The following is a 72089-nucleotide window of genomic DNA, read 5'->3' as shown; positions in this document are numbered from 1 at the left end:
CAGCAACACGGAGGGTGGAGAGTCCACCTCCACCTCTCATCAACAACAATCAAAGAGTGTAGGAAGGTGAGTACTTATCCAAATGCTGTCCGGTAGTCAGCTGTCCTACAAATAATCAACAAGAATACAATTATAGTCACACGTATGTGTAGGCGGAGATTGTTACCTCTTTGGTAAGGCGATATCTCGGCAAATGAGGTGGAGATGCCGTCCTGCTGATATACCTCCTTGTTGATTGGGATCAGCTGTCTCCAGTGATGGGTGACAGCTGTCATCCTGGCTGCTCCTGTAAGGCGGCAGCGCCCTCCGGTGCCTGGAGCCCGCACTCCAGGCAGGGCGCCCTCTGGTGGTGGTGGGCCAGCAGTACCTCCTCTTCAGCGGCCCACACAACAGGACCCCCCCCTCAACGGGCGCCTCCTGGCGCACGACCGGGTTTGTCAGGGTGGCGACGGTAGAAGTCGGCCAGGAGGGCCGGGTCCAGGATGAAGCCCTTCTTCACCCAGGAGCGTTCTTCGGGGCCGTACCCCTCCCAGTCCACCAGATACTGAAAACCCTGGCCCATCCGTCGGACGTCGAGGAGCTGGCGCACGGTCCAAGCCGGCTCTCCGTCGATGATCCGGGCAGGAGGTGGCGCCGGACCCGGAGTGCAGAGGGGTGAGGTGTGATGAGGTTTAATCCTAGAGACGTGAAATACTGGATGAATCCGCAGTGAGGCCGGAAGCTGGAGCCTCACTGCGGCGGGATTGATGACCTTGAGTATCTTGTACGGACCGATGTATCGTTCTTGCAGTTTTGGGGAGTCCACTTGTAGGGGAATGTCCTTGGTGGACAACCACACTTCCTGCCCAGGACGAAACGTGGGAGTCGGGGCTCGCCGCCGGTCTGCATGGTTCTTCGCCCTCGTCCGGGCCCTTAACAAAGCAGAACGGGCGGCACGCCACACCCGACGGCACTTCCGTAGGTGGGCCTGCACCGAGGGCACACCGACCTCTCCCTCAACCACCGGAAACAACGGGGGTTGATACCCCAAGCACACCTCGAAAGGGGAGAGGCCGGTGGCTGATGACACTTGACTGTTGTGGGCGTACTCGATCCAGGCCAGGTGGGTACTCCAGGCCGTCGGGTGTGCGACTGTCACACAGCGTAGGGTCTGCTCCATCTCCTGGTTGGCCCGTTCTGCTTGTCCGTTGGTCTGGGGGTGATACCCGGACGAGAGACTGACCGTGGCCCCCAGTTCCCGGCAAAAGCTCCTCCAAACATGCGAGGAGAACTGGGGACCGCGATCGGAGATGTCTGATGGTATCCCATGCAGACGGACGACGTGGTGGACTAGGAGGTCCGCTGTCTCCTGGGCCGTTGGTAGCTTTGGGAGGGCCACGAAGTGGGCCGCCTTGGAGAATCGGTCCACTATCGTGAGGATGACGGTGTTTCCCTGGGACGGCGGGAGACCCGTGACAAAATCCAGGCCGATGTGGGACCAGGGGCGATGAGGAACGGGCAGCGGCTGTAGCAAACCCGAGGTTTTGCGGTGATCGGTCTTGCCCCTGGCACAGGTGGTACAGGCCTGGATGTAACCCCGGACGTCGGCCTCTAAGGACGCCCACCAGAAGCACTGCCGGACGACTGCCACGGTCCTACGCACCCCAGGATGGCAGGAGAGCTTAGAACCGTGACAGAAGTCCAGGACTGCAGCCCTAGCTTCTGGTGGGACGTAGAGTTTGTTCTTCGGTCCGGTTCCGGGGTCCAGGTCTCGTATCAGGGCCTCCCGGACGGTCTTCTCCACGTCCCAGGTGAGGGCGGCCACGATAGCGGACTCCGGGATGATGGGCTTCGGGGGATCCGACGACTCCGTTTTGACCTCATCTTCGTGTACCCGGGACAAAGCATCCGATCTCTGATTTTTGGTCCCGGGACGGTAGGTGATCCGGAAGTCAAAATGGCCGAAGAACAGTGACCAGCGGGCTTGCCTGGGATTCAGCCGCTTGGCGGTCCTGATATACTCCAGGTTCCGGTGGTCAGTGAAAACCGTGAATGGCACGGACGTTCCCTCCAACAGATGTCTCCACTCCTCAAGAGCCTCTTTCACCGCAAGGAGCTCTCGATTGCCGACGTCATAGTTCCGTTCGGCTGGGGTCAACCTGCGGGAAAAATAGGCACACGGGTGAAGGACCTTATCGGTCTTCCCGCTCTGGGACAGCACGGCTCCTATCCCTGAGTCCGAGGCGTCCACTTCAACCACTAACTGGCAACTAGGATCGGGCTGCACCAAAACAGGTGCAGACGAGAAGCGACGTTTCAACTCCTTGAACGCGGCTTCGCAACGACCCGACCAGGTGAAGGGGACTTTTGGTGAGGTCAGGGCTGTCAGGGGGCTAACTACCTGACTATAGCCCTTAATGAACCTCCTGTAGAAATTAGCAAAGCCTAGGAACTGTTGCAACTTCCTACGGCTTGTGGGTTGGGGCCAGTCTCTCACCGCCGTAACCTTGGCTGGATCAGGAGCGACGGAGTTGGAGGAGATAATGAACCCCAAGAAGGACAAAGACGTGCGGTGGAACTCACACTTCTTGCCCTTCACAAACAGCCGGTTCTCCAACAACCGCTGCAGGACCTGACGTACATGCTGGACATGGGTCTCAGGGTCTGGAGAAAAGATGAGTATATCGTCTAGATATACGAAGACGAACCGGTGCAGGAAATCCCGCAAAACATCATTAACCAACGCTTGGAATGTTGCGGGAGCGTTTGTGAGACCGAACGGCATGACCAGGTACTCAAAGTGACCTAAGGGGGTGTTAAATGCCGTCTTCCACTCGTCTCCCTTCCGGATCCGAACCAGGTGATACGCATTTCTAAGATCAAGCTTGGTGAAAATTTGGGCTCCATGCAGGGGTGTGAACACTGAATCCAACAGGGGTAACGGGTATCGGTTGCGAACCGTGATCTCGTTCAGCCCCCTATAATCAATGCATGGACGAAGTCCGCCGTCTTTCTTGCCCACAAAAAAGAAACCTGCGCCCATCGGGGAGGTGGAATTCCGGATCAACCCGGCAGCTAACGAGTCCCGGATGTAGGTCTCCATTGATTCGCGCTCAGGCCGTGAGAGGTTGTACAGCCTACTGGACGGGAACTCACTGCCCGGAACCAAATCGATGGCACAATCATACGGACGGTGGGGGGGAAGAGAGAGAGCCAGATCCTTGCTGAACACGTCAACAAGGTCGTGGTACTCCACCGGCACCGTCCCCAGACTGGGCGGGACTCTGACCTCCTCCTTAGCTCGGGAGCCGGGAGGAACCGAGGAACCTAGACACACCCGATGGCAGGTCTCGCTCCACTGCACCACTACCCCGGACGGCCAATCTATCCGGGGATTGTGCTTCAACATCCAGGGAAATCCTAAAACCACACGGGAGGTGGCCTGGGTCACAAAAAACTTGATCACCTCCCGGTGATTTCCTGACACCACCAGAGTTACAGGAGGTGTCTTATGCGTGATCGGAGGGAGTAGGGAGCCATCTAGTGCCCGAACCTGAACAGGCGAGGTAAGCGCCACCAGAGGGAGCCCTATCTCCCTGGCCCATCTGCTGTCCAACAGATTCCCCTCAGAGCCCGTGTCCACCAGTGCTGGGGCCTTCAGGGTTGAGTCCTCATAAAGGATCGTGACTGGGAGTCGTGTGGCAATGTGGGTGTGTCCCACGTGAATGTCTCGGCCCACCCCTAGCCCAGTCTCTAGGGGTGGGCGTTGGAGTTTAACCGCTCGGGGCAGTCTCTCATATGGTGCTCTATGGCACCACAAACAAAACAAGCTCCGTGGGCCCGTCTCCTCTGTGCATCCGGTGCCCTAAATGTTGCCCTACTCGTGTCCATAGCTTCGTCAGTAGGGGGAGCTGTGGTCCCACGGAGCGCAGGGGCCGTGGAGCGTGGGGAAGGCGGAGCGCGGTCGGAACCGGAAGGGAGAGGGACGGCGCGTGCCCGGCCACGCCCTTCGTCTCGTTCCCGCCGACGTTCTTCTAACCGGTTGTCTAACCGTATGACAAGATCGATGAGCCCATCTAAATCCCGCGGTTCGTCCTTAGCCACCAGGTGCTCCTTAAGAACCAACGACAGTCCGTTTACAAAGGCGGCGCGGAGCGCAGTGCTATTCCAGCCGGACCTCGCAGCCGCGATGCGGAAGTTGACTGCATAGGCAGCTGCGCTCCGACGCCCCTGTCTCATTGACAGTAGCACAGTTGAAGCGGTTTCGCCTCTATTAGGGTGATCGAACACGGTTCTGAGCTCCCTTACAAACCCATCATATGTCAGAAGGAGCCGTGAATTCTGCTCCCAGAGCGCTGTAGCCCAAGCGCGTGCCTCACCGCGAAGCAGGTTTATTACGTAAGCTACCTTGCTAGCATCGGTCGCGTACATGACTGGACGCTGTGCGAAGACGAGTGAGCACTGCATAAGAAAATCTGCGCACGTCTCCACACAGCCTCCGTACGGCTCTGGGGGGCTTATGTAAGCTTCAGGGGAAGGTGGGGGGGGTCGTTGGACGACCAGTGGAACATCGCTGTTACGCACAGGGTCGACGGGAGGGAGAGCCGCAGCGGCGCCTAGGGGGCGCGCTTCCACTTGTGCGGCGAGAGCCTCCACCCTGCGGTTCAGGAGGACGTTCTGCTCGGTCATTAAATCCATCCGAGTCGTGAAAGCAGCGAGGATCCGCTGCAACTCACCGATCACCCCTCCCGAGGACGCCTGCGCGTCCTGGTCTTCCATTGGCCGTTCAACAGCCGGTTGACGCCCCTCGGGATCCATGACGTTGGCCGAGATATCCTGTTGTGAAAGTGTAGGAACACGGACCCACAACAGGGGGCGCAAATGAACGGACAATGGAGGAGTCAAATAACACTGTTTTTACTGTTGTGAAACAGGCACAACAAATACAACCGATTACAATATTGAGACTGAGTTCAATTACAACGGTGTCGTGTGGGCAGGCTCGACGATAGGAGACGTCTGTCCAAGTCGAACCGGAACCAACCCGATTTCCTCTGCCACCGAACCCCGGGAATACTGGAGCCGCCAAGTCCCGAATTCCCAGGTGGCCACTGCCTCCGCTCGTCGGATCCGGTACTGCTGGCAAGAAACAGAAACAGTCAGGTGTGGGTGCGGCTGCACCCAGCAACACAGAGGGTGGAGAGTCCACCTCCACCTCTCGTCAACAACAATCAAAGAGTGTAGGAAGGTGAGTACTTATCCAAATGCTGTCCGGTAGTCAGCTGTCCTACAAATAATCAACAAGAATACAATTATAGTCACACGTATGTGTAGGCGGAGATTGTTACCTCTTTGGTAAGGCGATATCTCGGCAAATGAGGTGGAGATGCCGTCCTGCTGATATACCTCCTTGTTGATTGGGATCAGCTGTCTCCAGTGATGGGTAACAGCTGTCATCCTGGCTGCTCCTGTAAGGCGGCAGCGCCCTCCGGTGCCTGGAGCCCGCACTCCAGGCAGGGCGCCCTCTGGTCGTGGTGGGCCAGCAGTACCTCCTCTTCAGCGGCCCACACAACAGTAAACAATGGAAAAACAAACTGGCTGAACAAAACAAGAACGGAACTGGACAATGGCTAAAGTATAAAAGTAGCAATGAAACAAAGTGACTAAGCAAAATAGAACATAGAAGAACCACAATAAATAACTAGTAAAACAGAGCTGGGGCAGATGGTGGGTAAAAGAAGAAGGAAAAATTAGATCTGAAGCCCAGAGCCGGCCCAAATCGTGACAAATCTGGTCTCAATTTATATTAACTCCACACACTCACAAAAGTACAGAATACTTAAGAGATTAAATGTTTTTATGACAGCATTTTAGTAACTGTACCTGTATTCCATGCTGGCTGGATGTTGTGATTTTTATTTTATTTATTGTGTGTATGTATTTGTGTATACAAAAATATACATTTTGCATATTTGTTGTGTAGGTTATGTGTCTGTGTTTATGTTGTGCTGCCTTCTTGAGCAGGTCACTCTTGAAAATAGATTTTTAATCTCATTGAGGCTTTTACCTGGTTAAATAAAGTATATATATATATATATATATATATATATATATATATATATATATATATATATATATATATATATATATTCAGGTTTTCATTCAATATATTTAGTTTTATTCAATATATTCAAGTTTCATTCAATATTCTCAAGTTTCATTCAATATATTCAAACTTTCATTCAATATATATGTTATGTGGGCCGCTGAAGAGGAGGTACTGCTGGCCCACCACCACCAGAGGGCGCCCTGCTTGGAGTGCGGGCTCCAAGCACGAGAGGGCGCCAGACCCAGAAGAAGTAACAGCTGTCATTCATCCCCTGCACCAGATGTCACTCGTTCATCATCATCACCATCATAAAAGCCGGACTGCAACTCCACCTCCTCGCCGAGAAATCGACTACCATTAAAAAGGTAATTTCTCTGCTGACAGACACTTTGTGCGGGCCGGTCGACAGCCGAAGACAGAGGCCACCTGGGGACTCGGGACTTGGCGGCTCCAGTGTTCTTCAGACCGTTGGTGGTGGAAGCCGTGTGGGACGCGGCTTCTCTCTCGTCAGGGGTCTTCTATCTTCGAGCCTGCCCACACGTCACCTGGTGTTTATTGGCTGTGCAAATTTCTGTACATTTGGTTGTGTATTATCACAACATTAAATTGTTACCTTTTGGCTTACTCATTGTCCGTTCATTTGCGCCCCCTGTTGTGGGTCCGTGCTACGACACCTTCCCAACAATATATTTAGTTTCACTGAATATATTCAAGCGTTATTCAAAATTCTCAAGTTTCATTCAATATATTCAGGTTTTCATTCAATAGTCTCAATTTTCCATTCCATATATTCATGTATATATTCAAGTTTTCATTCAATATTCTCAAGTTTCATTCAATATATATTTTTCACACTTTCCTGTTTCACTGAGGTTGTGTGGTGAACATGATCGTTGATTAAAATTGCTTCTCTGCTTTTTTACAGCGTGTAGTGTCTGCTGCATACCCGTATATAGAGGGGGTTCAGGGGATTCAACCGAACCACCCCCCCCCCCGAGAATTCTGCTGATTTTTTTCTGATCTGGATATCAATGTTCTGTATTTTCTTTTCACTGATAATAAGCAACAAGCACTAACTGTTACACAGCTATTATCACACACCCTCAAGTTTCAGTTTCCTCTGCCAGAGTAATCCCTTAAGTGATGAAAGGGGAAACTGCTAGATAAACTTTTCCCATGGGGGTTGAGAATTTTTGCTCCCTGGTCCCTATCCTCCTCTGATATCAAACAGATTAGTAGGCTTGTAAATACCCATGTAGACACACAATTACACTTGTCTGGTTTGTAAAAACATGTTTGTATGTATAAGCTGAGAAATAAAGGGAGCTTTTCCTTCCTGTTGCAAATACTGTAAAGGTGCAAATATTCGCGTGGGATTTATTATGCGAATTTCGCGAGTTAAACAAGGTCGCCAAATTAAATACCGCTATTTTAATACATAACGTACATATTCATAATGTAAACGCAAATATTAATACCGCTAAATATGAGGTCTGTTAGAAAACTATCCGACCTTTTTATTTTTTGCAAAAACTATATGGATTTGAATCACGTGCGCTTGCATCAGCCAAGCTTGAACCTTCGTGCGCATGCGTGAGTTTTTTCACGCCTGTCGGTTGCGAATGACGCAACCGACAGGCAGGTATAAAGTTTGCATTAATGTTATCTTGGTTCTTCCTGGGTGGTTCTTATGGCAACTGATCCAATCCCAAGCAAGGACTATTTGTGTATAAAAATGTATTTCCTAAAATGATACATTTTGGGTTTCAAATGAAATTTATGTAGCTTTTTACCCTTCGAAATCCTCAAAAAGCTTCTGCTTCGGGGAGCTTTGCCCCCCTGAGGCCCCCACGAGGGCGTTTCCCCTCAACCCCACCGGAGGCCCTGCGGCCCCCCCTTTCACATTCCTATATACGGCCCTGTGCTGTTCACACTTTTTCCTCCTCCTCCTCCTCTCTCTCTCTCTCTCTGTGAGGGAACGAGAAACTCTTCACTCTCACACCGTTTTTGCGGCTTATTTGAGCAAATTTTGGAAACATGAAGGCTTTCATCTGTAAAATAAAGCCTTAATGTGGAGATTGTGCTCAGATAAAATAGCCTAAATAGCAAAAGAAAGCTGGACTCCCCAATTGCACTTATGCTCTTGGACCATGTGCCATAAATTGTCAAGATAGCGCACAAATTGTGGAAAACTGATTACATCAAGTACAAAATTGTAAATGTGCTTAAAAGCAACACACACACAGAAAGGGCACATAAACACTGAACAACATACCACTGTCATGCCCGGCCCAGTTCCAGGCTTCAGTCCTTATTTTCCCTCTTTATTTGGTTCTGCTCCTTCTGCCCCAGCCTTGTTTTATTAATTGCTATTTTCATCATGTGTTTATTCTATGTTCTATTTTTGCTTTGGCACTTTCTTTCTTTGTTACTTTTATACATCAGTCATGTTCCAGTTCCATTCTAGTTTTGTTCTATCAGTCTGTGTTTTCATGGTTTATCATTTAGTTATTGTTTGCCTATTTTTTGCTGTTCTCATTTCTGTTATGTAGTACTGTTATGCCAGGTTTTGTTATCACTTAGTTTCTGTTTTTCTTATAGTTTTGTCTGTCTGTTCCGGCTTAGTTTTGTCAGTGTTTAATTGCCTATTATTCTGTTTATCATCTTCTGGTTAGCTTTTCAGTCCTGTTCAAGTTTAGATTCCTGTTCATGTTTTCTTTGTTTGATCTTTAGTTGTCTGTAATTCTCTTCACTGCTCACCTGTCTGTCTCATCCTGTCCTCGTCTGCTCTGTGTAAGGGAGTAACTTTGATTTTGATATTGGTGGGGACACAAAAGTGCTCCAAGACAAAGATTTTTTTTTTTTTTTTTTTGGCATTACCAATCATAAGTTCATGTCATGCAGATGTTATAGGTTAGCGAGCCATCTCAATGGTTAGGGAGTTGGTCTTTCAATCACAGGGTTGCAGGCTCAAATCCCAACCTTACCTCTCTTTACACCTCCATCCATGACTGGAGTGACCTTGAGCAAAGCAACTAACCCAACATTGCTCCAGCTATACATTTAAATTGAATTCATCGAGGATGGATATTTAACACGAAGTATTGCAATGACCCTATCTGCTAGTGTTGTGACGGTCGTGAATAAGGATGGGTATTGATAAGATTTTATCTATCAATGCCATTATTGATTCTGCTTATCGATCCAATTCCTTATCGATACCTCGTAAATTTTGTACTAAAAGTAGGCTTTACAGGTTTTCTATGTATTTCATTGAGTCTTAAAGTAAATAAATATGAAATTGGTCACTGTATCCTTGATCTCTGGACATAAATAAAAATAAACAAAACAGTGTTTCACTTTGAAGTTATTAATTCCGACTGGACTCTATCATTCTACCTTGACTCGGCAGAGAGCCGCGCAGCGTTTGGAGCTGTGTGAACAGAACGGAGGATGATTCTCGTTTCTTTCTCGCAACAAGACAGGAGTCCCAGTTAGTAACTTTAATCCGCACAAAAGTGACTCATGATTGACATATTCAGGGATGAAAGTGACGAAAAACAGAAAAAGCTGAAACCCAAAATTACCCCTCAACACCACCCGCACGAAAATGAATTCTAGAAGCTGTGAAATGCAATCTGGGACTATTCCAGACAATAAACTGCAGTGAGTTAAATTAAAATAAGACAGGGATGAAATGGAGGTGTAAGAGTCACTAGGTGTTCACAGGAAACACTTATTTATTTCTGTATGTATGTATGTATTTATGTATGTTCATTGTTAGTTGGTTTTATATTTTCTGTTGTGTTTCTATTCAGGTTCTTTTTGTCTCTTTCTCTAAAACTGTATATAATAAGTATATATTGTATATAATAATCATTAGATTATAATCTATAAACAAACATACATTTAAAAAATATTACAATTTGAAAACAAATGCACCCGAACGTGATGACAGCTGCAACTGCTTAATGCTAATTTTTAACATTGAAAATACCATAGACATGCTAACACGTTAGCATCGCTCCCGTTTTGAAGTTATAAAATACATCTATCAACTGTTTCAGAAGACCATAACAGGTCAGTTTAACATAAAAAAGGTAAATAATACTCACAGATGTATGTTCTTCAGGGTTTTAGCGGGGGAAAATTAAGCGAAAGAAAGAAAGCATAAACGAAGCAATCGAAGCACTGTTTCAATCTGCGAAACCACTGCTTCGATTGGTTCAAGGTTCAAAGCAAAGCCGCGCTGCAGAAAAGTTGATTACGGACCCGCTGCAGGGTCTGTAATCAATGTCGAGAAATTATCATTTTCCTGACAAACACCCCCCAAAATAACGGCGACTCTGAAGGACCAATAACAGAATCATTAAGCAAAAAGCTTATTGATGTCGGTGGATCGAATAATTTCTTAACGATACCTGAAAGGAACCGGTTCTCGATACCCATCCCTATTCGTGAATGAATCGATTCCCGTTTGTCTGTCTGTTATTGTGTCCGGCCGCGCAGTCTTTTAATAAGTTCCCTGCAACTGTGCAGTAGCCTAGCTCTAACGATGCGTCCTGCCACGTTGCTAAAACCTGCCTAGTGCCTAAAGAGCAGAAGAAGCCTAATGCTTTTAAGAAGGGTTTCCATTCATGAAAGAGATTTTGCTTAGTTTTTAAAGCTTGATGGAGACCCTGCACTTACATTCCTGACTATGAAGAATGAACAAATATCTCGTTTCTTGGGAGGGGGGCCGTCATCCATTACCAAATATCACCGAAGTCTAGCTCAAGAGAGAGAGATAGGGGCGGGGGGGACAGGGGTCGATGGGCGGTCGGAGCCACTGTGGGAAGTGTGCTGCTTGGAGTGACAAGTGGGATAGCCAACTAAGTTAGTGAGAAACGGGTAGCTAATCAGCAGTGTTGCCACAGTTACTTTGAAAAAGTAATCCAATTACTGATTACTGATTCCTCCTTGAAAAAGTAACTTAGTTACTTTACTGATTACTCAATTGGAAAAGTAACTTAGTTACTTTACTGATTACTCAATTGGAAAAGTAACTAAGTTAGATTACTAGTTACTTTTTTAGTTACTTTCCCCAGCTGCCGACAACAACCCTCTGCCACCTCAACATGACAATGATACTTGTTTTGCCAAAACTCACTTTATAGTCGCCCTTTCTTGGCTTCAATGAAAATAAATACTTGTTTTATAAAAAGTAAAATAAAGACCTCTTTCTTGACCTCATATTTAACTGTTGACAGCACTGTAACAGTAAAACTTGCAATTTCTAAAATACACTGTTTATAAATGTAACTATTAAATTCATTCTAACATTTTTCTAACATTTAAATTCTCTCTAAACATTTTACTTGTTGAAATTATTATTATTTTAAGTAGTATTAGTAGTTGTAGTAAAAAAGGCTTCAAAACTGGACCTTTAATCTAGGGGTGTTGTTGGGGGGGGTACATCCTTGCCCCACGCCCCCATTCCATCTGGATTCGCCCCTGCTTTGGCGTTTGAGCACAAAGAATGGATAACATTTATTTATGCAGAAAACATGACCAGATTTACAGGTAAGAAAGTTTTATTGCGTTTTCACATCATGTGGTCCTCAGAAAGAGAGTTTAGGTGCATTTGAGTGGAAAATAGTGTTAGTTGTTGACCAGTTGCGGAGGATCAGATGTTTTTAGCAGCAGATACAGAGCGGCTCGGAGAAAAAAAAGCATAAAAATGTCTTTGTAAAGCTCAGTGCAGGTGTGCTGTTGTCACTGTGCTTTAAGAGGTGAGGACGAGTCGTAGCTGTTGCAGAAAAAGGCGGATGAAAAGCTCACAGCTCGCTTAAAGTGTGTAGTTCAGTCGAACCTTAAACCCTGTTTAATGCTATCGACCCATAATGCAAAAATAATAGTAACGCACAGTGACTTGGAGAAGTAACTTTAATCTGATTACTGATTTGGAAAGATTAACGTATTAGATTACTCGTTACTAAAAAAAAGTGGTCAAATTAGACCGGCATCACTGCTAATCAGACAAGGATATCTACGTTAAAGAGGGGGGCTTCGAGCAGTGGCATACATTTAACCCTTTATGTGCCATAATAATGGAGGACAGCGGTTTTATTGGTCGTGATTACACAGTAGGGGGCTGAATATTGGTAGGGACGTGACCCTAGCGTCCCTACCCAAAATTACGCCCTAGGCTCTGTGTCTGCACTCTTCTCAGTTCTCATGTGTTCACACCCAGCTTCATTTTTATCACAGTCTTTTTCTGATCACGACACTCTCTTTCAGCACCTGCACTTTCTCATCACTGTTGGCCACGCCCCATTTGTCTGTTCTTTCCTTGCCCATTTGTCACCGCCTTAGAACTTCTCTGTTCTCTCACGACGTCCTGGATCAATAGAGCCTGAAATGTGGAGGTTTTCAGCTTGAAACAGGCTGACGACGGCGGCTGAGAGCGCTGAGCGACGTCTCGCACCGTGGGAAGTCCTTAAAGCGACAGAATCACCTCAAAATCTCTCATCAGCCGTTAAAATTTTCACTGAAAACCAGCTTAATTTTTCGAACTGTGTCCACTTCGATGTGTCTCACAGGTTTAGAAAAAATTTTGATCAAACAACGCGCCAGTCTCTCAGCAACTTCTCAGACAAAGGAATTCCGACGAGGGGCTGGACGACTCCTCCCACAAGGAGTGCTCACAGGCGAATGACGTCACCAACAGGCGTGGAAAAACTCACGCATGCGCACGAGGGTTCAAGCATGTCTGACGTAAAAACATATGAATGAAATCCATATAGTTTTTGAAAAAAATAAAAAGGACCGTTACTTTATTGACAGCCCTCGTATAATTCGCTTCTTTATGCGTGTTTCTTTATGCTTTTTTAACATGTTCATGTAATGTGACCTAAAATATAAAACTACTTTTGTAATAAATGTGTGTATCAAAGATATCTATGGTACATATATATGATGAATATATCCTGCAGAATAAATAAAATACAAATATAATGTATGTGAATAAGCGGAACTCAGGCTATCGCTGCTTAAATGTATCTTAATCATATGTTTACCTACTTTCTGTCTGTAATTGTGCTGTATGTTCTTACTGCTTTTTAATTAACTTTTCTTTACCTTCCAGGTGGTTGCTGTAGACTTATAAAACATGCATAATCTGCTTTTGGTGGTGGAACATTAGCTTAAACTGCCGAAAAACAATTTAAGACTGTAACTATCTTGTATATTTCTAAGGTTTAACCTTGCTATCTTAGTAAAGTTGTATTTACCTATATTCCAATATTCTGCATCTACATCTAGCTAAATTTCCTGCACAGTAAATATATACACTCAACAAAAATATAAACGCAACACTTTTGGTTTTGCTCCCATTTTGTATGAGATGAACTCAAAGATCTAAAACTTTTTCCACATACACAATATCACCATTTCCCTCAAATATTGTTCACAAACCAGTCTAAATCTGTGATAGTGAGCACTTCTCCTTTTGCTGAGATAATCCATCCCACCTCACAGGTGTGCCATATCAAGATGCTGATTAGACACCATGATTAGTGCACAGGTGTGCCTTAGACTGCCCACAATAAAAGGCCACTCTGAAAGGTGCAGTTTTATCACAGCACAATGCCACAGATATCGCAAGATTTGAGGGAGCGTGCAATTGGCATGCTGACAGCAGGAATGTCAACCAGAGCTGTTGCTCATATATTGAATGTTCATGTCTCTACCATAAGCCATCTCCAAAGGCGTTTCAGAGAATTTGGCTGTACATCCAACCAGCCTCACAACCGCAGACCACGTGTAACCACACCAGCCCAGGACCTCCACATCCAGCATGTTCACCTCCAAGATCGTCTGAGACCAGCCACTCGGACAGCTGCTGAAACAATCGGTTTGCATAACCAAAGAATTTCTGCACAAACTGTCAGAAACCGTCTCAGGGAAGCTCATCTGCATGCTCGTCGTCCTCATCGGGGTCTCGACCTGGCTCCAGTTCGTCGTCGTAACCGACTTGAGTGGGCAAATGCTCACATTCGCTGGCGTTTGGCACGTTGGAGAGGTGTTCTCTTCACGGATGATGCGAAGGAGATGTGTTGCACTGCATGAGGCAAATGGTGGTCACACCAGATACTGACTGGTATCCCCCCCCCCCCCCCAATAAAACAAAACTGCACCTTTCAGAGTGGCCTTTTATTGTGGGCAGTCTAAGGCACACCTGTGCACTAATCATGGTGTCTAATCAGCATCTTGGTATGGCACACCTGTGAGGTGGGATGGATTATCTCAGCAAAGGAGAAGTGCTCACTATCATAGATTTAGACTGGTTTGTGAACAATATTTGAGGGAAATGGTGATATTGTGTGTGTGGAAAAAGTTTTAGATCTTTGAGTTCATCTCATACAAAATGGGAGCAAAACCAAAAGTGTTGCGTTTATATTTTTGTTGAGTGTATGTATATATTTATGTATGTAAAGTATATACGTATGTATATAGGTATATATGGCACAGCCCAAGCAGAGGGTCACCCCCAAGAGCCTGGTCTGCTTGAGGTTTCTTCCTTATAGGGAGTTTTTCCTCACCACAGTTGCCTAGTGCTTGCTCTGGGGGTTGGTAAGGTTAGTCCTTACTTGCGTAAAGTGCCTTGATTTGACATTCTTGTGATCTGGTACTATATAAATATAATTATAAGTGAATAGTATATTGGTGTGTATGTCTGTGTATCGACATGTAGTAGTGAATTTGTTCTTATGTAAATATGACTGATTAGAATTGTTGGACTTGTACTAGCAGGGGTGGGTGCTAATAAGCTTTGCTTCAGCCCACACCCATTCGGACTCACGTCTGAGTTTGTGGAATTGTTCATTTTTTTCTATTTGAATATTTTGTGTGCCGAATAAAAACTTTGTCACTTTTTTTGTTGTTGTTTTTTGTCAATCTGGATCCATCCCCTCATTATCCTGTGGCACAGATCATTTTGGTTATCTCCTTACAGTAATTTGCATTCCTGATGGACAAGAGCTTGCGTACAGCATGGGGCTGCTTTTATTGACAATGAACTTGTTTTGAATGGATGATAATGTTTTAGTTTATATGGAATTCATGCCAACATTTGTGTGAAAGTTGTCCACCTTGTCCAACATTGCTTATGACAATATAATCTGGTTCAAGATCTGGACTGTATGGCAGTCTGGAGGTTCTGATAGTGTAGTGGAGGTCAGTCATGACAAAGACCTCATGTATAAGGGTGAAAGTTTCTGTGAAGGCTCTCAGTTGTAACAGAGAAGCTTGAATCTTTGACTGGACTGGGTGGCAACCCAGCTTCAAGCTTCTCTGCTATATCAAGGTGAAACTTGAGAAGCCCTTGGACAAGTTCAATATTTAGCATGTTTTGCATCTAAATTTGGCCACCAGGGTTCTGAGTCTATGATGCCTTGTGCATGAGACAACTGCACAAGGGACATGATCAAACTTGCCAGTGTAGACTATATCTTGCTGACACCTTGCAGAGGTTTGAGGTTGGTCTTGGTGATGTAGCTTAGGGTAAGTATAGAACATTGCAGTCTTGTTTGAACCCTGCGTGATATCACAGGATTTGACCACTTATGGGGACAGTCGGTCCCATTGTGCAATATACACAGCATAATTTCACATGGGAAAATGGTGTACTATTTTGTTTTGAACTGCAATAACCTAAGCAGTCGCAAAAAGTGTTTTTTTTTTCGGTTCCCAGTGGAGAAGGGAAGACGAGGCGAATGGGAGATATTGTGTTGGTAAGTGTTAGCCTACACAGCTAACCAGAGTAGCCTGCAAAACCACCTGCAAAACTACCTCGACATGTTTGTGGTCCGCGTCATGAATAAACCGCAACACATGTCCAATTTCCATCGCATTGTCACTTTTTCTTTGCATTTTCACTTTGTTTACGTGTAATTTGCCCAAAACCTCAGAGAAAATGCCATTTTTATTTCCCCAGAAGTAGAGAAATTACATCATACAACCCCTGGCAAAAATGATGGAATCACCGGCCTCGGAGGATGTTCATTCAGTTGTTTAATTTTGTAGAAAAAAAGCAGATCACAGACATGACACAAAACTAAAGTCATTTCAAATGGCAACTTTCTGGCTTTAAGAAACACTATAAGAAATCAGGAAAAAATAAATTGTGGCAGTCAGTAACGGTTACTTTTTTAGACCAAGCAGAGGGAAAAAATATGGAATCACTCAATTCTGAGGAAAAAATTATGGAATCATTGAAAACAAAAGAACGCTCCAACACATCACTAGTATTTTGTTGCACCACCTCTGGCTTTTATAACAGCTTGCAGTCTCTGAGGCATGGACTTTATGAGTGACAAACAGTACTCTTCATCAATCTGGCTCCAACTTTCTCTGATTGCTGTTGCCAGATCAGCTTTGCAGGTTGGAGCCTTGTCATGGACCATTTTCTTCAACTTCCACCAAAGATTTTCAATTGGATTAAGATCCGGACTATTTGCAGGCCATGACATTGACCCTATGTGTCTTTTTGCAAGGAATGTTTTCACAGTTTTTGCTCTATGGCAAGATGCATTATCATCTTGAAAAATGATTTCATCATCCCCAAACATCCTTTCAATTGATGGGATAAGAAAAGTGTCAAAAATATCAACATAAACTTGTGCATTTATTGATGATGTAATGACAGCCATCTCCCCAGTGCCTTTACCTGACATGCAGCCCCATATCATCAATGACTGTGGAAATTTACATGTTCTCTTCAGGCAGTCATCTTTATAAATCTCATTGGAACGGCACCAAACAAAACTTCCAGCATCATCACCTTGCCCAATGCAGATTTGAGATTCATCACTGAATATGACTTTCATCCAGTCATCCACAGTCCACGATTGCTTTTCCTTAGCCCATTGTAACCTTGTTTTTTTCTGTTTAGGTGTTAATGATGGCTTTCGTTTAGCTTTTCTGAATGTAAATCCCATTTCCTTTAGGCGGTTTCTTACAGTTCGTCACAGACGTTGACTCCAGTTTCCTCCCATTCGTTCCTCATTTGTTTTGTTGTGCATTTTCAATTTTTGAGACATATTGCTTTAAATTTTCTGTCTTGACGCTTTGATGTCTTCCTTGGTCTACCAGTATGTTTGCCTTTAACAACCTTCCCATGTTGTTTGTATTTGGTCCAGAGTTTAGACACAGCTGACTGTGAACAACCAACGTCTTTTCCAACACTGCGTGATGATTTACCCTCTTTTAAGAGTTTGATAATCCTGTTATGTGTCGGACGCGGGCGGAGAACCGACCAGCGTTTGAAGTAGGACCCAGTATAAAATAAGCAGAGCACGGTACAAAAGATAACAGAATTTAATAACATAACAGTGAGTGCTAAATAATAACAAATGAGTGCACGGTTTGGCGAGGTGGAATAACGGTGCGCTCCCAGCAGCACAAACGGTCCGGAGCCAGAACAGTTCGGACCCAAGGACCCCGCCGACACCCCCCAGGTGGCTGCGACCAACCGAGTCTGTGAAAGAAGAAACCATCATGTGAGTCCACCACTCCACACACAGACAGACCACTCAAAGGTGTACATAAACAGCAAACACTTCCTGGCTTAATTACCAATCAGCTTCCCACCCTGCAGGCATGGAACACCCAGTTCAATTCTCCACTGCAGTGGAAGCTGATTAAACGACTAACATAACAGCTCAATATAATAAGGTGTGAGGGACACCACATTTACTGACTGTACTCATGTTAGTCACAAAACCTAAAGTACCTCAGGAAGTGTGCTGACGAGTGTGAGACCTCACCCCCTCCTCTTTCACAGACCATGGCATCAAACCTGGTATGGTCTCTGCATCCATGATGATGAGATGGCTCTCTAGACGACGATCTCACCCGTCTGGTCACAAGGTCAAGTCTCTGGCCAATACACACTGTGTACTCCAGACTTAAATGCAACCATGCCCCAATCCATAAAGATGCACCACAGCTGTGAGTCCTGACGAGCTGCACATGACAAGCTTCAGGTGATCAGGGTGAGGTCCTGATAACTCAGCCACACAGCCACTCAGTCCTGAACGCATGCCACCTGGAAGGAAAAAACAGAAGACAGAAAACAGAAGACAAACAAAAGCCAGCCAGGCACGCCAGGCACCCCAGCCACAACAAATCCTCTCCTTTGTTTCAATTGACATCTCTCATGTTGGAGCCATGATTCATGTCAGTCCACTTGGTGCAACAGCTCTCCAAGGTGTGATCACTCCTTTTTAGATGCAGACTAACGAGCAGATCTGATTTGATGCAGGTGTTAGTTTTGGGGATGAAATTTACAGGGTGATTCCATAATTTATTCCTCAGAATTGAGTGAGTCCATATTTTTTTTCCCTCTGCTTGGTCTAAAAAAGTAACCGTTACTGACTGCCACAATTTTTTTTCCTGATTTCTTATAGTGTTTCTTAAAGCCAGAAAGTTGCCATTTGAAATGACTTTAGTTTTGTGTCATGTGTGTGATCTGCTTTTTTTCTACAAAATTAAACAACTGAATGAACATCCTCTGAGGCCGGTGATTCCATAATTTTTGCCAGGGGTTGTATGCGTCATATTTTACCCCTTTAGCACCTGCCCTCAACCATGACTGTGGTGCCCAATTTCCCATGTTATGTACTAGTACTACCACAGGCAACATATTTATGAGAGATATTGGAGCCAAGTGGAATTTATCAAAAGTAACAATGTTTTTTGGTAGACATAGCAAATTAATATTTTTGGAAGTGACTTTTTATTCACCATGAAAGCACCTGACTGAATCTGACAGTTGAAACATTTAGTTATTATTAGTTCTTTATTTATTAATTTAAGTTTGTTATTCCAAGGTCTAGACATGTACCCTGTTAAACACAGTAAGAAGAGTCCATCTGCTACAATTTTTTTTTAACATGTTAACTCAAATAATAAATGCTATCATCTTGTCATCATATGAATGATGGGAATTAGGAGCAGGTGTTGGTGAAAATGAACTTGTTATAAGTCTATTTTATTTCCAGAGCCTAGGTTTGGTGGCCACCAAGACAACGGCCGCTTGTTTCATATTGCAATTCTAGTATTTTTGTTTACGTCTCCTTCTGTTAGACACTTTGCTTGGGACTGTTTTGGTTTTATTAACCTAATTACCTCCGCCAAGGAGGTTATGTTTTTTGTCACGTTTGTTTGTTTGTTTGTCTGTTTGTCAGCAGGATAACTCAAAAGGTTTTGAACGGATTTTGATTAAATTTTGTGGAGTGGTTGGAAATGACAAGAGGAACAAGTGATTAAATTTTAGTTGTGATCCAGATCACGATCCGGATCCCGATGCTAACACGATAGCATGTCTATGGCGTTTTCAATGTTAAAAGTTAGCATTAAGCAGTTGCAGCTGTCATCACGTTTGGGTGCATTTGTTTTCAAATTGTAATATTTCTTACATTTATTTTTGTTTATATATTAATAATCTAATGATTATTATATACAATTTTAGAGAAAGAGACAAAAAGAAATAGATCACTGTGCCAAGGAGGGAATCTCTTTAGGGTCAGTGACCCTATGGCCTTGTTTAGAGAAGTGTTTCATAAATGTTAAAAAATTCATATATTTGCAGTTTAGTTGAATAATAAATTGAATTTTGTCTCTTATTTGTTTTTGTCTATAAGCACATGCAATATCAATATCAGTGCTCAGATGACAGTAGCTTCTGGGAAAGGTGCAAGTTGCAATAAACTGTGATGCCAAGCGCTAAGGATACATGCTATCCAGTCACAGCAGATGAAACTTTTTTTTACTACTGAGCAAACATCATTGTTAGACTTTTTTAGGTTCAATGATTCCACGGCGTGTAGATGTTAAGGCGTCAGTGACCCCATGGCCTTGGCGGAGGTTTGCACTCTCTAAGTGCTTCTAGTTTTATATATTGCATATGGCATTTTCCTCTACATTTTTCAGTGATGTAACTATTTTCTTCAACAGTAATTTTTGTATTTGGTGTTGCTGTGGAAGCAGCACCAAATACTGTTGCATCTTGTCCATCACAGCAAACAGAACTGTCCTTAGTTGATTGTTTGTTTGCTTTGTTTTGTTTTCCCCACCATTAAAGTATTTTTGCTTATTTATTTTTGAAAGATTGAATGTCGCTTGTTATCTTCATGTCTTTTAATGTCTTTAATGTGTTTTAAGTAGCAACATTACAAAGTGGTAAATTAGTTCCCAATTTTGTTTGTTTATTTGTTTTTTTGGAATATGCTTAGATTTTCCATACTGTCCCAGTGTTTTCTGAGTTGGGGTTGTAAAACTGTCTCAGACAGCCATTATGATTTTGGACTATATCTGTCTGACTTAACTTGTCTGCCCCGTGAGGAATGATGGCATATCTCCAGCTTTACATTTTTCCAGAGGGTCCAGCTGGACCTCACAGGAGTTGTCAAGAATAGGAGGAGGGGATATGAAAGTAGAAGAGAAAACAATGGACTGTGATACAGAAAAACACCGGGGTAGAAAGGAAAAAAAAATTAGTCTGCATAACTCCCTGTGTCAAATGTCACTTTCTCATTGATATGTATTCAACATTACACCTTTTCTGCTTTCAGTGGATTCATGTCAGCATGATCCATTTTTGGTCTGAATCTTTTTTATTTTTGCATTTGCATTTCATTAGTGAAGCCCCAAATCACAGAAAATCTGAATAGATTTCATGTTGTCACATTGCCTGGATATCTTCATAAGATGGGGAAAATACTTTGGATAGAAATGTGATCATCCTGTGGTTACACAGAAAAACAATATATATATAATATATATATATATATAAAAAAAAACACCAGAGTGACTGTATACTGGACAAGCCCTCTGTGATGTCACTCATAGGATTTCTGAAGAGTGACTTTGAATATAAAATATCTCCATCTTGGAAGTGTGTCACTCCTCCCAACTCTCAACCCGTTCATAAATGGGGAAGGAGGTGGTGCGTGATCAAGACCAGTATGACCTGGGCAGGAAGAATTAAGCTCGAACACACAGTTCAAAAACAAATTAAGCTAACAGTGTGACTTTGATTTGGGTATTTGATTAAAATCTGTTTTTGTGGACTGGACGGTGGTTGGGTCCAGGTGTTAAAATCTATGACAGCCATATTTTGCCTTAATTACTGTTGCATAATGTCGCCAAGCCAAGTAGAAATACTGGAGCACCAACTTCTTTGATTGTGCATTTGTACAATTACCTGCACATCAAGCCATATTATCTCAAACGTCAGGACTGGGACAAAAATTCAGCCCTGGACTTTTTGGTCCAGAGTAGCCCACCACTGCAATCCGTGTGCAGATACTGTGGCAACTCGCCCCACGTTGAAGTACATATAAGCACACAAGCCCTTAGTAACACTACAATACTAATACAGTAACATGCTTTTGGAGGGCGGTATGCATTTTCAGAGGCCCGACGTCTATGCCCAGTCGTCCAAAATGACAGATATTCACCCGAATTAGATGAGTGCGAATATCTGTCAGCATGGACGGAGGGACTCAGAAAATGCATACCGCACGACAACAGCATGTTATTTGCATTATCAGTTTTTACTGAGATACACAACATGTAACACGTACATAAAAAGTTGGCTCACTTAACTTTTGTCGTGTCGGCTGGCGCGCTGCTCTCCAAATTCGGCAGTGCGTCTTCATCAAGCTGGCTGCTCTGGCTGCTGTTCATTGTCGTACTATCCATGAGAAAATCATCCAGAATATCCATATTGGGACCAACACACACGTCTCGCCTTTTTAGCTTTTTTTTTTTTTCCTCTGCAGACAGTTCTTATGCTGTGCGCGCTATGACATCATTTGTTTACGCACAGCGGGCGGGTATAGCCAGGTAGCGTCGATGTAAATCTACGCTATCGGCTTAGCAATGCCTCGGTAAAGTGATAATAATGAACAATATTCATTTATATTCTGGAGCCTTGAATAAAATAAATGATGATTACACAGTATGTTTCTCACTTGGTCTTAAGAAGGATGCTGCATCAGGACACTGGCAGCAAGGAAGACAACTGTAGGTCCCTCACAAAGGTGACACTAGATGGAACAAATACCAAGCTCTCCTTAGTCCTTTGACAGACACCATTACTTAAGGGATTACAAATTTGTAAATTAACAACCCAGTAGTGTGGAATAAATTTGAGCAAGATTACATGCCAAAAATGAGTCTGGATGCATTCAGAACTTTGGCTGATTGCCTTAAATACGGAAAACAATAGTATAACAATGATCTGAACAATGGACAAACACTTTTTATAGCTCAAGATAATGTATAGCCAATAAAGCATGACAAAAGAGGAAATACTTGTCATTTGTGTACTGCTTCATGAGTAATATGTATGCAGGTGTTTTATTGTAACAGTGTTTTATTAGTTTTAACTGTTTAATGCGAAACTGTTGAAAGGACAATAAACCATAAAGACTATCTAAAATATATGTAAAGCATCTGTATTTGTTATGTTGTTAGATCAATGTCATTCATGAGCAACTTGGACTCTGGGCACATAGAACGGTGCATGTTAACACTTTAAACACTTTAACACTGGTGACCTGATTTGGGGCATTTCACTATTGGCAGAATGATGATCAAAACTTGTGAAAATAACAGATCTACATGCTCAAACCACATCACATTGCAACATGTGAGCTGTAAGCTTGTAGATCTGCATTTGTGGCATCCTTTGATGAATGTATAAAATAGTGGTTAGGTAGTTATTAATAAAAACAACTAACCAATTAATCCAGGTATGAATGTGGTGTTGTTTTCCAGTACTTTAGATAACTAGATTTAGTTGTAACACACCACACACACCACACTATGCAGTTTGCTGTGGGGTGAGTACATTACATTTGAACGTTTTTACGTTTGATTTGAACGTTTATGGACACATAAATTTCTAGATCCACAGGTGCAACCAGAAAAGGGTGCATTTTCATTTATATGATAGGCTAAACATTTAGATGTGACTGATGCGCACCAGCAAAAAGAGCAGGCAGGTCGACCGTAATCTCTTCCCTATGTGAATTCTTGGCAGTCCACACCGAGTAGGGCTACAGCAGGTCTTCGTCTCCACGCCACATGTCTGCAGCATCACCACAACAGTCTTTGAAGTACCGTGCTCGGTAGCGAGTTAGCTGTACTGAGGCAGTTAAGCTAGCACACAGTGAATTAACAGCTCGCTACGTGCATGGAAACGTGTGACAACCTGCTTGAGCAATCCCACCACTGCCACCAACATAACCAAGCAAATGATGTGTCCTTGCAGACATGTTGAGCCTTAAAACACAAGACAACTGCACAATGCTAAAGCTAACCACACACACGCAGGCGGGGAACGTCGCCTCACACCTCCCGTCTATGGCAACACCAACATGCCAAAATTAAACCCCATACAACATAATGATAAATAAAAGCAAAGCATCAGAAAGTCTGTTACATTACCATGAAAAAATAAAAACTGGGCAGCCATCAGCCCATTTATTGATTGGCCCACCAGAAAAAAAAAAGAAAAAAATCCCAGTACTCTCACAGGCTAATCCACCCCTGTCAGAAATTTGTAAAAAAAAAAAAAACACTGAGAAACCGGGTCCAATCTGCAGGTTATGGCTAGCCCAATGAATGGTAGGACCCAAAATGCAGGAAACTGAGGTGAAAACAGAGTACCAGTTTATTATGAATTTTGCAGTAGACTGTGGAGGGAGACCCAGGCTTGACCAGAATGCGATGTAGAAGGTGGACCAGGACCTGGCAGCCACGCTGGTTCATGAATGAAAGTGTATTTTGTCATTTTTTGTCAGTGCTGTTACCATCAGTGCTGTTAAGTTGCATGTGGTAACATCACTGACACAGAGTAACAGCAGTGACAGTTCAGGGATATGTTCTTATATTAACCCTGATATTTCTCATATTTTATTGAAAACAGTGCTTTTTTTTTATAGTCAAGGCCTACTGCTGGAGGCTTGTGGAGGACTTTGTTCATGAGATGGAGTACAACCCCAATTCCAGTGAAGTTGAGACATTGTGTAAAAAACAGAATACAATGATTTGCAAATCCTCTTCAAGCTATATTCAATTGAATACACCACAAAGACAAGATATTCAGTGTTCAAACTGATAAACTTTATTGTTTTTGTGCAAATACGAGGTCTGTTAGAAAAGTATCGGACCTTTTTATTTTTTTCAAAAACCATATGGATTTGAATCACGTGTGATTGCATCAGCCAAGCTTGAACCTTCGTGCGCATGCATGAGTTTTTTCACGCCTGTCGGTTGCGTCATTCGCCTGTGAGCAGGCTTTGTGTGAGCACTGGTCCACCCCTCTCGTCGGATTTTTATTGAGAATAAATGTCTGAACGATTTGGAGCTTTGCTGCATCAAATTTTTCCAGAAACTGTGAGAGACCTCCAGGTGGACACCATTCGGAAAATTCAGATGGCTTTCAGGGACGATTTTATGGGGATTACACAGATTAAGGAGTGCTCCAGCCGGTTTAAAGACCGCCCACAACTGCTGAGAGCGTGCCGCGCTCCGAGCGCCAATCGACAGGCTCAAACCCTGCTGAATCAACCAGATCATTTCCAATGTGAAGGCTTTGTTGATTGTGGACGTCGTCTGACTTCCACAAAAAGGCAGAAGGCGTGGACATCAGCACTTTTTCGGCACATTCCACTGTTACAGGAGTTTTTTTCATGGAAAGAGGAGCGGAGGGATGCACCACCGTGCCACTTATGGCGCGGCACAAAACCACCTCCGTGTTGGTCTCACAGGACACACACATCACAGATGTGTAAGTTGCCCATGTCATGGGCACTAACACACCCCCATACCATCACAGATGCTGGCTTTTGAACTTTGCAGTGGTAACAATCTGGATGGACTTTTTCCTCTTTTGTCCGGAGGACACAACTTCCATGAGTTCCAAAAACAATTTGAAATGTGGACTCATCAGACCACAGCACACTTTTCCACTTTGCGTCTGTCCATTTCAAATGAGCTCGGGCCCAGAGAAGGCGGCGGCGTTTCTGGATGTTGTTGATGTATGGCTTTCGCTTTGCATGGTAGAGTTTTAAGTTGCACTTGTAGATGTAGCGATGAACTGTGTTAACTGACAATGGTTTTCTGAAGTGTTCCTGAGCCCACGCGGTAAGATCCTTTACACAATGATGTCGGTTTTTAATGTAGTGCCGCCTGACGTATCGAAGGTCACGGTCATTCAGTGTTGGTTTTCGGGCTTGCCGCTTACGTGTAGAAAGTTCTCCAGATTCTCTGAATCTTCTGATATTATTATGGACAGTAGATGATGGAATCTCTAAATTCCTTGCAATTGAACGTTGAGAAACACTGTTAAACTGTTGGACAATTTTTTCTTGCAGTTGTTCACAAAGTGGTGATCCTCACCCCATCATAGCTTGTGAATGGCTGAGACTTTCGGGGATACCCCCTTTATACCCAATCATGACACTCACAATTAGTGTTCTCAGTTCCCAAATGTTTATTGAGTGTTGTTAGAAGAAAAGGTGATGTAACAGTAACACAGTGGTAAATATACCACTGTCCCAGCTTTTTTGAAACATGTTGCAGGCATCAATTTCAAAATGAGCAAATATTTACACAAAAACAATAAAGTTTATCAGTTTGAACATTAAATATCTTTTCTTTGTGGTGTATTCAGTTGAATATAAGTTGAAGAGGATTTGCAAATCATTGTATTCTGTTTTTATTTACATTTCACACAACATCCCAACTTCAATGGAATTAGGGTTGTAGTTTTCTCAAACTTTTTGATGGTGATGTTTGAACTCTGAATTGGTGAAACTCCACAAAAGCTAAGTTGTTGAAGTCCTCATGTTTCGGTACTTGTTGCAATGTTTGAGTTAAAGTTTGAACAAAATAACTGAAATAAGTAGCTGATAACTGCATTTCAAAGGCACAAATTGCCTAGGAGGAGAGGCACATTGTGATGGTCATCGTTCAGTGTGCAGATCTATGGAAAAGAAGTAAAAAACTCAGGATATAAAGAAATGTTGATAGGCTGTGTGGTACCTTATTCTATGAATAAAAGTTTCTGTTTAGGTGTTGTATTTAACTGGTAATGTACTGGTAACAGTAATGACAAGTCACAGCACTGACAGGTCAGTACTGTTACTAGGTTTTCATTCCTGTTACCCTTTGTTTTAGTTAAATTTCTTTATCTAAAATAGGCTGACAGAAGGGTTATGCCATGTTTCATTTTCTACCATTAGTACTTCATCATTTTATGACTGCTGAATTTATCGTGTTATTGGATTCTTGTCATTTTGTTATATGGAAGCTGTTATTCCAAGGAAATAAAGCTTGTGATTCCATGAATTTCATGTTTTCAATGAAATACATGTTTCATATTGTTTCTTTCACATGGCAGTGTGGGAAAGGGACACACTGTGTGCATGTTAACCACAGAAATCTCACAAAAGAAAGATTGCTTCAGAGTGCATTGTCTTCCATGACATCCGGTAACAGCACTGACAGTTCAGCTCGGTACTAGCATATAAAAAAAAATGGAAAGTTGCGTAAAAAGTGCACTGTCATGCTTTGGAACATGATACATCTATTCCCTACACTTACTCAAAGCTGATTTTTACATGCATACGTGACAGTTACCCATCCCATTCTTAGTGACTGGCAAATGCTCAGTTACTGTGAAATGACCCATTTATACTCAACAAAAATATAAACGCAACACTTTTGGTTTTGCTCCCATTTTGTATGAGATGAACTCAAAGATCTAAAACTTTTTCCACATACACAATATCACCATTTCCCTCAAATATTGTTCACAAACCAGTTGAAATCTGTGATAGTGAGCACTTCTCCTTTGCTGAGAAAATCCATCCCACCTCACAGGTGTGCCATACCAAGATGCTGATTAGACACCATGATTAGTGCACAGGTGTGCCTTAGACTGCCCACAATAAAAGGCCACTCTGAAAGGTGCAATTTTGTTTTATTGGGGGGGATACCAGTCAGTATCTGGTGTGACCACCATTTGCCTCATGCAGTGCAACACATCTCCTTCGCATCATCCATGAAGAGAACACCTCTCCAACGTGCCAAACGCCAGCGAATGTGAGCATTTGCCCACTCAAGTCGGTTACGACGACAAACTGGAGTCAGGTCGAGACCACGATGAGGACGACGAGCATGCAGATGAGCTTCCCTGAGACGGTTTCTGACAGTTTGTGCAGAAATTCTTTGGTTATGCAAACCGATTGTTTCAGCAGCTGTCCGAGTGGCTGGTCTCAGACGATCTTGGAGGTGAACATGCTGGATGTGGAGGTCCTGGGCTGGTGTGGTTACACGTGGTCTGCGGTTGTGAGGCTGGTTGGATGTACTGCCAAATTCTCTGAAACGACTTTGGAGACGGCTTATGGTAGAGACATGAACATTCAATACACGAGCAACATCTCTGGTTGACATTCCTGCTGTCAGCATGCCAACTGCACGCTCCCTCAAATCTTGCGACATCTGTGGCATTGTGCTGTGTGATAAAACTGCACCTTTCAGAGTGGCCTTTTATTGTGGGCAGTCTAAGGCACACCTGTGCACTAATCATGGTGTCTAATCGGCATCTTGGTATGGCACACCTGTGAGGTGGGATGGATTATCTCAGCAAAGGAGAAGTGCTCACTATCACAGATTTAGACTGGTTTGTGAACAATATTTGAGAGAAATGGTGATATTGTGTATGTGGAAAAAGATTTAGATCTTTGAGTTCATCTCATACAAAATGGGAGCAAAACCAAAAGTGTTGCGTTTATATTTTTGTTGAGTGTACGAACCGATTTACCCCAACCTCTCACACTGTGCATGTGCAAACACCGATGCGGAATTGGAGAGAGCATAAACAGTAATCATCTCTTTGGGAGAGCAGCTTCTGTTTCTTTTCCCCCCTTATTCTTCAACTCATGTAAAGTCTTGTATTGTTTTTTGTTTTTGTTTTATTTTAAACTTTGATGTCTCCCATCAAGAGTTTTTGTAAAAATAAGAAATGTAAATAAGGTTTGAAAAAAAAGAAAAAAAAAGAGTGTGGGGGGGAGCTTTCATATACATTTTGCTCCGGAAACACAAGTCCGACGTGTGATTTTTGAACGTACAATGTGAGCAGTCAGATTGTATCAGAGCATCGGGCCGTATAACGTGAGAACATACATCGTGCGCTCTGAACTTTTTTTTTGTCGTACAGTTTGATCTGGAGCAGAGTACAGTGATTGAAAATATCATACAGTGTCTGCCAAACTTTAATATACACCATATTTGGAGGTTAAACGCCGCTGCAGATCACCCCACAACACCATATCAAGAGTGAGGTTTGGAGGTGGGAACATCATGCTGTGGGGCTGTTTTTCAGCATACAGCACTGGAAAACTTCATGTCATTGAAGGAAGGATGATTGGAATATGTACTGAGATATTTGATAAAAATCTGCTGCCATCTACCAGGATGATGAAAATGAAACACATTTCAGCAAGACAATAATCCCAAACACTCAGCCAAGGACACTTTCAATTGGTTTCATAGAATGAAAATAAAGTTGTTAGAATGTCCCAGCCAATCAGCCAGGGCTTAATTTGAGGGGGAAAGGGAGCGTGGTCCGGAACCTCGGACGTTGGCTACGCCAGCTATTTATCCCTTTATCTACGGCGATGGCGCCCACGCCATATTTTCCATATGCATATTTTTTTTTACCGTAACTCCGCCATAATTTGTCCAATCCGAATGATTCAAAGTGCATTGTAAAGCTAACTCCAAGGGCTTTCCAATGATATATGGTGTATTACGGTAAACGTAGCCTGTGATGTCATAACGCAGAGGAAAAACACGGACGTTTCACACTTTTGCGCCGCTGATTCTCATTACCGTAAATTCTCATGTAAGCCCTCAATCTGAAAAATTTCAACACTGACAGCAAGCCAAGAACCCGTGGTTTCCAACAGTATGCTATATGTTGCATATATTACGGTAAAGTGCGTTCGGTTCGGTGACTTTTGAAACGAGGGAAAAGTATGAAAAAGAGCACAAAAATGACAGAAAAGTACAGAGACAGGCAGCAAACATAAATGTAGTAATTTTTGAGGAAAAGGCATGGTGTTAATGTCATTTGTGAAGGTGTGTGTGCGTGTTTGTGTGGGTGTGCAGTCACACCCGTCGCTATGGGCGGGCCCTAGGGGGCAGTGCCCGCCCACTGATATGCTTGGGCCCGCCCACCCAAGCCAGATCACAGTCACAGATCTCAAATAAATAAATAGATAAATAAAATCCTAATTTCATTTTATTGTACTTGCTTTGGGTTAAAACGGCCAGTGTTGCATAATCACTAAGACATTAAATATATTAAAACTGTGTGAGTTTGTTGGAAAGTTTGTCTACGTGTGTTATCACGTCAGTGTTGCCCAGCAACAATCAGTTACCGCGTTTATGGTGGGGAAACGAAGTGTGACTTTTTGCCAGCAGACAGCAGCTAGTTTTTGTGCTTTCCTAAATGTGGATATACGTAACTGGTTTAAAACCCCAACATCAATAACTTCGGATAAACCAACACATGATGTCTGTTACAGGTAGTAAATACGCAGACAGTCAACAGTATAGTTTACAATATTTATTTACACTCAAAATAAATGAATCACATTCCTGCTTCAGCTACCCAACCCTGAGGACACTAACAGCAACCCAATCACAAACACACCAGTGTCAACCACGGCAAACCGCAGACGGACCAGTGCACCGCATTATATCACAGCATTTCAGAGGATTGGGCGACAAAAAGTTTACCTCAGCAGTGTAGGTTTAGGGAAGTGACCAAACAATAAAACAAAAATAAACTAGTTAGTCCGTCTTTACAAACACTAATTCATACATCAACAAACTAAAATTTAGACAGACCAACTAGGAAAAAAAAACCCCACAAAGGACAGCAGAAGACAGTGTATCACTGTAAAAAACAAAACAAAACATAAATCAATATTTAAACCCCAATTACTTTACTAAAACTAATGCAATAAAACAGATGTACCTGTGCGTCGAATTCCCACACACACACATCTCGCTTCTCATGCCATCTGTTGTTCAGCCAACGCAAAGCGTCGAATTAAATGCAACCCTGCCATAAAACAATAAAAAGATTTACTTCTTTTTTTTTTTCTTTATTAGAAGACAAAGACAACATGACAACATAAAACAAAACAGGCATTAACGAGCACTGGCAACAACGGTAATATAAAGAAATAAATGCATGAGGATAATAACCATATAACATAAAACAATACAGACATGATACACAAGGAGATATATATATATAAGCATACATACATACCCACACACACACACACACACACACACACACACACACATATATATATATATATATATATATATATATATATATATATATATACACATACATACATACCCACATGCACACACGTCTACAAAACACATATCTGTGTATATTAATAGCAATAATCATAACAACATCAATCCATACCCCAGCAACAACAATGATTAAACAACCTTTCAAAACATTGATTATTGCGTTGTATATGACCCAGTCTTTTTTTTTTCTTTGTCTGTGTGTGGGTCTCATCTTGTATGGTGCATTAAAAACATTGTGGAATGTAGTGCATTAAAAACACACAGACATAAATGTAGGGTTAGAATGGACAGGATCCTTGAATGTGCAGTGTTTTATTTTTAATTATCTTTAATGTATATATATTAAATATATATATTAATTCAACCTGTCCTTGTGTTGTTGTCACTATTAGTATTTCATGCAGCCGTTATTCATATAAGAAATCATAAAATCTCATACATACATATACACATACACACACATATCATGTCATATATCATATGAAAACAATTATTATAATAATATCAATAATTATTATATTACCATCCATAATGAATACATAAATAGCCTAAATTTTTTTAAATTTTATATATATATATATATATATATACACACACACATACACACATATATCATGTCATATATCATATAAAATAATAATTATAATAATATCAATAATTATTATATTATTATCAATAATGAATATATAAATAGCCTAAAATAAAAAAAACAATTATATACATATGTATATACATACACACACACCGATACATATACACACACACATACACACATACACACACACACATACAACTGGTGTGAGGTTATGAGAGAAAAGTTATTAATATTGACCAGATGCCAGTGGGCTCTGTGAGGGGGGTAGAGGCGAGTGTGCTGTCAAGAGTGACGTGGTTTTGATTTTTTTTTTCCCCTCTCTCTCTCTTCCTTCCCCTCCCTTTTTTTTCCTTTTTCTTTTCCTTTCCCTTCCCCTCTCATTTCCTTCCCTTTCCCTTTCCTTTCTCCTTCTCCCTCCTTCCTTTTCTTTCTTCTTCCCTCCTCTCCGAAAGGAAACTAAAACAATACCAGGTCAGTTAATGTTGAGTGGGAGGGTTGGGATTCTGCTGAGTCATTGTAGGGAGGTGAAGAATATTGCATTGTGATGAAATCTGTGAGAAGATTTCTCCAATAATTGATGTTTATACGGTTTTGTGTTTTCCAGTTCATGAGGATAGTTTTCTTGGCGATGGTTAGAGCTATGAGAACCAGTTTGAAATCTATAGTTTTTTTGGTAATTACTGAAGTGTCCCCTAGCAAGCAGAGTGCGGGAGATAATGGGATGTGGCAGTCCAGCAAGGATGACAGTGCCTGTGTAACCTGTTCCCAGAAGTGTCTGATGGGGGTGCAGTGCCATGTCGCATGAATGTATGTGTCTGTGCAGTTCTCTGTGCAGTGCATGCAAATTTCTGATGTCCCATTTTTGATAACCTTTCCCCCGTGTAATGTGTTCTGTGCAGTGTTTTGTATTGTATCAATTGTAAATTTGCATTATTAGTCATAAAATAAATATTTTTACAGATTTGATTCCAAAAGTTGGCATCGGGAGAAATTGACAAGTCATTTTCCCATTTGGATGTCGGCAGAGATATTTCTTGAAGAGGTTTTAAAATTATTTTGTATATTTTGGAGAGTAATTTTTTGGATGAAGATAGATTAATTAATTGTGATATTACAGGTGATAGTTGTAGATTTGATGATCTGAAATGTATTTTTGTTTGTAGAATTAATTTTAATTGCAGGTATTTCAGGAACTGATTGCTCCCGATGCCAAACCTCTGGATCAGGAGTGGAAATTGTAAAAGATCATTGGAACTGAAGATATGGTTAATGTGAGTGATACCCTTTTCAGCCCACGTGTTAAAGTTAAGTGATTTTTTATTATTTACAAAGTCCGGGTTATTCCACAGTGGAGTGAAGTTAGATGGGGCAAGAGTGGAATTAGTGATTTGGTGGAATTTCCACCAGGCTGTCAGGGTGGAGGCTATTGTGACCGCGTTGAAACATGTATGGTGTTTAATGGACTTTGTAATAAAAGGAATGTCTGATATGTTTATGTCTTTGCACAGAGTTTGTTCCAAGTCTAGCCAGATGATATCAGATTGGGTAGGGTGTGTCCATTTATATATGTATTGTAGCTGGTTTGCCAGGGAGTATAATTGAAAGTTTGGTGCGTGGTAAGTTATGGTAAGTGGTAAGTTATGCCAGCGGAGTAAGTCATCTTCTATTGCTGTCAGTAATGGTGTAAAGTTGAGAGCGCTCAGCTCTGACAGCCTGGAAGATATCTTCACTCCTAGATAAGTGATGTGATTTGTGCATAAGGGAATGGGTGACTGCTGGATTACCACATCCCGATAACTGTTAAGTGGGAGAATGGATGATTTATTCCAGTTTATTGCATAATCAGAGATTTGGGAAAATGACTGAATTGTTGTAATTACTTCTTGTAGAGAGATTTGTGGATTTTGAATGAAAAGTAAAATATCATCTGCATATAATGATATTTTATGACTTTGGGTTGTTTCAGTACCTTTGATGAGTGGGTTCTGATGGATTGCTGCTGCCAGGGGCTCAATAAAGATGTTAAATAATGATGGAGAGAGTGGACATCCGTGCCTAGTCCCCCTGTGCAATGTGAAACGTTGTGATGTTAGTCCATTAGTAGTGACTGTGGCTGATGGTGATGTGTAGAAAATCTTGATCCAATTCATAAATGAGTCCCCAAAGCCAAACCTTTGCAGCGTAGTGAGTAAAAAATTCCAGTTAACCCTGTCAAATGCCTTTTCAGCATCTAGGCTAACTATGAGTGTGTCTTTTTGTTGTACTGATGAGTAATGCATTAGGTTGTATAATCTGCGGGTATTACTGGGTGATTGTCTTCCTTTGATAAAGCCTGTTTGGTCAGGGTGAATAATATATGGTATGACTTTTTCAATTCTGAGGGCTAGAGCTTTACTGATGAATTTGAGATCTACACTGATGAGTGAAATTGGGCGATAATTTGATGCCAGGGTGGGGTTTTTATTGGGTTTGGGGAGAAGTGATATAAGAGCTGTGTTCATGTGTGTTGTGAATTTGAGATTTTGTTTTATTTCGTCTATTGTTCTCATAAATAATGGAGATAAGATTGACCAAAAGTGTTTGTAGAACTCAGCAGGGAAGACATCAGGTCCTGGTGCTTTTGCTGGGCATTAAGTTAAGAGCGGAGTAAAGTTCTTTTTCTGAAATTGATCATTCTAATGCATTTGTTTGTTCTATGTTAAGCTTTGGTAAATGAATGTTGTTGAGAAATTGATTTATGTCTTCTTGACTTGGGTTCAAATCAGAGGAGTACAAATTTGTGTAATAGTCTTGGAATATTTTATTTATTTCTTGTGGAGCACTGGTTGGCTCCCCTGCTGAGCTCATGATGGAATTTATTGTTGTTTTTTCTTTATTTCTTTTTATTTGGTTTGCTAGGTATTTGCCAGATTTATTGCTATGGTGGAATGATTCTTGTCTCAGTCTATGAATAAGGAATAGATTTTGTTTGTTAATTATTTCATTTAGCAAAAGTTTATTTTTTCTGAGTTCTCGGTGTATAATTTCAGTTGGTTTTGTTGCATTAATTGTCTCCAATTCTTTAATTTTCATTTCTAGCTGTGTTTGTTTTTCCTTTTCTACTTTCTTTTTATAGGCAGAGAATGATATTATTTTACCTCACAGAACGGCTTTCCAAGTTTCCCAGAGTATTGTTGGTGAAGACTTTGGGGAGTCATTTATTTCAAGGAAGGATGTCCACTCTCTGTCCATCTGCTAGAGCATTTCTGAAAAGCAGGCAAGTTCCAAGTGAATGTTGCAAGGGAGTGGTCACTGATTGTGATTGGATATATTTGAGATTCGGAAATATTGGGTGTGATTGAGTTGCTTGTTAAAAATAAATCAATACGAGAGTAAGATTGGTGAACTGATGAAAAAAATGTATATTCACGGACATTTGGGTGTTGAAGCCTCCAACCATCACCAAGACCAAAATCACTCATGAACTGCTGTATGGTTATAGTAGAATGCCAAGGTTTATTTGAGGTTTCTGATCTGTCTATTGATGGGTTAATGACTGTATTGAAGTCACCTCCTACAATTACTGGGCAGTGAGAATAATTAGAAATAAATGAAAATAGATTATGAAAGAAGGAAAAAGATTTACTTCTGCGCAAATAATTTAAACCATAAAACAATAAAAAACTCACCAAACAATTCATTGCATCAGCATGAGATGTAAACCCAGCTAACGCCCCAGCCTCCGACGGAAAAGCTTGCACTTGCCACCCCACTTCCCCTTATAGTAGTCCGTGGGGCAACAGCGACACCCCATGTGTTGTGTGTTGGGGGGGTGTGGCTGGACATTTTGGTGTTCTTTTCTTTTCTTTGCTCTCCAGGTGGTATGAAAACTGATTTGTCTGTGGAGAAGGTGCTGGCTGAAGAGTCCTTCACCCTCATCAACGTTATGTGCAGCACCTGTGGATGGTGCTCACATGCAACCTTAAAGACTTTCAGCTGAAGCAGATAATTAGATGGCGTTCTGCATTTAAGCCATGTGTGATTCAAGCAGAATTGCCGGGAACTCGACCTTGTGATGTTCGTTTGTGAGACGCTGAGGACCGTGCCTGGGTTTGACACATCGTGCTGTGAGGGAAGAAGGGTGAGGGACACATGCTGTCAGCACACATCAGAGGTGATTAATTGTTTGATTAATTGTTGATAGTAACTTGATATTTTGTTACGCAGTATATTTGAATTGTGATGAGAATTGTGCAGCTCGCTTCTCACTGCCGTGGCGTGCGGACCGGTGATCCTCCACCTGTTGTGAGAAGTTGCTCATTTGCATAAAGCTTAAATACAGACCTGAATGTGTTGCTGATGGTGTGTGCCTTTTGAAGGATATTGGTTGTAACTGCTGACTTACCTCACCTCTTCTATCCTTCGCAGAGAGTCGGTTTGTCGTGTCCACCTGGGGGGTGTTTGGCGGTAACAGTGAGTCCAGAAGCGCCGGGCCTCGATCCTTTTGGGCACTGGAGAGCCTGCCAGTCTTCACTCCACCAGACTGACGCTGTTTTAGTTTGTACACATTGTTATGCACCAAAGGGTGGAAGAAATAAATTGTTTTGTTATTGGAACCGCTTTCTGGTTATTTTAGCGCTGGGTTCTGTCAGACGTAGGTCCGCTTCTCAACCCGCGTCGACACATAACACCATGGTTCCATCCGCAACATCCCTCCCCAACAAGAGGTACTGTCGACCCAACAATGTACCACGGAGAACCTATCAAATACCTACAACTTTAATAGTTTATTTGCCTGCACCGACTGCGGCAACCTATATGGATTTGAGTGTTGTCCCGCAGTTTTCCTAGTTGACATCCGAGGCTCCGAAACTAAGGGGGTGCCGGCTTCCTTTGTGAGATCTTGGCCTGCATGAAACCCGACCTCAGACAATGCATCATCCACACAATCCTTGTTCAGCTCTATATTAGGTAAATCACCCATCTCATCCACAATCAAGTCAGTCGATACATCTTCTGTCCTTGGACAATCAGAAGTTTCATTCTCAGTCTTATTCTCCGGCACACTTCTCAACTCTGTCCTGTGCAACTGACGAAGTGGGCCATCCTGACCTAATGGAGCCACAGAGTAAACAACACCTCTTGAAGGTGGGGGACATACTACCCGATATAATGTCGGGTCCCAAAAATCCTGAATTTTATTTCTTCCCCTGACTGAATGGTTCCTTGTATAAACTAAATCTCCCTCCTCGAAATCTGCAGCCATAGACTGGTCCTGTTCCTTCACCTCTCTCTGTGCTCTTTTACTCTCCAATCTCTTTTGTACAATTTCATATGCCGCACTTAGAGACTTCTGATGTTCCTCAACCCACTCGTCCACAGTCTTGTCCGGCTCCATCTCCTCCACTCCCATTAAAACATCCACAGGTAACCTTGGCTCCCGCCCGAACATTAAAAAATAAAGGGTCCTACCTGTTGACTGATGCACAGTGGTGTTATAGGCATAAGTCACCTGTGATAGATGCCTAGGCCACCTACACTTCTGTTCTGACGGGAGAGCCCGCAACAGGTCATGCAAAGTGCGATTAAATCTTTCACACTGACCGTTTCCCTCAGGATGATAAGGAGTAGTGCGGCTTTTATTGATCTTATAGATTTTACAGAGTTGTTGAACCAAACCACTTTTGAAATTACAACCTTGGTCCGAATGAATACGACTTGGCGGACCAAATAATTGAAACCAATGCTTTACAATAACTTCCGCCACCGTACTCGCCCGTTGATCTTTAGTAGCAACTGTTTGGGTATACTTGGAAAAAACATCTGTCATAACAAGAACATTTTCTTTCCCATCTGTAGAAGGCTCCAATACTGTAAAATCTATGGCCAAAATTTCATGAGGCCTGGATGCTTTAAGTGAGCCCATGTAGGTCTTCACCTTCGGTTGTAGGGCTTTAGCCAACACACATCTTTCACAATTCTGACACCACTTCTCAACATCACTGTGCATATTCGGCCAGTAATACCTGGAGCGAACTAACTGTACAGTACGTTCTACCCCCTGATGACCATGTTCATCATGGAGAGAACGAAGGACATGCTCCTGTAAACACTGAGGCAGCACCAGCTGCTGAAACTCCCCCTGTCCATCGGGGCGTTGGATACACAGATAAAGCACTGACTCCCTCTCTCCAAGACGACCCCATTGTCGCACCAACTCCCTCGAACCCTTACAGAGTTCCTGTCTCTCCTTAGCGTTAGGCATCCTACCCTCCTCCCAATACTTTTGAAAGTTTCCAATAACTGGATCCTGAGACTGTAAAACGTGGCGGTCGATAGGACCAAAGCCAGGTAGCACACCCATTTCTGCCTGTACCACAGAAACCTCCTCCTCCCAAGACTCTGTAGTTGTTAAATGATGGCGAGAAAGAGCATCCGCATTCATATTCTGGGAACCTGGGTGATATTTAATTGTTAAATCAAACGACGCCAACTCTGAGGCCCACCACTGCTCTGTAGCACCAAGTTTTGCTGTTGCCAAATGACTCAAAGGATTGTTATCTGTGAACACTATACACTTATTACCAAGCAAATACTCTCTAAATTTCTCAGTAACTTCCCACTTAAGAGCAACCAACTCAAGCTTCATAGAGCTGTAGTTACTCATATTTCGCTCAGTAGGTTTTAAACTACGGCTGGCAAAAGCAATGGGTCTCAACTTACCCCCAGTCTCTTGCGATAATACAGCCCCTAGACCCTCATGGCTGGCGTCTATCTCCAACACAAAGGGCTTCTGAAAATCTGCATAAGCCAGAACAGGAGTTGTCGTTCCTGTTTGTGACGCCAAATGTTACAATGTTGGCAAAGAAAACCCTGGACCCATTTCTACCTCCGTGGATCCTGCACTGACACAGGGTGGACGAAAGAGAGGACAGCGCTGGCACTCTACTCAAAGTAGGCCCAAATTTTTATTGTGTGTGTGTGTGTGTCAGAGACGATTGCTCTAAGACTGCAAGGGAAGCTCAGCTTCTCCTAAATTGTCAAAAAATAAGTGATCAAATATATACTGTTGTGTGTACATGTCCCTGACTAAATATGCGCTACAACGCGCTCATCTTTTGTTCAGAATCAGCTTCTTATCACTGGTAACGACGCAGCTTTCCTCTCACTCAAACCCGCAGCTTCACAGTGCTTTAGCGAAGCAAAGGGTGCAGCGAAACGAGACGAGTCATTGAATAAATGCTGGGCTTTGTCCCGCCCATCGGACGCTCAGCGTGTCTTGGGGTCTATGGGGCAGTGGGCTGGCCTCGGCTGGCCCGGACGCTCAGCTTCTGCATGATGATTGGATGATCTGTCTGAGGCTGAATCCCTTTTTGATTGACAGCGAAATGAGCGAATCAGCGATCTTTTGGTGTAAACATCCGTGGGAGCATTTTTTAATTTTCATTCTGTTCTGAGTTGAACCGAAGACTTTCCTAATTCTCTTAGCTGTATTTTCTTTGTTAAAAATGACTAGCGACAAATAGAGCTTCTATTTCTGGTGTTTTTTTTGTAGCTGCTTGTGTTTGGAGACTGACTTCTATCGCAGTTTCTGTCCCTACCGAGCAGCGGGTGCTGCTGAGCTCCTCCACCGTCACAAAGCACTCACAGGCGGACACACTTCACACGAGCCTCGCGCCAGTCCCAGCTAGCGAGCTAGCTAGGTAGCAAGCTGCACTTAATGGCAGACAATTTGAATGTTGTGGACCGGATTTTGGCGAAGCCATTTGATAGTCTTCCTTACGAAGAAAAACTTAGAGTTAAACAGCAGGGTAGATCAACTCCTCAGATTAATTTGGTGCAAAAGGTGGGAAAAAGTAACAGGACTTTTCAGCTGTCCTGGTATGACAAAGTGAGCTGGCTGACTGGAAGTGCTGTAACAAATAAAACGTACTGTTTCTTGAAAAGGAACGGAGGGTAGAATTTACGTATAAATAAACCGACACATTTTATGACGTAGGCCGAAATTGAGCTTCCCCTCCTTGAAGGACCAGCATCCACCACAGGTGTGTGTGTGTGTGTTGCAATTGGTACTATTGCGACTGCGACCCCTCTGTTGGTTGCTTTGAAATGCACCCGCCGTGGTGTGTGTTTGTTTTTTTTTTTTTGTTTTTTTTAGTTTGAGATGCTGCTTGTCATCTAATAAGTCATGTGCACACTCAGTTGGTGGCGGTGTGTGTGTGTGTTGGCAATTGGTAGCTACCCCTCTGTTGGTTGCTTTGAAATGCACCCGCCGTGGTGTTTTCTGTTTGTTTAGTTCGAGATGCTGCGTGTGATCTAATATGTTATTTGTACTTGTGTGTGTGTGTGTGTGCGAACATGTGCGCGCGTGTTTGTTTGTGTGTGTGTGTGTGTGTGTGTGTGTGTGTGTGTGTGTGTGTGTGTGTGTGTGTGTGTGTGTGTGTGTGTGTGTGTGTGTGTGTGTGTGTGTGTGACTGAGAGAGAGAGAGAGAGCGCGCGCTGGTCCGGTCATGGTTAATGTGATGATTATTGTGAGGGATTAGGGCTGCGTGAATAGTGAAAATAAGCAAAAATAAGCTATTAATAGTGGTGCCCACCTGATGGATTTCATAAGCCCCCCTTAAGACAGATCTGGCGACGGGACTGTGTACAGTTTATTTTAAGTGTGGCGCACAGCATTGTTCGCAAGCCCCCCCTTCTTTTTGTTTTGCACCGGAGCCACCCAACCTACTGCGCTCCGGGACCTCCCACTTTACAAATTAAGCACTGCAATCAGCTGACTCGAATCGAGTCTATGCAAAAAAAAAATGAAAGATCAGAGTTCATAGAAGTGGCCCATGGAACCTTCAACATTTGAAAACTTTCTGGAAGAATGGGTCAAAATCACACCTGAGCAATGCATGTGACTAGTTTGAAGCTGTCATTACAAACAAAGGCTTTTCTACAAAGGATTCAATAAATTTCAGTAAATGTGTTAAATATTTTTCTGTGTCATTCCATTTTATGACACATAACTTCATTTTTGTACTTATTTGTTTTGGTTTCTTTGCATATGTGGATTACTTGGGTTGTTCCTGATATCTTGTGGTAATTTCATGTCAATAGCACCTTTAGAAATAATTTACTGAGAAAACTGGTGACATGTTCAGCTTTCAGGCTCCTCTCCTCTGGAACCAGCTCCCAATTCGGATCAGGGAGACAGACACTCTCTCTACTTTTAAGATTAGGCTTAAAACTTTCCTTTTTGCTAAAGCTTATAGTTAGGGCTGGATCAGGTGACCCTGAACCATCCCTTAGTTATGCTGCTATAGACTTAGACTGCTGGGGGGTTCCCATGATGCACTGAGTGTTTCTTTCTCTTTTTGCTCTGTATGCACCACTCTGCATTTAATCATTAGTGATTGATCTCTGCTCTCTTCCACAGCATGTCTTTTTCCTGATTCTCTCCCCTCAGCCCCAACCAGTCCCAGCAGAAGACTGCCCCTCCCTGAGCCTGGTTCTGCTGGAGGTTTCTTCCTGTTAAAAGGGAGTTTTTCCTTCCCACTGTCGCCAAGTGCTTGCTCATGGGGGGTTGTTTTGACCGTTGGGGGTTTTCTGTAATTATTGTATGGCTTTTGCCTTGCAATATAATGCGCCTTGGGGCAACTGTTGTGATTTGGCGCTATATAAATGAAATTGATTTGAATTGATTTGATTATCTTATTTTTGCGCCTCTTGATCCCAGCTCTCTGACTTTCTTTCACTTTCTGAAACCATCATCTTCTGCCTATAATTCTCTTTTTCTCTACTTCAGCCAGAAGTTCCAAAAATCTGGACTTTTTGTGGCACCAGTTGGTGCCGTCACTCTGCATGAGGCACTCATTGAAGAAGGTGACATCAGTTGCCTGACAGAGCAAGAGTAATCTCAAAGGATAGTAGGAGTGATGACTCAGAGGACTGAGAGAGGGTTAAGCTAGAAAGAGGAGAAGGCAGGGATTAAAGACATGGTATCGAGGGAGGACTGTGAAAGTCAAAGTAGGGTTGGAAGTTGAAGGGTTGGAAGGAGTAGTGTGTTAGATAGACAGATAGATAGCTAGATAGATAGATAGATCATTTCTTGATAGTGGATAAAAAACTGCATGTTCTTCAGGTGGTCCCCTGCACTTTATTTTTAAAATAGGATTGTATTTTTATTTTGTCATGTACCAAGCAGTACACCTATAGCTCACGTCAGGTCAGGTCAAGAAGCATGTGCTCAAGCCATGCGTTACTACATCCATCACACTATGGCACTTCCTTGAGTCCTGGATGGCAGCCACTGAGGCTACAAAGATTTAGTTTTTTTATTCATGGCATTTGTAACTTGATAATGTATTAATTTCTTTTAAGAACAGGCCATAGATTTCCTTTCATGCAGCCTATCTGCTCTGTGTAGGCCTGATCCTGTCAGCTAAGCAGAATGGGTTCTGTTTACTACTTGGACTGAAGACCTTTTCAGAAACTGAGAGCTGTGTGTGTGTTAATCCACGAAAATATAGAGTTGCAAAAGGAAAGACATCGGGTGTAAAACTTGCACCAACTCCTAATACGGATCTGTGCTGGATCTGCTGTGGAGACCCTGAACAAATGTTAGCCACCGAAATGCCAACAACAGATTCCCTCTCATAGAATGACTCTCTTGATCCAAATCAATCAGACTTTAAAAGTAGCCACTCCATCTGAAACAGCTCTTCTACCTGTGACAGAAGCCTAAAAACTGTAAGAGTGGCAGTTGAGTCTTTGGTTCTTATCCAGCTTGACTTACGAGGTCTTGTAGAAAACTACCTTTTTATTTTTTGCAAAATCTATATGGATTTGAATCATGTGTGATTACATCAGCCAAGCTTGAACCTTCGTGCGCATGCGTGAATTTTTTCACGCCTGTCGGTTGCGTCATTCGCCTGTGAGCACGCCTTGTGGGAGGAGTGGTCCAGCCTCCTCGGTGGATTTTCATTGTCAGGAAATTGGCTGATCGACTGCCGCTTTACTGCATCAAATTTTTTTCAGAAACTGTGAGAGACAGCCAGTTGGAAACCATTCGGAAAATTCAGATGGCTTTCGGTGAAGATCTTATGGGGATCACACAGATTAAGGAGTGTTATAACCGGTTTAAAGACGGCGCACAATGGCGGAGGGCGCGCCGCTCTCCGAGCGGCAATCGACAGGCTGAAACGACCAGATCATTTCCAAAGTGAAGGCTGTGTTGATCCGGGACGTCGTCTGACTACTACAGAAATGGCAGAAGATGTGGACATAGCACTTTTTGGCACATTCCACTGTTACAGGAGTTTTTGTCATGGAAAGAGGAGCGGAGGAATGCACCACGGAGCCGCTAATGGCGCAGGACAAAAGCACCTCCGTGCTGGTCTCACAGGACATGTTCTAACATGCCCAGGTCTTGCACCATTCGGAAGATTCAGACGGGTTTTGGTGGCTTTTCAGTCGTGTGACTATCTGAGAAATTGTGGACGAGCTGGACATGCCACAACATGTCCTGTGAGGCTTCATCACGGCGTTGCTTTTTTGTTGTGTGCCTCCGTCCCAATGCACGAATTCCTCCGCACGTCTTTTCATGACAAAAAAACTCCGTAACAGTGGAATGTGCCGTTCATTTCCAAAGTGAATGCTTTGTTGATCCGGGACGTCGCCTGACTACCAGAGAAATGGCAGCAGCTAGGGCGTAATTTTGGGTAGGGACGCTAGGGTCACGTCCCTACCAATATTCAGCCCCCTACTGTGTAATCACGACCAATAAAACCGCTGTCCTCCATTATTATGGCACATAAAGGGTTAAATGTATGCCACTGCTCGAAGCCCCCCTCTTTAACGTAGATATCCTTGTCTGATTAGCAGTGATGCCGGTCTAATCTGACCACTTTTTTTTAGTAACGAGTAAGCTAATGCGTTAATCTTTCCAAATCAGTAATCAGATTAAAGTTACTTCTCCAAGTCACTGTGCGTTACTATTATTTTTGCATTATGGGTAGATAGCACCATTAAACTTGGTCCGCGGGCAGGGGGTCAAGGTTCGACTGAACTACACACTTTAAGCGAGCTGTGAGCTTTTCATCCGCCTTTTTCTGCAACAGCTACGACTCGTCCTCACCTCTTAAAGCACAGTGACAACAGCACACCTGCACTGAGCTTTACAAAGACATTTTTATGCTTTTTTTTCTCCGAGCCGCTCCGTATCTGCTGCTAAAAACAGCTGATCCTCCGCAACTGGTCAACAACTAACACTATTTTCCACTCAAATGCACCTAAACTCTCTTTCTGAGGACCACATGATGTGAAAACGCAATAAAACTTTCTTACCTGTAAATCTGGTCATGTTTTCTGCATAAATAAATGTTATCCATTCTTTGTGCTCAAACGCCAAAGCAGGGGCGAATCCAGATGGAATGGGGGCGTGGGGCAAGGATGTGCCCCCCCCACAACACCCCTAGATTAAAGGTCCAGTTTTGAAGCCTTTTTTTACTACAACTACTAATACTACTTAAAATAATAATAATTTCGACAATGTTTAGAGAGAATTTAAATGTTAGAATGAATTTAATAGTTACATTTATAAACAATGTTAGAAATTGCAAGTTTTACTGTTACAGTGCTGTCAACAGTTAAATATGAGGTCAAGAAAGAGGTCTTTATTTTACTTTTTATAAAACAAGTATTTATTTTCATTGAAGCCAAAAAAGGGTGACTATAAAGTGAGTTTTGGCAAAACAAGTATCACTGTCATGTTGAGGTGGCAGAGGGTTGTTGTCGGCAGCTGGGGAAAGTAACTAAAAAAGTAACTAGTAATCTAACTTAGTTACTTTTCCAATTGAGTAATCAGTAAAGTAACTAAGTTACTTTTTCAAGGAGGAATCAGTAATCAGTAATTGGATTACTTTTTCAAAGTAACTGTGGCAACACTGCTGATTAGCTACCCGTTTCTCGCTAACTTAGTTGGCTATCCCACTTGTCACTCCAAGCAGCACACTTCCCACAGTGGCTCCGACCGCCCATCGACCCCTGTCCCCCCCGCCCCTATCTCTCTCTCTTGAGCTAGACTTCGGTGATATTTGGTAATGGATGACGGCCCCCCTCCCAAGAAACGAGATATTCGTTCATTCTTCATAGTCAGGAATGTAAGTGCAGGGTCTCCATCAAGCTTTAAAAACTAAGCAAAATCTCTTTCATGAATGGAAACCCTTCTTAAAAGCATTAGGCTTCTTCTGCTCTTTAGGCACTAGGCAGGTTTTAGCAACATGGCAGGACATATCGTTAGAGCTAGGCTACTGCACAGTTGCAGGGAACTTATTAAAAGACTGCGCGGCTGGACACAATAACAGACAGACCAACGGGAATCGATTCATTCACAAATAGGGATGGGTATCGAGAACCGGTTCCTTTCCGGTATCGTTAAGAAATGATTCAATCCACCAACATCAATAAGCTTTTTGCTTAACAATTCTGTTATTGGTCCTTCAGAGTCGCCGTTATTTTGGGGGGTGTTTGTCAGGAAAATGATAATTTCTCTACATTGATTACAGACCCTGCAGCGGGTCCGTAATCAACTTTTCTGCAGTGTGGCTTTGCTTTGAACTTTGAACCAATCGAAGCAGTGGTTCGCAGATTGAAACAGTGCTTCGATTGCTTAGTTTATTCTTTCTTTCTTTCGCTTAATTTTCCCGCGTTAAAACCTGTGAGTAGTATTTACCTTTTTTATGTTAAACCGAACCTGTTATGGTCTTCTGAAACAGTTGATAGATGTATTTTATAACTTAAAAACGGAAGCGATGCTAATGCGTTAGCATGTCTATGGCATTTTCAGTGTTAAAAATTAGCATTAAGCAGTTGCAGCTGTCATCATGTTCGGGTGCATTTGTTTTCAAATTGTAATATTTTTTAAATTTATTTTTGTTTATATATTATAATCTTCTTCTTCTTCTTCTTCTTTGTCTTTCGGCTGTTCCCGTTAGGGGTCGCCACAGCAGATCAATCGTTTCCATCTCACTCTGTCCTCTGTATCTTCCTCTGTCACACCAACCACCTGCATGTCCTCTCTCAGCACATCCATGAACCTCCTCTTTGGTCTCCCTCTTCTCCTCCTGCCTGGTGGCTCCATCCTCAGCATCCTTCTCCCTATATACCCTGGGTCCCTCCTCTGCACATGTCCAAACCATCTCAAGCTCGCCTCTCTGACTTTGTCTCCAAACCGTCCCACCTGAGCTGTCCCTCTGATATGTTCATTCCTAATCTTGTCCATTCTTGTCACTCCCAAAGAGAATCTCAACATCTTCAGCTCTGCCACCTCCAGCTCTGCCTCCTGTCTTTTTGTTAGTGCCACTGTCTCTAAACCATACAACATAGCTGGTCTCACTACTGTTTTGTAAACTTTCCCCTTCACTCTTGCTGATATTCTTCGGTCACAAATCACTCCTGCCACCTTTCTCCACCCACTCCACCCTGCCTGCACTCTCTTCTTCACCTCTCTACCACACTCTCCATTACTTTGAACAGGTGACCCCAAATATTTAAACTCATCTACTTTCACCACTTCTACTCCTTGTAACTGTTAAAGGAGATTTTTTTTAATGAAAGACGTGCGGACGGGTCCGCACGTCGGGACGCAGCCGGGAAAAACACCTCCGTGTTGATAACCATTTGTAAAATCCAGGCGGCTTTTGATGGCTTTCAGTGGAGTGAGTATCTGAGAAATTGTTTAACAGTTGGGCATGTTCCAACTTGTCCTTAAGGCTTCCAACAGAGGTGTTTTTCCTGTGGTGGAGCGTCGCGGCGGCTGCGAGCCGACGCTGCAATCCGACGCTGCAATCCGTCCGCACGTCTTTCATTAAAAAAATCTCCTTTAACAGTGGAATATCCGGATAAAATGCTGAAACCGACTTCTTCTGAAACTTCTCTGTTCTCTCATGACATCCTGGATCAATAGAGCCTGAAATGTGGAGGTTTTCAGCTTGAAACAGGCTGACGACGGCGCCTGGGAGTGCTGCACGACATCCCACTGCGTGGGAAGTCCTTAAAGCGACAGTATCACCTCAAAATCTCTCATCAGCCGTTAAAATTTTCACCGAAAACCAGCTTAATTTTTCGAACCGTGTCTACTTCGATGTGCCTCACAGGTTCAGAAAAAATTTTGATCAAACAAAGCGCCAGTCTCTCAGCAGCTTCTCAGACAAAGGAATTCCGACGAGGGGCTGGACGACTCCTCCCACAAGGAGTGCTCACAGGCGAATGACGTCACCGACAGGCGTGGAAAAACTCACGCATGCGCACGAGGGTTCAAGCATGTCTGATGTAAAAACATATGAATGAAATCCATATAGTTTTTGAAAAAAAATAAAAAGGACCTATACTTTATTGACAGACCTCGTACTCCTTTAAAATGACCCCAACACCATTTCTCTTCCTGTCCTCACCATGGTACAACAACTTGTACCCACCGCCGATGCTCCTGCTCTGACTTCCCTTCCAGTTGGTCTCTTGCACACACAATATGTCTACCTTTCTCCTCTCCATCATATCAGCCAGCTCTCTCCCTTTACCAGTCATACTACCAACATTCAAAGTCCCCACTCTCATTTCCACCCTTCTAGTTTTCTTCTTCTCCCGCTGTTCGTGGCAACGTTTTCCTCCTCTTCTTCGTCGTCTTCGCCCAGCAGTAGCCCAATTTCCACCGGCACCCTGTTGGGCAATAGCACCGGTGGTGGACGTTGTTAACCCGGGCCGCGACCGATCCAGTATGGGAATTCTATTCTGAGTCTGCATAGTTGGGTTGGCTTGTTTTACGCCGGATGCCCTTCCTGACGCAACCCTCCTCATTTATCCGGGCTTGGGACCGGCACTCAGAATGTACTGGCTGCACACCCCATGTGGCTGAGTTATATATATTATAATCTAATGATTATTATATACAATATATACTTATTATATACAGTTTTAGAGAAAGAGACAAAAAGAACCTGAATAGAAACACAACAGAAAATATAAAACCAACTAACAATGAACATACATAAATACATACATACATACAGAAATAAATAATTGTTTCCTGTGAACACCTAGTGACTCTTACACCTCAATTTCATCCCTGTCTTATTTAAGTTTAATGACAATTTGTTTCGGTCAAACCATATTTTCAGTTTGTTAATTTCTTCAGTGATTTCCTCCAGAACTATCTGCCAAGCTAGAAAACTGCTGAATCCGAGTAAGAGCAGAATACTACTGGAATGAATTTGAATAAGGAAAGTTGGGTTTTTTTCTCACTAAATGGATGCTGCACTCACTGCAGTTTATTGTCTGGAATAGTCCCAGATTGCATTTCACAGCTTCTAGAATTCATTTTCGTGCAGGTGGTGTTGGGGGGTAATTTTGGGTTTCAGCTTTTTTTGTTTTTCGTCACTTTCATCCCTGAATATGTCAATCATGAGTCACTTTTGTGCAGATTAAAGTTACTAACTGGGACTCCTGTCTTGTTGCGAGAAAGAAATGAGAATCGTCCTCCGTTCTGTTCACACAGCTCCAAACGCTGCACGGCTCTCTGCCGAGTCAAGTTAGAACGATAGAGTCCAGTCGGAATTAATAACTTCAAAGCGAAACACCGTTTTGTTTATTTTTATTTATGTCCAGAGATCAAGGGTACAGTGACCAATTTCATATTTATTTACTTTAAGACTCAATGAAATACATAGAAAACCTGTAAAGCCTACTTTTAGTACAAAATTCACGAGGTATCGATAAGTAATTGGATCAATAAGCAGAATCAATAATGGCATCGATATCGATAAAATCATATCAATACCCATCCCTATTCACTAACGTCACAACACTAGCAGATAGGGTCATTGCAATACTTCGTGTTAAATATCCATCCTCGATGAATTCAATTTAAATGTATAGCTGGAGCAATGTTGGGTTAGTTGCTTTGCTCAAGGTCACTCCAGTCATGGATGGAGGTGTAAAGAGAGGTAAGGTTGGGATTTGAGCCTGCAACCCTGTGATTGAAAGACCAACTCCCTAACCATTGGGATGGCTCGTTAACCTATAACATCTGCATGACATGAACTTATGACTGGTAATGCAAAAAAAAAAAAAAAATCTTTGTCTTGGAGAACTTTTGTGTCCCCACCAATATCAAAATCAAAGTTACTCCCTTAGGCAGAAGAGTTGGACATCAGCACTTTTTCGGCATGAAAAGACGTGCGGAGGAATTTGTGCATCGGAGGCGCACAACAAAAAGCAACGCCGTGATGAAGCCTCACAGGACATGTTGTGGCATGTCCAGCTCGTCTACAATTTCTCGGATAGTCACTCGACTGAAAAGCCACCGAAAGCCGTCTGACTCTTCTGAATGGTGCAAGAGCTGGGCATGTTAGAACATGTCCTGTGAGACCAACATGGAGGTGCTTTTGTCCCGCGCCATTAGCGGCTCCGTGGCGAATTCCTCCGCTCCTCTTTCCATGACAAAAACTCCTGTAACAGTGGAATGTGCCAAAAAAAGTGCTATGTCCACATCTTCTGCCATTTCTGTAGTAGTCAGACGACGTCCCGGATCAACACAGCCTTCACTTTGGAAATGATCTGGTCGTTTCAGCCTGTCGATCGCCGCTCGGAGCGTGGTGCGCCCTCCGCCATTGTGCGCCGTCTTTAAACCGGTTGTAACACTCCTTAATCTGTGTGATCCCTATAAGATCTTCACCGAAAGCCATCTGAATTTTCCGAATGGTTTCCACCTGGCTGTCTCTCACAGTTTCTGAAAAAATTTTGATGCAGTAAAGCGGCAGTCAATCAGCCAATTTCCTGACAATGAAAATCCGCCGAGGAGGCTAGACCACTCCTCCCACAAGGAGTGCTCAGAGGCAAATGACGCAACCGACAGGCGTGAAAAAACTCACACATGCGCACGAAGGTTCAAGCTTGGCTGATGCAATTGCACGTGATTCAAATCCATATAGTTTTTTGCAAAAAATAAAAAGGTCGGATAGTTTTCTAACAGACCTCATAGCAGCTGCTTCCAACAAGGTTAACTGTCTACCGTATACTTCTATCTGTACTCTCAAACATGGGCATATTAGGCAAAGGGCATTCTTGGCATTCATTTTATTTGTCATGACTCGGACAGTTGTCCTCACCTCACTGCTTCTTCACAGCGGTGCCCCAAGACTCTGTTTGGCGTATACGCCACCTCCCTAGGTGTGATCCACCTGCACAGCTTCCCATGTCACCATAATCCCAGTCTCAGATTGTCTGTCAGATACAGTGAGGCAAATAAGTATTTGATCCATTGTCTATTTTGCAAGTTCTCCCACTAACAAAGAATGGAGAGGTCTGTAATTTTTATCATAGGTACACTTCATCTGTGAGACAGAATCGAAAAAAGAAAAGACTGGAAATCACATGTTATGATTTTTCAATAATTAATTTCCATTTTGTTGCATGAAATAAGTATTTGATCACCTACCAACCAGCAAGAATTCTGGCTCTCACAGACCTGTTAGTTTTTCTTTAAGAAGCCCTCCTATTCTGCACTCTTTACCTGTATTAATTGCACCTGTTTGAACTTGTTACCTGTATAAAAGACACCTGTCCACACACTCAGTCAATCACACTCCAACCTATCCACCATGGCCAAGGCCAAAGAGCTGTCTAAGGACACCAGGGACAAAACTGAAGACCTGTACAAGGCTGGGATGGGCTACAGGACAACAGGCAAGCAGCTTGGTGAGAAGACAGCAGCTGTTGGTGTAATTATTAGAAAATGGGGGAAAGACAAGATGATTGTCAATCTTCCTTTGTTTGGGGCTCCATGCAAGATCTCACCTTGTGGGGTAAGGATGAGTCTGAGAAAGGTCAGGAATCAGCCCAGAACTACACGGGAGGACCTGGTCAATGACCTGAAGAGAGCTGGGCTCACAGTAGCAAAGATTACATTAGTAACACACTATGCCATCATGGTTTATGCATGCAAGGTCCCTCTGCTCAAGTCAGCACATGTCCAGGCCCATTTGAAGTTCACCAGTGACCTTCAGTGGATGATCCAGAGGAGGCATGGAAGAAGGTCATGTGGTCAGATGAGACCAAAATAAAGCTTTTTGGTATCAACTCGGTTAGCCCCCAAAATGTGTCAGCTGCAAATCGTGAATTATCCGCAAAACATTAACTGCAAAATGTGAATACTGAAAAAAAATCTCCCGAAACATGAATGCAGGTCTCGCAAAACGTGAATATCATTATATATTATATATATATATATATATATATATATATATATATATATATATATACGAGGTCTGTTAGAAAAGTATCTGACCTTTTTATTTTGTTCAAAAACCATATGGATTTGAATCACTTGTGATTGCATCAGCCAAGCTTGAACCTTCGTGCGCATGCGTGAGTTTTTTCACGCCTGTCGGTTGTGTCATTCGCCTGTGAGCAGGCTTTGTGTGAGCACTGGTCCACCCTCTTGTCGTTTTTTTATTGCGAATAAATGTCTGAATGATTTGGAGCTTTGCTGCATCAATTTTTTTCCAGAAACTGTGAGAGACCTCCAGGTGGACACCGTTCGGAAAATTAATATGACTTTCAGGGATGATTTTATTGGGATTACACAGATTAAGGAGTGATCCAGACAGTTTAAAGACCGCCCACAACTGCTGAGAGCGTGCCGCGCTCCGAGCACCGATCGACAGGCTCAAACCCCGCTGAAACAACCAGATCATTTCCAACGTGAAGGCTTTGTTGATCCGGGACGTTGTCTGACTTTCACAAAAAGGCAGAAGGCGTGGACATCAGCACTTTTTCGGCACATTCCACTGTTACAGGAGTTTTTTTCATGGAAAGAAAAGCGGAGGGACGCGCCACGGAGCCGTTCATTACGCGGCACAAAACCACCTCTGTATTGGTCTCAAAGGACGGCTTTCAGGTGGATTTCAGACGGCTGTCGGTTGCTTTTCAGTCGTGTGATTATCAGAGAAATTGAGCATGAGCTGGACATGCCCCAACATGTCCTGTGAGGCTTTATCACGGCGTTGCTTTGTGCCATGCGGCTCCACTGCGACGCGTGGAACTCCTCCGTGTGTCACGGTCTGAGATTACCACCAGTCTGAATTTACCAGGTAAAATGAGACTGTAGCAGCCACAGTCTGAACTTACCACCAGTCTGATTTTACCATCTTGGTATATTGAGACTTGTGTGTTACTGACCCTGGTCCAAATTTGCCAAGCAAATATATTCAATTTCTTTTTAATTGGAACCACAAGTAAACCCTGTCACTTTATATTGATGCTTATTGATTTAACCATTATAATTCTGGTTACTAGTTACATAGCTATTCTGAAATTTCCAGCCTGCAAGTCTGAATTTACCAGCTTAGACTAAGATGTGTACTTACTGTCTTCATCCCAAACATGCTTCTTGGACTGGTTCCTGATGTTGCGATGGTCCTTTTTGTCTGTATCACTGGAGTACTTCCCAGTCTGTAGGAAGACTATCAGTTGGGACATTTTTTTCCTGAATGTTGAAAATCGCTGGTTTCGCTCTTCTTTGGGGTGTGCGTTTTCCTGACATTCATTTTGAGGCTCAGAAACAAGTGATTCCTCCTCCATATTGAAGATCGCCGCAAGAAATGGTAATAGAAAAAAAATGATCACAAATATAGTCCCACTTCAAATTTTCTGAATCAAAAGTGTGTGTTTCAAAATACGTCTGCTCGGTTGAAGATCGCCGCAAGAAATGGTAATTCTAGACCTCCCGGAAGTTGACCGGCTCAAGACAGCGTCCAGTTTAGAAATGAACGGCACATTCCACTGTTACAGTTTTTGTCATGGAAAGAGGAGCGGAGTTCCGCGTGTCGCTGTGGAGCCGCATGGCGCAAAGCAATGCCGTGATGAAGCCTCACAGGACATGTTGGGGCATGTCCAGCTCATGCTCAATTTCTCGAATAATCACACGACTGGAAAGCAACCGACAGCCATCTGAAATCCACCTGAAAGCCGTCCTGTGAGACCAACATGGAGGTGGTTTTGTGCCGCGTAATGAACGGCTCCATGGCGCATCCCTCCGCTTTTCTTTCCATGAAAAAAACTCCTGTAACAGTGGAATGTGTCGAAAAAGTGCTGATGTCCACGCCTTCTGACTTTTTGTGAAAATCAGACGACGTCCCAGATCAACAAAGCCTTCACGTTGGAAATGATCTGGTTGTTTGAGTGGGGTTTGAGCCTGTCGATCGGCGCTCGGAGCGCGGCACGCTCTCAGACGCTGTGGGCTGTCCTTAAAGCGGCAGTAATACTCCTTAATCTGTGTAATCCCCACAAAATAGTCCTGAAAGCCATATTAATTTTCCGAACGGTGTCCACCTGGAGGTCTCTCACGGTTTCTGGAAAAAAATTGATGCAGCAAAGCTCCAAATCGTTCATTTATTCGCAATAAAAAAACGACGAGAGGGTGGACCATTGCTCACACAAAGCCTGCTCACAGGCGAATGACGCAACCGACAGGCGTGAAAAACTCACGCATGCGCACGAAGGTTGAAGCTTGGCTGATGCAATCACACGTGATTCAAATCCATATGGTTTTTGAAAAAAATAAAAAGGTCGGATACTTTTCTAACAGACCTCGTATATATATATATATATATATATATATATATATATATACATTGTTTGTGTGTGTGTATTTATGTATGCATTTCAGTTTAAGTAGTTAAGGATTTCAGTTTATGGATTCATTACTTTTTTGACTGATCTAGTTAACCAGATAACGATTTGTTTCACAGTGCCTTAACTAAAGCACTCCCTCTGCTGAATCACCTCTAAATTATTTACACATTATTCACTTTGTGTGTTTTTAGGAATCCGCTAGCTTAGCGCAGCTACTAGCTCTTAGCCGGTTTAGCATGGCGGCTTCTCCTGTCTCTCCCGCACTTTTCTGCTCTGGGTGTGAAATGTTTAGTTATTCCTCGGCCTCCTTTAGTAGTACTTGTAATAAGTGTAGCTTATTCGTAGCTTTGGAGGCCAGGCTGGGCAAATTGGAGACTCGGCTCCGCACCGTGGAAAATTCTACAGCTAGCCAGGCCCCTGTAGTCGGTGCGGACCAAGGTAGCTTAGCCGCAATTAGTTGCCCTCTGGCAGATCCAGAGCAGCCGGGAAAGCAGGCCGACTGGGTGACTGTGAGGAGGAAGCGTAGTACTAAACAGAAGCCCCGTGTACACCGCCAACCCATTCACATTTCTAACCATTTTTCCCCACTCGACGACACACCCGCCGAGGATCAAACTCTGGTTATTAGCGACTCTGTTTTGAGAAAAGTTAGCGACACCAGCAACCATAGTCAATTGTCTTCCGGGGGCCAGAGCAGGCGACATTGAAGGAAATTTGAAACTGCTGGCTAAGGCTAAGCGTAAATTTGGTAAGATTGTAATTCACGTCGGCAGTAATGACACCCGGTTACGCCAATCAGAGGTCACTAAAATTAACATTGAATCGGTGTGTAACTTTGCAAAAACAATGTTGGACTCTGTAGTTTTCTCTGGGCCCCTCCCCAATCGGACCGGGAGTGACATGTTTAGCCGCATGTTCTCCCTGAATTGCTGGCTGTCTGAGTGGTGTCCAAAAAATGAGCTGGGCTTCATAGATAATTGGCAAAGCTTCTGGGGAAAACCTGGTCTTGTTAGGAGAGACGGCATCCATCCCACTTTGGATGGAGCAGCTCTCACTTCTACAAATCTAGCCAATTTTCTTAAATCCTCCAAACCGTGACTATCCAGGGTTGGGACCAGGAAGCAGAGTTGTAGTCTTACACACCTCTCTGCAGCTTCTCTCCCCCTGCCATCCCCACTAGAAGTCTTATAGAAAGCACTGTAACTAGGTTTAAGGATATGATTCCTTCTTTATGTTCTCTAATGCCATATACCAACACAGTGCAGAGTAGCTACCTAAACTCTGTAAGTGAGATAGAGTATCTCGTCAATAGTTTTACATCCTCATTGAAGACAACTTTGGATGCTGTAGTTCCTCTGAAAAAGAGAGCTTTAAATCAGAAGTGCCTGACTCTGTGGTATAACTCACAAACTCGCAGCTTAAAGCAGATAACCCTTAAGTTGGAGAGGAAATAGCATCTCCCTAATTTAGAAGATCTTCACTTAGCCTGGAAAAAGAGTCTGTTGCTCTATAAAAAAGCCCTCCGTAAAGCTAGGACATCTTTCTACTCATCACTAATTGAAGAAAATAAGAACAACCCCAGGTTTCTTTTCAGCACTGTAGCCAGGCTGACAAAGAGTCAGAGCTCTATTGAGCTGAGTATTCCTTTAACTTTAACTAGTAATGACTTCATGACTTTCTTTGCTAATAAAATTTTAACTATTAGAGAAAAAATTACTCATAACCATCCATGGCTGCTTTCAGTGATGCTTTGGTTAGACTATTTCTCTCCGATTGATCTGTCTGAGTTATTTTCATTAGTTACTTCATCCAAACCATCAACATGTCTATTAGACCCCATTCCTACCAGGCTGCTCTAGGAAGCCCTACCATTATTTAATGCTTCGATCTTAAATATGATCAATCTATCTTTATTAGTTGGCTATGTACCACAGGCTTTTAAGGTGGCAGTAATTAAACCATTACTTAAAAAGCCATCACTTGACCCAGCTATCTTAGCTAATTATAGGCCAATCTCCAACCTTCCTTTTCTCTCAAAAATTCTTGAAAGGGTACTTGTAAAACAGCTAACTGATCATCTGCAGAGGAATGGTCTATTTGAAGAGTTTCAGTCAGGTTTTAGAATTCATCATAGTACAGAAACAGCATTAGTGAAGGTTACAAATGATCTTCTTATGGCCTCAGACAGTGGACTCATCTCTGTGCTTGTTCTGTTAGACCTCAGTGCTGCTTTTGATACTGTTGACCATAAAATTTTATTACAGAGATTAGAGCATGCCATAGGTATTAAAGGCACTGCGCTGCGGTGGTTTGAATCATATTTATCTAATAGACTACAATTTGTTCATGTAAATGGGGAATCTTCTTCACAGACTAAGGTTAATTATGGAGTTCCACAAGGTTCTGTGCTAGGACCAATTTTATTCACTTTATACATGCTTCCCTTAGGCAGTATTATTAGACGGCATTGCTTAAACTTTCATTGTTACGCAGATGATACCCAGCTTTATCTATCCATGAAGCCAGAGGACACACACAATTAGCTAAACTGCAGGATTGTCTTGCAGACATAAAGACATGGATGACCTCTAATTTCCTGCTTTTAAACTCAGATAAAACTGAAGTTATTGTACTTGGCCCCATAAATCTTAGAAACATGGTGTCTAACCAGATCCTTACTCTGGATGGCATTACCCTGACCTCTAGTAATACTGTGAGAAATCTTGGAGTCATTTTTGATCAGGATATGTCATTCAATGCGCATATTAAACAAATATGTAGGACTGCTTTTTTGCATTTACGCAATATCTCTAAAATTAGAAAGGTCTTGTCTCAGAGTGATGCTAAAAAACGAATTCATGCACTTATTTCCTCTAGGCTGGACTATTGTAATTCATTGTTATCAGGTTGTCCTAAAAGTTCCCTGAAAAGCCTTCAGTTAATTCAAAATGCTGCAGCTAGAGTACTAATGGGGACTAGAAGGAGAGAGCATATCTCACCCATGTTGGCCTCTCTTCATTGGCTTCCTGTTAATTCTAGAATAGAATTTAAAATTCTTCTTCTTACTTATAAGGTTTTGAATAATCAGGTCCCATCTTATCTTAGGGACCTCATAGTACCATATCACCCCAATAGAGCGCTTCGCTCTCAGACTGCAGGCTTACTTGTAGTTCCTAGGGTTTGTAAGAGTAGAATGGGAGGCAGAGCCTTCAGCTTTCAGGCTCCTCTCCTGTGGAACCAGCTCCCAGTTCAGATCAGGGAGACAGACACCCTCTCTACTTTTAAGATTAGGCTTAAAACTTTCCTTTTTGCTAAAGCTTATAGTTAGGGCTGGATCAGGTGACCCTGAACCATCCCTTAGTTATGCTGCTATAGACTTAGACTGCTGGGGGGTTCCCATGATACACTGAGTGTTTCTTTCTCCTTTTGCTCTGTATGCACCACTCTGCATTTAATCATTAGTGATTGATCTCTGCTCCCCTCCACAGCATGTCTTTTTCCTGGTTCTCTCCCTCAGCCCCAACCAGTCCCAGCAGAAGACTGCCCCTCCCTGAGCCTGGTTCTGCTGGAGGTTTCTTCCTGTTAAAAGGGAGTTTTTCCTTCCCACTGTTGCCAAGTGCTTGCTCACAGGGGGTCGTTTTGACCATTGGGGTTTTTACGTATTATTGTATGGCCTTGCCTTACAATATAAAGCGCCTTGGGGCAACTGTTTGTTGTGATTTGGCGCTATATAAATAAAATTGATTGATTGATTGACTTTTGGAAATCTTGACTGCAAACCCTATAACTGCAAAAATGTTTTTTTTTGGGGGGGGGGGGGTCACTACAGCCATTGAGGCGGAGAGGTGAACCCCAATCGGGCTCTCGATCGCTTCTGGTGTTAAGCACTCGGCCCCGCCGGGCGTATCCCGTTCTGGGGACAGTGGCAGGTTTGACTTGGGTGGCCACGGTACACCTGTCAAACAGTAATGTAGTTATCAAACTCAGGGAGGTGTCAGGAAAGATGACTTTAAGCTTGCTTTCAGCTTGTTTTCATCTTGGAATATAATACGTGCCATGGGATTAATATACATGCTGTTGGATTAAACTGCACAGTGTTTGGTACCTTACAGAAGTAAGTGAGGTCATACCGGACTTTTCCATTATAAATGGGGAGGCCCACGGAATGAACTCAGTGGTGAAGACGATGGAAAATCTCTAAGAATGATTCTAACATGACAAGTATGATCAAATGAAGTATTAATGTGTTAAAATTAAGAGTTGATTAGAAAAAGTATGTTACAAATAAGTGAAATGAATGATTATATGAGTTGTTTTTCATAAAGAGTGCAGAGTCAGAGAAAAAAGAGGAAGTGAAGATGATGTCGCAAGCAGGGCAAGAAAAGATGATGTTAAACAACTGATCAAATGATTAAGATGTTGGTAAAATATGAAATGAATAATAAGGAACGAAAATGTTTGTATATGATCATATGAATTGTTTTTATGTGAAAGAGAGTTGTAATGAAATGATTGAATATGATTGATGTGATTCTAAAGAAATGATTTAAAAGAATGAATTCTCAGAAAAGCTGAAGTGTTAACAGAAAAGAGGAACTTGAGAAATAAGTTACTGGTAAAAGCTGCGGAGATTTCCAGTAAGTGGAAGGAGAAGGGAGGAGGTTTTGAGTCAACAGCGTCCCCATGGTAACCAAGATCATCTGAGGACAGCAACAGTCAAGCACATATATAAACTGTGAAACACCAGAAAACGGGGTTATTCTTCCAGGGAGAGGTGCTGTTGCCACTTCTCCCCTGCTACGAGGAAATCACAAGACTTAACCATCTTGTGAGCATCAATTGGAATCGTGGAGTGAGAGGATTGGAGCCAAAAAGATCGTTTGAGAGAGTTTTCAACTCCCACTTAGGCCCTCCAGTCACGGAGTAGCAGAACATTGGAGAATAATCACTGGCCTTAAGTCTGAGTGGGGAATGTTCATTGATTTCTCTCTCAAGGAACATCACAGCATACCAGAATGGATTAGATCAACTTTTGGTTGATTGAAGAAGGAATAAACTCTTATGTGGATTAACTTCCTGAAGGATTACAACATCACACAAGGATCGTGGTCAGCTAACGATTAACAGCTGATGAAGAGGAAAACAAGTTCATCGAGCTGGGGACCCTAACCTCAAAAACCTCCTTCCCTCACTCCTAGAAAAATTGTTAAGAAGTCAATCCAGTCCCAGTCAAAGTAAGATCAGTCAGAATTATTGAATTAAAAACAAAAATCTCTGCTAATCATTATTCTAATTATATTTGAATTACTGTTGTGAAATTATCATCATATAACCTATTTTGATTATGTTGTCGGCACTTGCAAAACCTGCAATAAATTTCCAAGCATGCAGTTAAAGTGTTAAGGCTCGGACATCGGATTATTGATGCTTCTTAAGGTGTAAAAGTTAATGTTTATTGGGTGTACAACATCAAAAAGGCTCTAAAAGGTTAGTCTGGTTTTTTAATGAAAATAACACATCCTGGGGACTCGCTGTACGAGTCACTAAAATCAAAATCTAGCAACATTCCAAAAGCCCTGATCCATAAGAGGAGAGCTGCCGTTAACAGGCATGGCCGGTTCGTATCCTGGTTCCTGAGAAGGCTATTCGACTGGGGTGCGAGATCAGCTCCAGCGGGGTGGACGTCTGGATGGAGGCAGTGAGCAGCTAGACGAATCTCCTTGCCACCAGCTTGAACAGCCTTTGTGCAGCCCTGCCGGGTAATACCCGTGGAGACACGAAGGTCGGACCCCAGAAACGGAGAGCTGGTTTTGTACACAAACACACTCATCGGAGGGTGAGCGTGTGCCGTGTATCTAAAAAAGCGGGATCTGACAGAGGACAGAAACCTCCCCTGGAGACTGCAGTAAAGTTAGGAAGACATTCACAGATTCGAAGTGCACGGCTCAATAAATCTTAAAATAAATGTTGTAGAAAAACAAACAACACTAGTTTCTAACCTCAGGAAGGTAGATCCTACAGTGAAGCATGGTGGTGGCAGCATCATGCTGTGGAGATGTTTTTCAGTGGCAGGAACTGGGAGACTAGTAAGAATTGAGGGAAAGATGAATGCAGCAATGTACAGAGACACTCTGGATGAAAACCTGCTCCAGAGTGCTCTTAAACTCAGACTGGCGTGACGGTTCATCTTTCAGCAGGACAATAAACCTAAGCCAGGGGTGGGGAAACATGTGCCATAAAGGGCCGAGACACTGCAGGGTTTTTTTGCTACCAATCACCTCAGGAGGTGATTTCACTGATGAGCAGATGTCTTTGTTCAGGGGACAAGCTCATCAGCAACCTACCTGCTGGCATGATTGGTTGCAAGGAAAACCTGGAATGTCTCGACCCTCACTGCCCACCCCTTCCCAAAGCACACAGCCAAGATATCAAAGGAGTGGCTTCAGGACAACTCTGTGAATGTCCTTGATTGGCCCAGCCAGAGCCCAGACCTGAATCCAATTGATTATCTCAGGAGAGATCTGAAAATGGCTGTGCACAGATGCTCCCCACACAGTAAATTTTGCAGAGTAAAATTTACTCTGCTGGGATAACAATTTGAACCCTGTCCAAATCGAGTAAAAAACACTCTATTGTAGAGTCACGAGGAGCTATTTTTAGCCTTAGGCTGCTTCATGGATATGTGCCCAAGTGTCAAAGTTTAAGCACAATTCAAGTTTGGCATCCCAAAAGTAATACAAAGTGACCAGGGTCCCATTTATACTTCCCAGCTGTTCACTCAAGTTAAGAAACAGCTACATATTCAACATACATCAAACATTTGTATATCACACTTAAGGTCAAGGTGCTTTGGATTGCTTTCATCAGACCTTAAAATCCCTGCTGCAAGCATACTGCAAAAGAGTTTGTTGGTGGCTCGAAAGAAGGCTGGCTTGGCTACTTTTGTTTGATTAGGAGGTGGTGCACGGAAAGTACTAGCTTCAGTCCAATTTATTTCATCTTTGAACATAAGGCGTGATGTTTGCTGGCAGTTGTATCTACTGAGTGGCAATGTCCTGGTCCCCCACAAAGTTTGTCAGATTATGTTCAAGGTTTCAGGCATAGGCTTTATATACTTTTTACAGTTGGTTATATCAGACTCAGCGGTGTGAGGTGGTTTAACACAACTGCAGTATTCAGACATACGAGCTATGAGTTTGACAAGTTTCCGCAACAGTTGAAACCCAGCCTTAACCGGGGAGGGGTTCTGAGACACGCTTTGTCCCCTGTTTACATTGGGATACTCAGGTCAAAGCAGTTTCAGTCTTTTGTTCATGATAATGTGTCATTCACGTCATCAGGAGAGGTATTACTCCCATCGTTAGGAGGGACAGCTACCCTGTCATTAGGAGGGCGCTAACTAGAGCACAATAGGTGCTAATTAAAGCAATTGTTTAGTCACTAGCCAACAGCAGTCTGCCTCTCGGTAGGAGGGGTCTGGTTAGGTTTAAAACTCCAGCTGTTGTGGCTCCTGTTTGTTCTTCTCTACAAGGGTCAAGACTAGGGATGGGTATTGATAAGATTTTATCGATATCGATGCCATTATCGATTCTGCTTATCGATCCGATTCCTTATCGATTCCCTTATCGATACCTCTTGTGAATTTTGTACTAAAAGTAGGCTTTGCAGTTTTTCTATGTATTTCATTGAGTCTTAAAGTAAATAAATATGAAATTGGTCACTGTATCCTCGATCTCTCAAGAAAACTCGAGAAACCTCGAGAAAACGTCTGCTCTTACTAAGATGCAGCAGTTTTCTAGCTTGGCAGATAGTTCTGGAGGAAATCACTGCGATAGATCGAATCGCTGCTTCAATCTGCAAATCACTGCTTCCATTGGTTCAAGGTTCAAAGCAAACCTGCGCTGCAGAAAAGTTGATTACAGACCCGCTGATCATTTTCCTGTAAAACACGCCCAAAAACAATGGCCACTCTGAAGGACCGATAAGGGAATCGTTAAGCAAAAAGCTTATTGATGTCGGTGGATCGAATCATTTCTTAACGATACCCGAAAGGAACCGGTTCTCGATACCCATCCCTAGTCAAGACAGAAGTCAGACTATCAAAGCAAGAATTTTAGCTGAGGAAGCTTCTGCAATTTGAAGTGAAACGGCCTTGCGTCAAGCAACCCAGTCCAGTCGAAGATTCAAGCTTCTCTACTATGGAAACCACCTGGACAACTGAGAGCCTTCACAGAAATGTGTAAAATGTAAATAAAAACAGAATACAATGATTTGCAAATCCTCTTCAATGAATATTCAATTGAATGCACCACAAAGACAAGATATTTAATGTTCAAACTGATAAACTTTATTGTTTTTGTGCAAATATTTCCTCATTTTGAAAATGATGCCTGCAACACGTTTCAAAAAAGCTGGGACAGTGGTATGTTTACCACTGTGTTACATCACCTTTCCTTCTAACAGCACTCAATAAGCGTTTGGGAACTGAGGACACTAATTGTTGAAGCTTTGTAGGTGGAATTCTTTCCCATTCTTGCTTGATGTACGACTTCAGTTGTTCAATAGTCTGGGGTCTCCATTGTATTTTGCGCTTCATAATGCGCCGCACATTTTCAATGGGTGACAGGTCTGGACTGCAGGCACGTCAGTCTAGTACCTGCACTCTTTTACTATGAAGCCATGCTGTTGTAACACGTGCAGAATGTGGCTTGGCGTTGTCTTGCTGAAATAAGCAGGGACGTCCCTGACAAAGATGTTGCTTGGATGGCAGCATATGTTGCTCCAAACCTGGATGTACCTTTCAGCATTGATGGTGCCATCATAGATGTGTAAGTTGCCCATGCCATGGGCACTAACACACCCCCATACCATCACACATGCTGGCTTTTGAACTTTGCGTTGGTAATAATCTGGATGGTCTTTTTCCTGTTTTGTCTAGAGGACACGACGTCCATGATTTCCAAAATCAATTTGAAATGTGGACTCATCAGACCACAGCACACTTTTCCACTTTGTGTCTGTCCATTTCAAATAAGCTCGGGCCCAGAGAAGGCAGTGGCATTTCTGGATGTTGTTGATGTATGGGTTTCGCTTTGCATGGTAGAGTTTTAACTTGCACTTGTAGATGTAACGACGAACTGTGTTAACTGACAATGGTTTTCTGAAGTGTTCCTGAGCCCACACGATAAGATCCTTTACACAATGATGTCGGTTTTTAATGCAGTGTCGCTTGAGGTATCGAAGGTCACGAGCATTGGGAATTGGGGTTGTAAAGGGGAAGTGAAAAGCAGGAAATGCAGGACAGGTGTGGTGGAAGGATCTAGAATATGGTATGGAAAACAGGAGGGGGAAGTGGAGGGAAACGCCTAACACCAAACACCCAGACAAATAAGAGAAATCCCCCACAAAAAAAAACCCAATCATGAACAAGAAGACAGCAAAAGAAAACAAAAAACACACAACCCAAACCCGGACCAAAACCCCACAGTCCAATCATGACATCACCCACCTGACCCCGATGACGAGACAACAGGAGACGCCGAACAGTGAAGACAGGGCCGCCATCGACAAACTGGGTGGGTGGAAGTGACCTGTGGACTGGTCTTCACAGGCTTGACACAGCTGATGTGAAAGGATGAATGGGCAGCTGAAGATAGACCACAACCGGGTTGATTACCTTGGTAATAGGGAAAGGGCAGATGAACCTGGAAGTGAGCTTCCAGACAGACCCACAGAGGGGCAGGTCCCATGACAAGAGCCAAACTCTGTGTGTATACCAGGGCAGGTGAATGTATGCAGTCTGCTGCAGCTTTGTAAAATGCAGAAGCCTTCAGGAGAGCATGATGAGTCTGTTCCCAGATGCTTTTACACCACCGAACTAGTGCCAGGGCAGACAGGACTGGAGAGTCTGAGTCTGTAGATGTGAAAAGAGAGTTGATAGCAATGTCCAATGTGGAAAGGTGAAAATCCAGTAGATAAGGAAGGTTAGAGATTGTGTGCCAGCTCAAGCCACCTTAGCTGCGCCGCCCAGGAGGATGGGTTTTGTGAGGACAGAATGCGAAGGCCCTTCCCCAACTCCTGATTAACACATTCGGCTTGACCATTGGCTTTTGGGTGATACCCTGAAGTGAGACGGGCAGTTGCACCCAGCAGTTTGGAGCACTCTGACCAGAAGTGGGAGAGGAATTTAGGCACCCGGTCTGAGATGATGTTCTGTGGGAAAATGTGTAATTTAAACACCTCAGACAACAGAGCCTCTGCCGTTTCTTTGACCAAGGGAAGTTCAGATAATGGGATGAAATGACACATTTTGGAAAATCTGTCCACTGCTAAGATAACGGTGAACACCTCCGAAACCAGTCAGGCAGTTACAAAGTCTATGGAGATGTGAGACCACGGTCGCCTGGGAATGGGTGATGCAAACAACTTCCCTTGTGGCCTCTGAGTTGAAGTTTCATGGGTGGTGCACATTTGGCAAGCATTGACATACTCTGTAATATCCTGACTCATGTGCAGTAGGATAATACAAAATCAAATTGGCTAAAGAAGACTGACCATTGGGCCTGTCTGGCATCAATCAATCAATCAATTTTATTTATATAGCGCCAAATCACAACAAACAGTTGCCCCAAGGCGCTTTATATTGTAAGGCAAGGCCATACAATAATTACGTAAAAACCCCAACGGTCAAAACGACCCCCTGTGAGCAAGCACTTGGCAACAGTGGGAAGGAAAAACTCCCTTTTAACAGGAAGAAACCTCCAGCAGAACCAGGCTCAGGGAGGGGCAGTCTTCTGCTGGGACTGGTTGGGGCTGAGGGAGAGAACCAGGAAAAAGACATGCTGTGGAGGGGAGCAGAGATCAATCACTAATGATTAAATGCAGAGTGGTGCATACAGAGCAAAAAGAGAAAGAAACAGTGCATCATGGGAACCCCCCAGCAGTCTACGTCTATAGCAGCATAACTAAGGGATGGTTCAGGGTCACCTGATCCAGCCCTAACTATAAGCTTTAGCAAAAAGGAAAGTTTTAAGCCTAATCTTAAAAGTAGAGAGGGTGTCTGTCTCCCTGATCTGAATTGGGAGCTTGTTCCACAGGAGAGGAGCCTGAAAGCTGAAGGCTCTGCATCCCATTCTACTCTTACAAACCCTAGGAACTACAAGTAAGCCTGCAGTCTGAGAGCGAAGCGCTCTATTGGGGTGATATGGTACTATGAGGTCCCTAAGATAAGATGGGACCTGATTATTCAAAACCTTATAAGTAAGAAGAAGAATTTTAAATTCTGTTCTAGAATTAACAGGAAGCCAATGAAGAGAGGCCAATAAGGGTGAGATATGCTTTCTCCTTCTAGTCCCCGTTAGTACTCTAGCTGCAGCATTTTGAATTAACTGAAGGCTTTTCAGGGAACTTTTAGGACAACCTGATAATAATGAATTACAATAGTCCAGCCTAGAGGAAATAAATGCATGAATTAGTTTTTCAGCATCACTCTGAGACAAGACCTTTCTAATTTCAGAGATATTGCGTAAATGCAAAAAAGCAGTCCTACATATTTGTTTAATATGCTCTTTGAATGACATATCCTGATCAAAAATGACTCCAAGATTTCTCACAGTATTACTAGAGGTCAAGGTAATGCCATCCAGAGTAAGGATCTGGTTAGACACCATGTTTCTAAGATTTGTGGGGCCAAGTACAATAACTTCAGTTTTATCTGAGTTTAAAAGCAGGAAATTAGAGGTCATCCATGTCTTTATGTCTGTAAGACAATCCTGCAGTTTAGCTAATTGGTGTGTGTCCTCTGGCTTCATGGATAGATAAAGCTGGGTATCATCTGCGTAACAATGAAAATTTAAGCAATGCCGTCTAATAATACTGCCTAAGGGAAGCATGGATAAAGTGAATAAAATTGGTCCTAGCACAGAACCTTGTGGAACTCCATAATTAACCTTAGTCTGTGAAGAAGATTCCCCATTTACATGAACAAATTGTAATCTATTAAATATGATTCAAACCACCGCAGCGCAGTGCCTTTAATACCTATGGCATGCTCTAATCTCTGTAATAAAATTTTATGGTCAACAGTATCAAAAGCAGCACTGAGGTCTAACAGAACAAGCACAGAGATGAGTCCACTGTCTGAGGCCATAAGAAGATCATTTGTAACCTTCACTAATGCTGTTTCTGTACTATGATGAATTCTAAAACCTGACTGAAACTCTTCAAATAGACCATTCCTCTGCAGATGATCAGTTAGCTGTTTTACAACTACCCTTTCAAGAATTTTTGAGAGAAAAGGAAGGTTGGAGATTGGCCTATAATTAGCTAAGATAGCTGGGTCAAGTGATGGCTTTTTAAGTAATGGTTTAATTACTGCCACCTTAAAAGCCTGTGGTACATAGCCAACTAATAAAGATAGATTGATCATATTTAAGATCGAAGCATTAAATAATGGCATTAAGTCTCTTGGCTGTGTGCAAATATTCCAAGTTCTTATGATCAGTCCACACTACAAAAGGCAGCTGTGCCCTTCTAGCCAGTGGCCACTCCTCCAAGGTCAGCTTAACATCCAGCAGTTCACGGTCATCAATGTCATAATCATGTTTGGTGGAAGATAACTTCTTAGATAAAAATGCACAGGGGTGCAATTTGCCATCAGAAGGGCATATTTGAGACAAGACGGCCCCCATGTTGATATCAGAGGTGTCCCCTGTGACCAGGATCTGGGAGGAGAAGCACAGGGGTTGAGGTAAAATGACTCTTTCGTTCCTGAAACGCTTCCTCGCGCTCATGTGACCAGTCAAATGAGTGGTGAGTGGAGGTAAGGTTATGCAACGGAGTCTCTACGGTGCTGAAATTCACAAAGCCGAGGAACCGCTGGACCTCTGTATGGCTGCAAGGAGTGGCCCAATCCATCACAGCCGCCACCTTGCTGGGGTCTCCCCCTCAACCAACACAAACCCCAGGAAAGACATTGAAGACTTGTGAAACTCACATTTCTCTGTATTGACGTACAGCTGGTTCTGCAACATTCTGCAACAGATGTTGGAGTAATGTCTGGACATGCTGAGTGTTCTCACCGGGGGAGAAAATCAAAATATCATCAAGGTACACAAAGACAAATTTATTCAAATAATCCGGCAGAACCAAACCCTGAAACACTGAGTGTGTTTGTGAACTCAAAGGGCATTACCAAATATTCTTAGTGTTCAGCAGGGGTATTAAAAGTAGTTTTACATTCATCCCCCTCCCTTATACGGACCAAGTGGTATGCGTTGCGGAGATCTACCTTGGTGAAAACCTTAGCACCCTCTAACAGTTCAAATCCGACGTCAAGGAATAGGAAAATAGGAATACGAAGGGGGTATCTATTTTTAACAGTAACATCCTTGAGACCCTTGTAGTCAATACTAGGGTGCAGCATTTTATCTTTTTTCTCAACAAAGATAAACCTAGCGCCTGCTGGACAAGAGGAGGGACAAATGAGTCCTGCATCTATGGAGTCCTAGAAGTATTCTACCATAGGTATGAAGACAAGTTAATAATAATACCAATTTAATTTAATATAATTTACCCCTAGGGGGAGTAGTGCCGGGTAGGAGATAAATGGCACAATCATAACTCTGACCAGGTGGTAAATGATCTTCTGCTTGCAGTGGATTGCAGTGGACCACTACGGTTCTGGTGCTGTTAGATCTTAGCACTGTGTTTGATATGGTGGATCACCATATTCTACTTGATAGGCTGGAGAATCATTTTGGGAATGTCCTTGCATGGTTGACATCATACCTAACCAGTCATTCTCATTGTGTCTTGTAAAACAACACTACCTCCAACCTTGGTGACACAAAATATGGAGTTTCACAGGGGTCTGTCTTAATTTCAAACTTTGAAACTTGGACAAGACCGAAATGATGGTTCTTGGTCCAGTGAGACATCAGGATCAGTTTTATCTGCTAACGCTTAACCTTGGCTCGTTTGTCATACATCACACTGACAAAGTAAGTAAACTTGGGGTGATTTTTGATCCCACGTTGTCCTTTAACCTACACACTAGAGATATTACGAGGACTCCTTTCTTCCACCTACGAAATATATTTCCGGCCAACTGATTCTGCTGTTGTTCTCTTTGTCCAAGGTGCAGATGGCATTGCATGGGATTGGTGGCTGCAGACCACGGGATGCTGGACTGACTGTTAGATACCATCCCTGAAGCTGATGCACCAGATGCTGTTTTGAATTACTGTTTTCTGTTTCTTCAGCTTTATAAAAATTTGTAAAAACCTTGTAACTGTTAGAATGGCCTAAGCAGTGGGTCACCCCTCTGAGTCTGGTCTGCTTGAGGTTTCTTCCTCTACATCATCAGAGGGAGTTTTCCTTACCACTGTCACGTGTGTGCTTGCTCTAATGTTTGGTAAGGTTAGACCTTACTTGTGTGAAGCCCCTTGAGGCAGCTTTGTTGTGATTTAGCACTATATAATTGAAATAAATTGAAAATGAAATTAAGTGGAAAAAAACCCAATCATGACCAAAAAGACAGCAAAAAAACACCCTGACCAAAATGTCACAGTCCAATCATGCAAGGTTACATCTGTTATACCCCCATCTCACTAGAGTACGAATTGCACGAATGCCGTACGAATTGACATTCAAATGACATTCGTGCAATTCGTGCTGCATTCGAACAGTACTCGAATGCCTCGTACAGCATTCCTACAGCAGTGAGCACCTTCGTGTGTCACTCATCCTGGAAAACATCCGAATGGCAGTAGAGTTAGTTGTACCGCATTTTTACTGCTGTAGGAATGGACAGTCGAACGTCAGTCATGCAATTAAACCTGCAGTCAAACTGCATTCAAGCTGCATTTGAATTCCTCGACCATATTCATGTGGCACTTAGGGAAATACATCAAATTGGCACAGCCAGCATGAATGTAGAGAACAGGCACACTACTGTTGTACTGCATTCAAACTGAGGAATATTCGGACAGCAGTCGTATTGCTATGTAACTGCTAGCTTGATTGGCATATGAACTGACATCCAAAATGGCAACCCACAAGCATTTAGAGCAGTCTGATCATGCTGGCACATCCTGATTTTACCCTGATGACCCCCCCCCCCCCCCCCCGCAACCTGTTCAGGTGCTCAAAGGAAATATTATAATGTGCAAAGTCTGTAGCAAGCAACCATCATGTCCACTAGATGTGAACATTATGCAATCACACCGAATGCACCGTATGTCACAGCAAGTCAGCATGCACACTGTGGCCATCTGGATGGGGTCTAACAGCTATGATAACATGATAATACAAATGAATCCTCTGACACATGAGGTGGACTGACAATGAATGTGTGATAACATGCTTATTCTGGACATTATACTGCGATCACAGGCGCTGTGTATCAGTGGGTCCCGTGACCGGTTGAAGTGCACTGCGGCCATGCGGATGGGTTCTAACAACCATGATAACATGATAATACAAATGAATCTTCTGACATATAAGGTGGACTAACAATGGATGTGTGATTACATGCTCATTCTGAACGTTATACTGTGATCAAAGGCGCTGTGTCAGCAAGTCAGTGCATCTCAGAGCTGGCTGACCGAGCTGTCACTGTGACACTGAGAATCACATGCCATGTTTAACTGTGACATTAAACAAGTTTAAAAGACAAAAAATAAAAGCTGACAGGTTGAATCTGTGCCCAGAAGAGGAGACTGTGGAGGTGAAAATTGGGGGCCCTCTTCACTCCTGCTGGAGTGGACCGCATGTTAAAGATTTTGTATATATGTTATCACTGTTAAACATTTGTACCTTTGTCTTCTTTCTTATGAAAATGTTATTGTGCTGTTTTGCACCAGTCTTAAGATAACCCTGAGAATGCACATATTATTCAACTTTGTTTTAGCATGCTGGGGTCAGGCTGAACTGGGAGTAAAGAACTGGAGGTTGTTTTGACTGTTGTGAATTTATGGCCTTGTGATATATGATGCTTAGTGTGAAGAACAGGACACTCCAGGCAGATGCAGAACAGATGATAAGTGCAACAAACGAACGGGATGTGCTGACCTTCGACGATAAGATTAAAGGAAAGAAACTGTTTTTCCTTACAGCTGCACTTATTGATGTATGTGTTTATGTTACGGGAAGAAACTTGTCTTGCGTTGGTCCCCCCACCCTTAGGACAAGTTTTATGATGTGGTTAGGGCTTCTCCAATAAAAAGAGCAGGAGCGCAGGCCAGACTTTAGTGTAGCTTTGGTGTACAGCCTGACTTGCACTCCTCGCGAGCTAAATTTGACTTTCTGTCTCACTGGTGTTTCTTGACTCTGTTTGTCTTGTTAAAAGTTTTAAGAATGTTTGGAGGCGAAAATACCCAACATTGACTGGGGGCTACGTCTGGGATCTCAACAATACCGGAGGTGTCCGGCGGGGGTCGTCAAGTCCAGACGAAAATCCTTGGCCAAGGTCCGATCGATTGATCGTGTCTGCAATTGTCGACCGCCGTTGGCATCGTCTGGTTGACGAGATTTTCCCGAAGAAGACAGACAGGAAGTCGAGTCAGTGAGTAGAATTTCTTTGTAACAGTACTGAGTGAGTGGTGATCAGATCACATAAACAGTTAAATTCCGCAAGCGATGATACAGAATTGTCTGTTAATGAAACACAGTTAAACTCTGTAAGGAGGTCGGACGTCGGACTCCTCTATGATGGCGAGGAACGCACGTAGTTAAATTCCGAAGGAGGGTGCGGACTCCTCTGTTTATATACGCGTACCGGTAGGGAATAAAAGTGTGATCACATAAACAGTTAAACTCCGTAAACGATGGCGTGGAATCGTCTGTTAATGTAAAGCAGTTAAACTCCGCGAGGAGGGCGGACTCCTCTACGGTTAGCGAAGGACGCACGTAGTTAAATTCCGGAAGGAGGGTACGGACTCCTCTGTTTTAAATACGAAGTAATACCGGTTTTGAGAATAAAAGTGTGAGAGTGTAATACTTTGGACAACGTAAGTGACAACCGTGTGTGTGGAAGCAGAGGCAAGTGATTCCGCTTCCTACGGGGAGGTGAAAGGAATCAACCACACGACGGCAAATTAATTGTCACGTCCAAAGAAAGTGAAAACTTCAGATTTAGAACACCCTAGGTGTGCCCCCGTCTGAAGTCCAAATTATAACAAAGAATAATAATAAAAATGGGGGGAAAGACGTCTAAAAATAAGGAAAATTTATCAACTGACGACTGGAAATTTATGGAAGCAAAAAATCCAAAAGCAACAAAGAAATTGGAGACCTGGATAAATAAACATGACTCTGACGGACGACTGAACCTGACTAGTATTCAGAAGTTGAAGGAAAGATTAGAAAAGGAACATAAAGGTGATGAGAAAAAAAAAAAAAAAAAACAGCAATGGGGCAGATTTAGTGGCGTTTTGGGAGGAGGAAGCAGAGAAAAGGAAACTAGAAAAAATGAGGAAAAAGAAAGGAGTAGGGAAAGCAGAGGAAGCTGTAATAGTACAACAAGAACCACAAGAACCTCAGAAACAGGCGGCAGGACCGTCTGGAAAATCATTATATCCTCAGGTAGAGGACGAACCACAGCATTATGACTTAGCAGTAGGACCAAAAATAAATTATACTGAAATTACCAGGACAGCTCAGAAAGAAGGAGAGCCATGGACAGAGTTTAGATGCAGATTTGAGAGTGTATTTAAGGTCCACAGTGGCATAGTGCCAGGAACACCAGTGTATGAACAACAATTGAAAAACGCTCTGATCCAGCAATCCAACAAGGATATAAAAGCTTGGATACAGAAACATTGGATTGGACTGCCTACAGGCACATTGGAAGAAACACACACCCACTGTTGTCATGCAGAAGAAGTCTTAAAGCAGAAAAAGACAGGTAACAGCGACAAAGGAGTGTATGTAGCACAAGGAGATGATGAAATATATTACCAACAGGGTAACTTAAGACAGCAGAAGAAGTGGAAACGCCCCCAAAAGCCATGGCAGAACAGACAAGGTGGACAGCCACAACGTCAAGGACCATGGCAACCGCAACAGCAGCGCAGACAGGGAGGGCCACCACGTGGTCCCCTGATTTGTTGGAACTGTGGAAGAGAGGGACACATGTCTAGAAATTGTTCGAATCCACCTGCTGATGGCGCAGCAGGAAGAATTCCACAACGGAATAATCCTCCACAACCACAGTATCCACAATGACTAGATTCCATAATCCATGGCACCACTTCAGACAGCGAATCTGAGTGCGATATGGATTTATGTGCCTTACTGGGAAATCCAGTACCAAAACCGGAAGTGACTTTGTTAGTAAATGGACAACCAGTGGTATTTCTTTGTGACACAGGAGCATGTAGAACCACATGTAATAACAACATACCTGTCCATAAACTAAGCAACGAAACCTTCAGGGTTCGCTCTGCAAATGGACAAACATCAGACGTCCATATTACTAAACCCATAACCTTGGAAGATCCCTTTGGAATGGCGTGTACAATGCCATTGTTGAACATGCCACAGTGTCCCGTAAATCTGCTAGGACGAGACGGATTGACTGCATTGGGCTTGTCCATAATTGTGGAACAAGGGAAATTAGTTGTTAAGCGCACAGGTGGTGTTAACATGGTGAGAGAAGAAAGCGATGACCCCACATTCCACTATTACTATACATTTGACATTTCTGAAGAAGATGCTGCAGGATGGGGTAAAGATGTCGTCTTGCAAGCAACAGCCCTACTGAAACATCCTGAACAAAAGATGTCACCACCTGACCTGCATGTCACAATGTGGCATAAAGATCCTCCAGGTCCGGATGGTGACTATGAAAACAAATTGAAAGACATTTCACCTGTGAAGCTGACAATGACAGATTTGATTCATGATGGCAACTCCACAGCTGTCATAACAGTGACAGGTGCCACTGAAGATGTTTTAAAATTGAGATTCACAGGTATGCCATTACATGTGTCACTTTGTAAACCATATTTGACAGAATGGCAAGATTTGGGACTGATAGTCATGACAGCTTTGTCAGCCACTGATTGGAGCAGAGTTGGACCACGAACGGAGTTCAGCCCATCAACTAAATTGTATAAAGTGCCAGTTAATGTCTCATTAGTGCTGACAGCCGGAACACATATTGATGTGTCCACTTCACAATCCTGAGTGTTTCAGTTGAGTCCTGAAGAAGATGATCTTCTTTCTTCAGTACCATCAGGATTGTGGACAACAGGTCCTTCAGACGTAGGACTGATTAAAAAT

This window comes from Thalassophryne amazonica, chromosome 6 (genome assembly GCF_902500255.1).
Source record: "Thalassophryne amazonica chromosome 6, fThaAma1.1, whole genome shotgun sequence".
Taxonomy (NCBI): Eukaryota; Metazoa; Chordata; class Actinopteri; order Batrachoidiformes; family Batrachoididae; genus Thalassophryne; species Thalassophryne amazonica.
Note: the sequence above shows the minus strand (reverse complement) of the source record.